Source organism: Gastrolobium bilobum, unplaced genomic scaffold, assembly GCF_033153095.1.
Source record: "Gastrolobium bilobum isolate Gb01-03AN ecotype WA unplaced genomic scaffold, APGP_CSIRO_Gbil_v1 utg33260, whole genome shotgun sequence".
NCBI classification, from domain to species: domain Eukaryota; kingdom Viridiplantae; phylum Streptophyta; class Magnoliopsida; order Fabales; family Fabaceae; genus Gastrolobium; species Gastrolobium bilobum.
The window spans coordinates 79,650-151,738 of NW_026898181.1; the positions used below are offsets into that span (position 1 = coordinate 79,650).

Consider the following 72,089-nt stretch of genomic DNA (forward strand, 5'->3'; position numbering starts at 1 on the left):
AAAAATGTTCATTTTTTTTAAGTTATTTTAGAACTCTTTGTCTAATGTTCTCAGAAACGAAGTTGTTTTGGAGCGAAAATCATAGTGTATTTATAATTTTAATTTAATTCAGGGTTATAATAGTCTTTATCATTCTAATTTTTAAATTTTTTAACTCCAAAACGACGTCTTCGGTGAACATTAGACAAAATTATCTAAAATTACATTAGATGTTTTTTTCCATATATTATTCATCAATTTGTTGATTACTTAATTAGTCTAATTCAAGGCAAATAGGATCACATGGGCGGCAATTATTTTCTTATGTATTATGCTTAATTAGTGCTTTAATTCAGATGTTGTAGTTTAAAAAAATAATAACGACTAGAGTATAATACATAAGAACCAACATAAGAAAAAAATACTTTTAATGTTATAAGGATTATAAATTTAAAACAATAAAATTTATTTCAAGACTTCTGAAAAATTGTATTAGAAATCCATGCCCAAGGAATAGCCGAGTAGATGGTTAAACAAAAATAAAAATATTTAATTCAATTTTATATTCAATTAATTAAGTTAATTTAATAAAAATAATCAGTGTATTATTAAACCACACGAACGTCAACAATTTTTTTTTTAAAATCGGCATTATTCTAAATAGTCCCCATTATATTTTAAGCTTAGGGCTTTTGATTGGATGGGTTGGTCTATTAGCCCAATAATTCTTTAGAAAAGTCATTAAATTTAATTTTGGAAAAAAATATTTCTATAAAAATTCAGAAATTTGAGTAACATAATTTTAGACTAATGACATATAAATTATAGTATAGAACTATTCCATCTGCTAATTTGGCTTCAATACTTAAAATAAAAAATGATGAAATGTTGTTTAGGTGATAAGTTATACGTGAAAAATAAAATAAAATTAACGTTAGAGCGCTGATCTATGAAGTATGTCAATTTGTGAAAGTTTAAGTTCGGTTAGAAAATTTTGAATTTAAATTTTGTGTGCCTAACTCACATATCTTATCGAGTTAATTTAAGGGTGTGCATAATAATCATTCTATTTTCTGGCACTGTTTCTGAAAATAAACAATTCATTTACATTTATGTGCCTTGGAATGGTTTATGAGGACAAAAAATGTGTTTGATAATATGTTCTATTTTTATTCTGAGAATGAGAATTGTGTCTGATAACACAAGAAATAAAAAATTATTCCTATTAAGCATAAGAATTTTTCGGATCATCACTTTTCTTTTCATATGATGGTGGTGGTAGTGGTGGTGGTAATGGCATGGTAGTAGTGGTGGTGCCAGCGATGATGGTGATGACACGGTGGTGGTGTTGAGGGCAATGGCTTCGGTGATGGTGGTGGTAATAGCAGTAGTGATAATGGTGGCACAGTGATGGTAGTGGTGGTTACGGCAGTGACTGCGACGATGGTAGTGGTGACGGTGATGGTAGTGGTGGTGGTGGTGGTGGCATGATGGTCAATGGCGGATCCCGAAAATTAATGAAGGGTGGGCACTCAATAAGTTCAAGTACATATAAATCTAGGTCTGGTCCGGAATGCTTGCGAGTAGCTGTCGGCTAGCTGGGTCTGGTTTAAATCTAAATCTAGACGGATTACGACTCAACTAGACCGATGATAGAGGAAGAAGCAAATGTTCCAACTTCCAATAACGGAGATTGAGGTTTGAGAGGAGTTAAATCAGTATGTAGATGCAAATGATGGGTCTGGAATAGAGCTATATGATGTTAGGTTTGGATAATGAAGGTGAGAAAAAAAAATCACATGAAAATAAAATAGAAGGAGGAAAATTAAAGGGGTAGGATATCGTAACAACCCAACTAGGTTACTACCAATCAATTTCACCATTGATCGATTATGTGGATCCAACGGTTATATTTATTTTCATCTTTATATAGTTATGATCCCCATATTTAACGTAAAAACATTAAATATGAGAAATCATAACTATTATGTAACATCCCTTTATATTAACGTTTATAAGGAATATTACATGTTTTCTTATATATATGTTTTCGCTTTATGCAACGTCAATGAGAAATAAGATGGAAAGAAGATAATGGTATTTAATTAATATATATTGATGATAATAACAATAAAGAAAAGTATATAAACATATACCAACATTACTTTATAGATAATGTTAAGTTAGATACAAAATGAAGTTATTTTACATGGGTCCTACGGTCTATTAAATATTACATCACTTCAGACTAAATATTATATCACTTCAGTTTATATTTTACATACCGTCATCACATAATAATACAAAAGTCTTATCCTAATCTAGTCTATATGTGTAGGTCTCCACACTCTCAGCATAGAATATTGAAGTCGCTCCTTGATTTCCTACTACAATATAAAACTCCATGCGGTCCTCGTAAGAGTAAATATTGATACTTCATCCTTCTCTTGTTAAGCTTAGACTAGGCATTATGATAATCTGGAAATGTTAGCATAAAAACAAACACACGTGAGATAAATCTGAGTAATATTGAGGTTTTATAACTATAACTATTTCCAGCCGTAATAACGGAAAATACCATTCTCTCAGATAATTTAATAGAATGAAATAGTATAATAAATAATACATTGTGTAATATTTAACCGAAGCTAAATAAGTTTCTAACTTTGTGGTCTTCTGCATATGAAATATTTATTGTGGAGGAGCTCAAACCACGATAAGGCGTCCCTTACACTGTAATCGTCTGAACTCAAACTCTGTGGTTCAGTTCATAGCAGTCTTCATCAGTTAAATATACACATTCTCTTCATAATTATTTAGTACCAAATAACGACCCAGTTAGAAATCAGAAACCAATTTAAAAGAATATAAATAAACCGTAATAGAATTAAGTAAAAACTAACTACTGTAAACAAATTCAAGGAATATTGAAAAGAAATAAAATTTTAAAGAAAACCAATATACTACAAAAGAATAACATCAAAGAATAAACTCAACCAGAAGAATATATAAAGAAAAGAGTTTGGTAAGATGACAGAGGTATTAAAGTTAAACATCGTTTTCGCAAAATGATTAAACAAACGAAAAACACGAGAGAGTGTTTTTAATCCCCCCAATATTACCTTCTGTTTCGTCGCTTTTCTCCTTTTCATTTTTTGTTGATTTCTCTTTCTCTCTCTCTTTCACTTCTTACTGATCTCTCTCTCTCTCTTTTCTTTCTTCTCACTGTTCTCTCTTTCTTCTTATGCACAGCGATGTATATATATACATATATAAAGAAAGAAATTTGCTTATGGTTACATGTCGTTAGATTCGAACGTAACTAGTAATTAAGTAATCATTACTATTCAGATAACTAACCACGTATTACGTTTCTAGAAAGATTCTCGTAAACCGTCCTCAGGTGCCTCCACGTTTACATAAGTTTTATTTACTTTCTGCAATATATTTATACATATTCTTATTTTTATCAATTATTATATTATTATTAGTATTATTTATTTTATTATTAATATATTATATATTACGTACATTTATCTAAATTTTTAATTACTTATTTTTTTTTATTAATATTATTATCATCATCATTATTATTATTTTACATATACGTAAACATATATATATATATATATATATATATATATATACGTTCACGCTCTTCGCGTAAAAATTGACGCGAACGACACCACTATTAGGCCCCACTTTGGAGCAAAAGGCGCCATTTTGACGCTACTGGCGTCGCTTTCTTTTTTTATTTTTTTTATTTGGCACCACAATTGGCGCGATTAGCGCCAATGTTGGCGCTAATGGCGTCAATTTTTTATTATTATTATTATTATTATTTTATTTTTTTTGAATATTACATATACAAAGGTGAAAATAAATATAAAGTATTGAATATGGATAATCATAACCATATAAAGATGAAAATACATATAACCGTTGGATCAACATAATCGATCTAATGATGAAATTGATTAATAGTAATATAGGTAGTAACCCTAATTGGTAGTTATAATATCTTACCCCGAAATTAAATTGGAAAAACTTGAATTTTAAAAGAAGGGTATTTTTGTATTTTACATCATATTTTAAGGGTGGGCACTTGCCCCCTTCTCATGTACCTGGATCCGCCTCAGATGATGGTAGCTGTGGCATGGAGGTAGTGGTGATGGTGGCGGTGATATCGTGATGGAGGTGGTACGACGATAGCAGACGATTGTAACGGTGGTCATGTCGGGATGGTGGTTGTGGTGGTGGTGGTAGTGATGGATAGTGATTGAGAGAGATAAATGTTTCTAATTTTATGATCGAAAAAATTAAAAATATTCTCTTTTATGTTTTGCAGAACAAAAATTGAACCGATTCATTTTCGGTAAGAAAAAATAAATCAGTTTGGCAAATACTATTTCTATCTATTTTTATATCTGGGAACAAAAATTGATAAAAAAAAAAAAAAACTAATTCCAACAAGATTGTTATTCACACACTAATAGATTCGGTTCATTTTTCAAATAAAGTGTAAAAGAAGTATTTTTGTTTATCTAGTATGATTTAATTTTAGTTTCTTTTGTTTTGTGGGGCTCAGCCCCTTTTTTCCACAATAAAAGAAAAAAGTGTTTTCTTTCGAATATCGCGATAAGGGCTCGTGGAATGAAACAATTCAAACTTTGCCTGTATATTTTTATGTGTTAATAGAATTAATTAAAAAATAAAAAACTGAGAGCCAAAAAAAGGTAAAATATACATTGTTTCTTACGAGATATTCCCTTATACAAATTAATATGAGCTAGTCTTTTATATGACTTGGCATCGAATGTTAATGATACTGAAAACTCTTTATTTCACAATATGGCCCTATGACTTCACTGCAGTATATTATTATATATGTTTTATGTATGCCTTAATTAAAATTCCCATTTACTAAAACAGCTGGTTTAGTGGATCACACCATCCCCACTTTCTACCTTTACCCGCCAGGTGGCTTTTATCATGTATACCACCAAGATCTGACTGCATTATATATAGCATGTTTCCCCAGTTTTTAATATTTATTTTTAGCCCTTTACATGTTTTTACTAACCATACATAGCACCACCCAATTCAACTCGAATTCAACACTGTTACGAATCTATTTTAATTTCATAAAACTAAATTTCATAACAATTCCTTTAGAATTTTGTTTTGAGATTCTTTACTCTTCGCCAAATTTATTGAGAGAAAAAATGATATTCAAGTTCAAATTGAAATGCGTTCAATTGATGCATGACACAAAATCATTTAATTTGACAATAATAAACCTCAATATTCTTAGAGATACAAGTGTACGCGTTAGGTATATATCATCAATCCAATATATTTTATGTGCATCAGAGTTTGACATCTTAACAGAGATAGTCATTTTGGTCACTGTAAAGTTTATTCACCATCCTTGGAAACTTTTGTTCAGAAGTGACAACTGACAAGTTATGAATAGCCTCTTCACAATCATCTTTTAAGATGAATAGTGAATCTATCAACTGTTGTTGTGGAGGAAAGAATCATGAAAAGAAAACTATGGCAAATTAATGACCCTTCATTTCCTAATTATTATGATATCAGATAAGAGTATAATCCTTAAAACAAAATATATTAAAAATCCTCACGACAAATCTCAGCCATCTATTAAAAATATATTATAATATTATATCTAACGGCAATGAGTTGATGGTCCACCTTATACGCCGCTTAACTAAGCATTCCTCTTTCCAAACTATCTCTACAATCCACATGCCACCGTCAAGCTCCTTCGCCCTAATTTTTTTTGGTAGCTGTTTTTTTTTTTAAATGATCCAACTTATGTTATTTTATTCTCGTAAAAAGATAGAATCCACATTTTTATTTTTATTTTGTTCATACTCTCTTCTTCATAATTTTTCTTTTTTTCTCAATTAAAATGATATAACTTTAAGTCCTTTAAAATGACAAATACTTTACCCAAACAATAATTATGCAGTCATGTTAGTTATATTTTAGACTTAGGTAGTAACTAGCCAGTTTATACAGTTAACAATAACACGAACCAAGAAAGGTCACGGTCCCTTCATTTCCGCCTAGAGAATTTAACAAACGAAACGAAAAGACGAAGTTAATGATAAGCTTGAAGCAACACGCACACAGTAGACACCAAATGACAGCTACTATTGCTATACTTGAAAGATTAGTTGAGGTGAGTTTCATTTTCTGTCAACGTTTTAATTTACACGTTTCCATTTATTTGTCACATTTTGCAAAATTTTATCTTAATTCTTGATTCACTGTCACACGCATATGCAGAAATGACATATTCTGCCATAAACTCACAGCATCATCAGAAAAAAAAAATACGATGCCGTGGGCAACAAGAAACAACAATAGTAGAATTGCCAAGGTTGAAAACAACTGGTACACGCTGTATGCCTAGCTAGAAGTATGAAATCGTAGAAGGAAAAAGAAAACAGAGAGAAAGCCAAAAGATGTTACTTTAGAAAAGCATGGACAAATTTGTGTGAAAAGTGATATAGAATGGGTGTCATTGAAAAGCATACAGCATGGAAAGTGGGGATAATATATCAAGCTTTATGAAAAAGAACATTTATGAATTAAGGACCATAACGTTGTGTCTTTGAGATAGAGAAACATCTATAGCCTTTATGAAAGTTTATTCATTCATAGAAAACCGCCCACACGCAAAAGGTTGTATGTATGATAGAGACTCAAATTGATAGGTTAGGACCCAAAGATTCAACGGCTTTACTAACTTCTCTTGGTAGTGGACCTAGTGGCTAACTGGCTATTGATTTTATTGTAGCTAATAATTTTCTGACTACAATTCTTTTATGAGATATGTTTTTCTCATATTGCATGAGATAAATTATCTCATGCAACACACTTTTCTCTTTTTTTAATAGGTCTCATTCACTTTTGTGTGTTTTGTATGAGACAATTTGTCTCATACATGAGAATTACATTTCCCTTTTCTTTTATATGTTAGCTAAGATAATAATTAGTTCAAAAAAGAGAATCTGTTTCTGACTACACCTGATCCTACCTATGCTTTTTAGATGTGGAATGTGAGCAACAATAACTGGCTTGTGAAGTTTAATCTCAGAGTTTGCTGGCACTTAGGCTTATAGTTCCATACAGGTTGGAGTACAATTGCAGGCTTCTGAAGTTTAAACTTGGAATTATCCTGGGTTACATAGTACATGACAGCTACAGAGCAATTTCTTTATCACATGCAGAAACTTCAATACAGATATAGGAGGTGTGATTGATTGTATTATTGAGTTTTTTAGGTAGTGTTTGGTAGAAGATTTATTTTGAGATTGATGGTAAAGTGTAGGTGAATATTGGAAAATATCACGTTTGGTTCAGGTTTTTGAAAAAAATACTAGACAAATAGGATAGATGGGGAAATGACTTTTGTATTGATTTTTGGATGAAATTCACTGTTACAGAATACCACTTGAGATGTGGTATTTTGAGATAACTGGGGAAGTGAGAAAACAGGTGCGAAGTTTTTCTCGAACATAGATTTTGCAAATTGAAATAAATTTCCCTGGTAATATTTCGGTTAACCAAACAACTTTTTTTACATTTTCCTACCAAACTCACTTTCCAACCATTTCCCTAGTAATTACAGTTTCCTAGTATTCAAAAAATTTCTTTTGAACCAAACGCCCCCTTATTCTTAAAATTATTTTGTTAAATAATTAATGAAATATGTGTTTTCTGTCTTTTTTCTGTTTTGAAAGTTAAAAATCAAAATATAAAACAAAAACAATTTAAACATTTTCACTAAAAATGATTTAATTTTTTTTTTATAATTATTTTTACCAAACAGACTTTATCAAATATATTTTTTTTTCTGAAAATCAAAAAATTATTTTTAAAATTAGTACTCAAACAAGCCCAGAATTACTGGTCTTCTTGTTTCTCAGCAACAATTAGCTAGTACTAATTAAACTACAACATGTGATAACTTGTCACATACTGCCTTAGAGCTAAGGTACTATAGTTTTTGCTGCCCAAGCTTTCAAAGTGACTCACTTGAAAGTTGAAATATAGAGGGGTGAAAAGAACACACATCTTTGCTTCACAGACACCAATAAAAGAGGATGGGATAACATACCAAAAAAAAGAGTTTTCAGTTGATAGTGATTTTCAAACAGAAAAAGATTTAGCTTGATTGAGGGATATTAGTATTTAAACTGCTATTTCGAAAGAGACCGTACAAATGAGACGGATTTTAGACCACAAGGTCAAAGAAAAAGGCGAAACTGAATTTCTATGAGATGATAAGAGGGTTTATCTAGCAATAGGGCTCCAAAGGTCATGCTTTTTTCCTCTTTCGCCACCCAACTGAAATTTTCTAATTCATCACACAAGTGGTGAGGAACTTCGTCCCTTAATTAGAGATCTTGAGTTCGAGTTCTGCTAATGGAAAAAAGAATTTGAAAAAGTCGTCCCAAAAAAGTCCTACAATACTGGATGAAAATTAATCTTCGGTTATAGAAGGATACACATAACATTAATAATAAAAAAAATTCTAACTCCACCCCTGCCTCATCATGGTTTTGGCGAAATGCGTAGCTTTATTAGTTGCCTTCGTCACGAAAAGAAATTCTGGGGGTACTTTTGGTTTTTCCCATTGCAAGGAAAATATAGGATCCTTTTCCGTCTGACAATGTTGTCTAGTGCCTAACCAGGGACAAGTTTCAACCTCATTCCACTTCTCAGTATCATTAAAATTTAATAATCTAAACTTTGACACAAGGTTGTTTCTATATTTAACTGACAATAACACGAGTTTACACAAGCACTTGATTGATGACCAGCTATTCAAAGTCTTCATTATGGCCTTATCATAAGGTTATTTTTATGACACAATTAAGGGCAAATTGTTAGGGAAGGGACAAGTTTCAACCTCATCGCACTCCTCAATATCCTAAAAATTTAATAATCTAAACTTTGACACAAGGTTGTTTACATATTTAACTAACTAATAACAGGAGTTCGTACAAGCAATTAATTGAATACCAACTATTCAAGGTCTTCATTATGTATTCTTATGACACAATTAAGAGCAAATTATTTGGGAATTTGATATGTGTAATATATCCACTTGATCACATGCTATGCTATGTATCAAGGAGGGAAAAGTCTTCCCAATTTCTGTAAGTAGACTCTTCCTTCCAATTTGACCCGTAAGCTTTACTGAAAGCTTCTAGTTTATAAATAATGATACAACGCCACAAATGGATTGTTCGGCGAGGACAAGCATATAAATCAAATGGAGTGGGGCATATATGTTGGGTTGATTAAGATCATTGATTGATTCAGCATCCATAATTAGCAACCTTAAACCTCCCCTGCTTCCATTTCAAATTGTGATGCCATTGTCAATAATATAACCCATAATGTTGTTTCTGTTTGGGTGTTTGAAACCGCTGAACTGGTGAGCACAGAGACCAAGAAAAAGGAGAGAGAGAGCATGATAAATAGCACCGAAGACAATTACTGAAGAACAGAAGCAAACAGTTTAAGGCATTAAACTAAGGAACCCCCTTTTGCGTTTTATGCTCAAAGCTACTGTCTTTCCCATCGAAAGCTTCCAATTTGGGTTATATGTTCACCGTATAACCCCTTCTTGTCTGAAAACTCTCCATATCTCGAGAATGGTAAGCCTAATCATTCAACACATCATTCTCTATCTCCTCTCTCTCTCTCTCTCTCTCTCTCTCTCTCTCTCTCAGGATGTAGTTGATGAGTTTCAAATCTGGTCATACAGGGAGACAAAGAGGTAAAAGAAGAACTCAAACCCATCATCCAATGGAAGAAACAAAAAGGTGGATTCAGGGCTTGCATGTTTATTTTTGGTAAGCATTAGTCTTGAAGCAAACACACTTTGTATTTGTTCTGTGTGCTTAGCTACCAAACTATCTTGATCTTTTCTTCCTTCTTCACGCAGTCTTGTCAGCATTGGACAACATGGGATTCGTGGCAAACATGGTGAGCTTAGTCCTATACTTTTATGGGGTGATGCGCTTTGATCTGTCCAGCTCTGCCAACACACTGACAAACTTTATGGGTTCAACTTTCTTGCTCTCCCTTGTTGGTGGTTTCATCTCAGATACTTACTTGAACAGATTAACCACATGCTTGCTTTTTGGATCACTCGAAGTTATGGTAAGTAAGTGGTAAACAATAATATTTATTTGAAAAAAAATAAAAATAAAATTCCCAAATCCCAATGGCCAACCCCAAATAGAGAAAACCAATTGGTTCAAAAAGGTTAAGTTTGTTTCTGATTTAAAACCTGCAGGCTTTGGTGCTTCTCACGGTTCAAGCTGCTTTAGACCATTTACACCCAGATGCTTGTGGCAAGTCAAGCTGTGTCAAAGGTGGTGTAGCTGTAATGTTTTACACATCATTGTGTTTGTATGCATTGGGTATGGGTGGAGTCAGAGGATCGATGACTGCATTGGGTGCTGACCAATTTGATGAAAAGGATCCAATTGAAGCAAAAGCTCTTGCAACCTTTTTTAATTGGCTTTTGCTCAGTACAACCTTGGGATCAATTATAGGGGTTACGGGTGTTGTGTGGGTTAGCACCCAAAGAGCTTGGCACTGGGGCTTTTTCATAATAACTATAGCTTCCTCCATTGGCTTTGTGATCCTTGCTCTTGGTAAGCCATTTTACCGCATCAAAACTCCTGGTGAAAGCCCCATTTTAAGAATTGCTCAGGTTTGTAATCTCTAATTGGTTTCCCTCATTTAATAAGCACATACCATCTATATTGAGCAAGAAGCTATTTTTGTTCACTACAGGTTATTGTTGTGGCTTTTAAAAACCGAAAGCTACCACTGCCAGAGTCTCGTGAAGAGCTTTATGAGGTCTATAAAGATGCTACAGTAGTAGAGAAGATTGCACACACCAACCAGATGAGGTGACTCTCCTTCTCCATCCTCAAAATCCATGCCTGACAACTTGAATAATTGCTATAACTAATCAAGGATAATAAATGTTCTGCAAATGATAGGACAATTAAGAAATAAATGGTCCAGCACATTGTCTTGTTAAGATTCTTTTTCTTCGTTTACGACGTAGTATGTATTGCCAAGGATTCTGGGCCTACTATCAGTCTTGCACGTTTGGAGCAGCAGAGAGATACAGAGAATGATCATGAAAAATATATCTACACCATTTGTAAACAGCAAAACAAAAGGGGGGGAAAAAAGTTTCCTGACAAAAACGCAGAGAAAAAGTTTTTGTGTAGAAGTACCGGGGGCAATCAAACTCTTTTTCTTTTTTTGTTGGTTTACTGAATGAAAATGAGAAACAGTTTCCTTTTGAATAGCAGCTATGCAGCCAAGCTCAATGATTTCTTTTTTCCTTTCTTGGGTGTTTGTGTGTGTGGAGTTGCTGGAATCAACTTCAAAAGCCAATTAACTACTCATGCACAATAATTGAAATATAATTGATGACAATATTGGGTCTGGAAGGACATTTATTCCCTCCTCTTTATTTTTTTCCCCCATTTATACTAGTACAGGTATGTTAAAATGCTATGTTTTGTTGAATCAGGTTTCTAGATAAAGCAACCATTCTTCAAGAAAACTTTGAACCCCAGCCTTGGAAGGTCTGCACAGTGACACAAGTTGAAGAAGTGAAGATCCTTACCAGAATGTTACCCATTATAGCCAGTACAATTATAATGAACACTTGTCTAGCTCAGCTTCAAACATTCTCAGTCCAGCAAGGGAATGTAATGAACCTAAAACTTGGTTCTTTTACAGTGCCTGCAGCATCCATTCCTGTTATCCCCCTTCTCTTCTTGTGCATCCTGATTCCCATTTATGAATTCTTCTTTGTGCCATTTGCACGAAAGATCACTCACCACCCTTCAGGTGTTACACAACTTCAACGAGTTGGTATGGGGCTGGTACTTTCCTCCATTTCAATGACAATAGCTGGGTTTGTAGAAGTAAAAAGAAGGGACCAAGGAAGAAAGGACCCATCAAAGCCCATAAGTCTATTTTGGCTATCCTTCCAATTTGCTATATTTGGAATTGCAGATATGTTTACAGCTGTAGGACTCCTAGAATTCTTTTACAGAGAAGCACCTGCAACCATGAAATCACTGTCAACTTCTTTCACATGGTTATCCATGTCTCTTGGTTACTTCATGAGTACAGTCTTTGTCAATGTCATTAATACTGTTACCAAAAGGATCACTCCAAGCAAACAAGGATGGTTGCACGGGTTCGATTTGAATCAAAACAACCTGAACTTGTTCTTTTGGTTCTTAGCAATCCTGAGCTGCCTTAACTTTTTTAACTTCCTTTATTGGGCCTCTTGGTACAAGTACAAAACAAAAGACTACAATTCAAAGTCAAACTTGAAGGGTGAGGCTGAAACAACACCTCTCAAAATGTTTGATGAGGAAGCCAAGAGAGATGGAAGCACCCAGAATTCGAGAATCAAGGCCAAAGAAAGCAGCCAAACCAGTGAAGCCAATAGTGAGGGACCCTCTTCTTCTGACGAGACAGAAGAAGATGGCAAAGAAAAGGAAAGAAACTGTAGAGAATGGAAGCACTGATAATAAGGTCAGGAGGCTCAAGACACGATTTGATGTTAAGGACTAAAGATATTATAAGCATGGGATGTGGATTCATATTTCTCTTATCCTACGTGTGTGCTTGTATGATTGATGGGTAGGTAGGTACTGTTGTCTCTGGCACTATCTAATATCTATGCGTCTGTGTGTGTGCAAAGTCAAAGGTTTTTTTTTTTTTTTTTCTTTTATCATATAAGTTTATTCACCTGCACTTGTAATTGGTTGTTAAGAGATGCTTAGTTAAATAGTTAATTGCTACTGATCTAATGAAACAAGTCAAAGAATCTACACCAGAGTTTGTAGCTAACCCCGTATTAGTTATTAGATTTTGCTGTATACCACTATACCCTCTTGTCAATACCAACACATGCAATAAAAAAGAACGCCACAAATTATAATCAGTTTAAAACATCATTCCCACAAAATTCAAAATCTAATTATAATAAAGGATGTTATAGGAGATAAATTTTATTTTTTACATATTTATAAAAATATGTGAGATTAATGTGAGTTCATAAAATAAAAAAAAAAAGAAAAATATAAATTTTACATATTCTTATACGTGTAAAAAATAAATTTATTTCTTATATCTGATAGACAATAAATAAACCCTATAATAAATTATCACTGGTATGATACCTTGCTGTTCTAGGACCATATCTAGAACAAATCGCGGAAGCTGAAGTTATGCGAGTGCGTTGGAGTTGGAGGGAAAAGTTGGTGGTGACAAGCCATTTCACCAGCAAAGGTTGAAAAAAGCATTGACATTTGGTTTGAAATTTAGGACCACCCTCAGGGTATCCCTTCCCCAATCAACGAGTCATTTCCACTGTATCGCATTGCTTTTGTTTTCAGCGTAGACAGTAAAGTAAGGATTAGGTGGTGGGAATTTGAATATGGCGCCTCGCTTTATGGGACCATCCCGTTACAACATTAAATGAACCAAACAAATTTCATCGACACAACTTTATAACTTTTAGAATTGAAAAACACGAGAACAAAAAAGAAACAGTATTATTATTTTTAAACGTTGTGTGTTATTTTTTTTAAGGAATAAATAAGAATCATGTTGTAGGTAGGAAATTGTTGTCATGCAATCACTACAGACAAGATAAAATCATTGAATACAATGTTTATTCAATTTTTTTTATCATTATTTAACTTGTCGTTTCTTTTGTAGAAAAAAAAAATTGGTCCTGTTACCTGACTAATTGAAAACCCTTTTTTTAAATTTGTTTTTTAAAAATTACGTCTTTTATTTATTGAGAAAAAAAAATTTAAAATAATATTTTTAAAATAAGGTAACTCATGTGAGTTAAATCAATTTATAGTTAATTGGTTATACTCTCTAACTCAAACCGCTCTAACGTGAAATCCGTTAACAAAAGTTCCCCTAAAACAGACTCTACTTAAAATATATATATACAGGGTTTATCATTTCTCAAACTGTCGGAGATGGATCAATGGTGAAAAAGGAAGAAAGAGAAAAGGGAAATTATAACCATTCAAAGGTGAATCAATACATATAAGGAAATAAATAATCAAAACGACGTAGTTTTGGGGTGGCCGGAGATAAATTTATCTCAAGCAGCTTGAGAAATGTTTTTCCCACGCATATATATATATATATATATATATATATATATGAGGTATGATCCTTTGACACCGGTGTCAAATTTGAAATTTGACACTTCATCTGAGAGTCGTTTGATTAAAAAAAATCAACGACTCTCATTTGTAAGCATGTGACATCATTGATCTTTTTTTATCTAATGGCTCTCAGATGAGGTGTCAAATTTCAAATTTAACATCGGTGTCAAAGGATCTTACCTCTATATATATATACACAGGGTCAGGATCATTTTACACCAGTGTAAGTTACACTTTTAATCTTGTCCGTTGATCACACTTATATATAAAGACTCTAATTTTTTAGTAATGTGAGCCATTGGATACAAGTGGATCAATGGTCAAGATTGAGTGTAAGACTTCTAACTCTTACACTGGTGTAAGAATATCCCGCCCCATGTATATATATATATATATATATATATGTATATATATATATATATATATATGTATATATATATATATATATATATATATATATATATATAGACAAAATCATTTCTGCAGCCGCTGCACATACAGCAAGCCAGGATACGGTTCCGGATCTTGGGATACGGCTCCGGATCCTGTTTTTTTTCTTTTTTTTAAGAAAAGCTGTGGCGCCCACTTTTCTGTGTTAGCTGCAGATAGCAGCTCTCTGCAGCTGCTGCAGAAAAAGTGTCCCCATATATATATATATTTATATATATATGTATATATATATAGGTAAAATCATTTCTGCAGCCACTTTACGTACAACAACGACATGTGTATGGTTATGATTTCTCACATTTAATGCTTTCATCTTTTGTATGGTTATGATTCCTCGCATTTAATGTTTTCAAGTATATATATGGCAAATATTTAATTGCTAACGTATAGCAGCTGCAGAAATTAAATCTCATATATATATATAGGGGCAGGATCATCTTACACCGGTGTAAGAATAATAAGTCTTACACCAAATCTTAACTATTGATTTTCTGCATCTAACGGTTAAGATTCATTAGGTCGCACTCATTAATTAATTTTTAATTCTCAATAAATTCCAACGGTTGGATGCACGGAAATCAACGGTTAAAATTTGGTATAAGATTTATTATTCTTACACCGGTGTAAGTTGATCCTATCCCATATATACACACACATATATATATATATATATATATTTGGAAAAACTAGAAGAGTTTAGTAGTGATTCGCATGGCACGACACGGTCGTAAAATTATCTCCAATAATATTAAAATAATGTCATTATTGAAATAAAAAATATTTAAAAAAATTCATGGAAAAATAAAGTTGCCAAAATATTAAAAGATTTTAAACAAAGTGTTTGGTTATGTGTGTAAAAAATGTCAAGCAGCAACTCAATTATCTCGTAAGTCAAGAGCTAAATACTAGATTAAAGCCTTTTTTATTAACTCAATAAAAAGTTTATTACAGTTTTTCTCTAACAGCCTTTTCAAATGCAAATTTGTTAATTTTTAATCTGATATATATATATATATATATATGAAAATTATACTCTCGTATTATATGAGATTTATCTCTCATTGCATACTCATATAAAAAGATGTGTCTTTTCTTTTTTTAAAATTGGTGAGATCCACTTTATTTATTTCATAGTATAAAATAACTTCTCTCCTACTATATGAGAGAAGTGAAGCACATGTATGTATGTATATATATATATATATATATATATATATATATATATATATATATATATATATATATATATATATATATCTGTGTGTGTAGGAAAAATATTTCTCAAGTTATTACTTGAGATATATTTATTTCCGGTTAGTCCAAAACTATATCATTTTATTCATTTATTTTCTTATAACAATTGATTCACATTTGAATGGTTATGATTCTCATTTTCTCTCTCTTCTTTTATCACTATTGATCTTTCTTTGTATAGTTATGATTTAGTAACCGAAAATAAAGTTATTTTAAACAACTTGAGAAACAATAAGCTCATATATATACTTAATCTTTTAACATATTAATATGTGTCACACTTTAGTTATTTTTAATGTGAATGGACCTCTTATATATACTTTTTCCCATTTTATGACTATTGGCTTTATCAATATTGATTCTGAATCCCTACTGCTAACCAAGGGTGTAAAAGGGTTCACATGAGATCAAATTTGATCTATTATATATAGTCAAAAGAACAGGTTCAAGTCTCAGAAAAAAGCATGATTAGAAAGCAGGTTATAGGCTTTCTATTACGTGTCGAGCAAATATCGTATTATTTATTTTAAATAAATAAATAAATTAATATTTTATTGATTTTGAATAAAAAAGTAATATTATTTTAGTTATATTTTTAATTATTGAATGTCTACTAGGCTTAAACAGGCTAACAGACCTAGTCCAAGTCTTTTAATTTTTTAAATATAAGTCAAAACAGATTTATAATTTGAGCTTATATAAGCAACCAGACTAGGTCAGACCTAAAATATTTTACAGATGCCTAGCTTATTTAAGTCAAAATATAGCCCAGTCTAACCTATTTATACTCTTATTGTGAACTTTTTTAGAAGATAAAATGAAGATTTTGTATAACATTTTAAAACTGATAATAAAATTAGGGATAAGATATTGTGACACCCAAGTTATGTTACACCCATGTGACACTCAGTCAATCTCACCGTTAGATCGCTTATGTTGATCATGGGAAGGTCGGAGAGAGAAAAGAAAAAAATATACAGAGACATGCCATGTGTAGAAACATCAAACATGCAAGTTGTCTTCGTAGACAAATAAGAAAACAAGGAACTACGGGAAATTAAATAATATTGTGTATATGCGATGCTTGGCTCATGTGCAAAAAGATTATGTTTGTTAAATGCACGCCATAACTATATTTGCCCCTTCTATTTTGCTGCTGTTTCTTTCATTTAGTTAGGTTGCCATTTCTCAAACTTATTATAGCTCACATAATGTGACTATCCTCTTATTAATTAGGACATGCTCAAATGTTTGTACATTACAGCAAAGTGGCAAATTGGTGGTCTAGGTACTTTTTTTTTTTTTTTTTTTTTGTATACATGGGCTCGGTACTTCTAAGAGATGCACATGTAAACGCAATTTGTGACGCTCAGAAAGTTGTAGATCTCACATGCTCCTAGGCTACCCTTCTCTTTTATAATTCTCATTATTAGTACCAATCATGATGCGATGGGGTTCATTGTTAATCTTTGTGCCCACTGCACGTGATCACACAAACAATTGTAATGGGTCATTTTCGTACTTAAAAGTGGCTAAAGCTCTCATGAAAATTAAACAAAGTAACAAATAATTAAAATGTAGATAAACACGAATCTATTTGACTTGAGAAAGCACCAATTAATGTGAAAAAAACTTGGTTAACATATGCGTTGAGTGGAGAAGTGTGCGAACTTGTGTGAATGTATGTTTAGGTGTATTCAGGGAAGAAGCACATGTATACCACAACAACACAAAATCTAAAGATTTGATAGCGTAAGTATAATATGTAACATCCCTTAATATTAACTCTTATAAGGGATATTACATGATTACTTTTTAATTTTTTATATTGATGATAAAAAAATTAAAAAGAAAACTATACAAACATCTACCAACGTCACTTTATACATATCATTGAGTCAAGTACATACTGGAAATATTTTACACTGGTCCTACATCCTACTATATATTACATCACTTTATTTGTATCTTACATTCTTACATCACATAATTATACAATACATGGGTCTTATCCTAATCTAGTCTATAGGTGCAGGTCTCCACACTTTCAGCATAGAATATTGCAGCAGCTCCTTGATTTCCTACTACAATATAGAATTTCATGCGATCATCATAAGAGTAAAGATTGGTATTCCATCCTTCACCTAACAAGCTTAGGCTAAGCATTATGATTTTCTGGAAATGTTAGCAACATAAATAAAACATGAGAAAAATTCTCAGTAATATTGAGGTTTTTTTTTTTTTTAACTATAACCATTTCCAGCTGTAGTAACAGAAAATATCATTCCCCCAGTTAAAAGAAAAATGAAACAGCAATAGAATAATAATAAACACTACACTGTATAATATTTAACTGAAGTTATTTAAATACCCAATTTATGTGGATCTCCTGCATGTGAAAAGTTCTGTATGGCGGAGTTCAAACCATAATAAGGCATCCCTTACCCTTTAACTGTCTGATCCCAAATTTTATGGATCATTTCACAGCAGTATCTTACAGTTAAAAGTACACGTTCTTTTAATATTTATTTGGTACCAAATAACTCATCAACCAGTAATCAACTATTTTTTAAAAAAAATAAGATTTTAGGACTAATTAATAATAAAACTAAAGATATGAATAAAAACAAGTAGAGAAGAAATTTAAGAAAGGAATTTGGCAGAATAACACTACCATTAAAATTTTCAAAAGAATAGTGAAAAGAAGAGAAAATGAGAGAGTTTTTATCTCTCAATATTACCTTTCTTCCCTTTTTCTTTTTTCTTCTCTTGGTCTCTCTCTTTCGCTATTGTCTTTCCCTTTCTGATACTCTATTTTTTTCTTCTTCAGTTAACAACCCCACCTTCATATATATAGGCAATCAAATTGACTCCTTTTTGACTTGGCCCATCTTTACGTATATTTAGATTCTAATCAAATTAACTAAATTTCTTTCAAATCTAACTATCCTTTAACAAAAGCAATCATTAAGAATCTTATTACTTCTACCCCATCTTCTATGTTGCCTCTTCTAGATTAGTCCTTATTGTTATTTTTTTTTATATGGTGTATATAAGGATAACTATAATATTACTAATAAAGTAATATTTGTATTATATACCACGTAATCTTTTACTGCATATAATAGATAGCTTATATATACAATGTTATATTTTCTTTTGTTATCTACTTTTTAGTTAAATTATTATAATACAAATAACAATATTATTTATTGAATACCTATAATATTTTCTTATATATATATATATAATATTTATTTACTACTATGTTATATTATTTTATTTTTATTATATTGTTTTTATTTATTTATTTTAATATTTAATTACTTATTTATTATTATTATTATTATTTTTATAATTATTTATATATATATATTATATATATATATATATATATATATATATATATATATTGAGTATTACATTTCTCCTCTTTTAATTAAAATTTTGTCCTCAAAATTTCGACATACCTGTTAAGAAAAATTATGGATAAATTTGTCGCAATTCTTCTTCTTTTTCCCACGTCGCTTCTTGTGGTGAAAGTCCTTCCCATGATACTTTGATTAATGGAATCACTTTATTTCTCAGTTGCTTTATATTTTTATCAAGGATTTGAATTGGTCTGGTCTTAATAGTCAGATTCTCTTAACTGGTACTAAGTCTATATTAAGAACATGAGAGAGATATGGGACATATTTTCTAAGCTGAGAAACATGAAAGACATTGTGGAGATTGGAAAGATGAGGTGGAAGAGCAAGTTGATAAGCAACTGGCTCTATTTTTCGGAGTATTTGAAATGGACCAATATACCTAGGACTCAATTTCCTAACTTTAAGAGTTATTCCTACACCTGTTGTAAGAGAAAGTTTAAGAAAGACATGTTCTTTCTCTTCAAAAGCCAAAGGTTTACGCCTGTTATCAGCATAACTTTTTTGTATGTTTTGAGCTTTTTCAAGATTCCCTTTTATCATCTAAATTTGTCTCGAGGTTTCTTGGACTAATTCTGGTCCCAACAACTGTTTTTCCCCTTTTTCATACCAACATACGGGAGATCTGCACTTCCTCTCATAAAGTGCCTCATAGGGAGCCATTCCAATACTATAATGGTAACTATTGTTATAGGCAAACTCTATTAATGACATGTATTTATCCCAACTACCTCCTTGCTCCAAAATACATGCTCTCAACATATCCTCTAAAGTTTGAATGGTTCTTTTCGTTTAACCATCAGTTTGAGGATGGTAACCTGTACTCAGTCTTATCTTAGTTCTGAAGGCTTGCTGCAAAGATTCCCAAAATCTAGAAGTAAATCTAGGGTCTCTATCTGACACAATACTTAGAGGTACACCATGAAGTTTGACAATTTCTTTTATATATAGTTAGGCTAACCTATCAATAGAATATTGAGCCTTAATTGGTAGAAAATGAGCAGATTTGGTTAATCGATCAATGATTACCCAAATTGCATCATACCCCTCCTGGATTCTTGGTATACCCATCACAAAATCAGTTGCTACACTTTCCCACTTCCATTCTGGTATGTCTAATGATTGAAGTAATCCTGAAGATTTTTTATGTTCAATTTTTACCTTTTGACAAACTAAGCACTTTGAAACATACTCAACAATATATTTTTTCATTCCTGGCCACCAAAATATCTTTTTCAAATCTTGATACATTTTAGTTGAACCAGGGTGAATTGTGAATTTACTACTATGTGCTTCATTTAAAATTTCTTTTATCAATTCCTCCTTTCTAGGTACAACAACCCTTCCTTGAAACTTAACCAAACTATCTTCTTCTTTGGTAAATCCTTTATGTTCCAACATTTTTTCTAGACTAAGATCCTCTTACTGAGCTTCTTTAACTTTATTTACTAACTCATTTTCAACCCTTATTTCACTAATACCTAAACTTCAAGGCAACACAGTTACAGATAATCTCATGTCCAGAAATTTTTCTAATAACTCCATTTCTTTGATCATTAAATGTGACATATGAAGAGATTTTCTGCTTAAGGCATCAGCCACCGCATTTGCTTTTCCTGGATGGTATTTGAGTTCAAAATCATAATCTTTCAAAAATTTCATCCATCTTCTTTGCCTCATATTCAACTCTTTTTAATCAAACAAATATTTAAAACTCTTGTGATCACTAAAAACTTCAAATTTGACTCCATACAAATATCCAAATCTTGAGGATAAAAACTACTGCAGCCAATTCTAAATCATGAGTTGGATAATTTTCCTCATAAGGTCTCAATTGTCTTGATGCATAAGCTACAACTTTTCTTTCTTACATTAATACACATCCTAAACCCTTTCTAGATACATCACTGTAAACCTCAAATTTTCCTAAAGGATCAGGGATTATTAAAATTGGTGCAGATGTTAACTTATTTTTCAAATCTTGAAAACAATCTTCACATTCTTGTGTCCAAACAAAAGGGATTCCCTTTCTAGTCAACCTAGTTAAAGGTAATACTAATTGTGAAAATCCTTTAATAAATTTTCTATAATATCCTGCTAATCTTAGGAAACTCCTGATCTCAGTGATAGTCTTAGGTCTCTCCCAGTGTATTACGGCCTCAATTTTACTAGGATCATATGTCACTCCTTCTTTTGAAATAACATGCCCTAAGAACTTAACTTCTTCCATCCAGAATTCACATTTTGAAAGTTTGGCATACAATTGCTTATCTTTCAAAATTTGTAATAGTATCCTTAAATGCTCCTTATGCTCATCTTTATTCTTGGAATATATTAAAATATCATCTATAAACACCACTACAAATTGATCTAGGTAAGATCTAAAAATTCTATTCATGTAATCCATAAATACTGCTGGAGCATTTGTCAATCCAAAAGGCATCACTAGATACGCATAATGTCCATACCTAGTCCTAAAGGCTGTTTTTGGAATATCTTCAGTCTTAATCCTAATCTGGTGATATCCTGACCTCAAATCTATTTTAGAAAACACCGTGGCTCCTCTCAACTGGTCTAAAAGGTCATCTATCCTACGCAAAGGGTATTTATTTTTAATGGTGACTTTATTTAATTGCCTATAATCCACACACAATCCCATACTTCTATCCTTTTTCTTGACAAAAAGAACTGGTGCTCCCCAAGGTGACACACTTGGTCTGATGAACTGTTTTGATAGAAGTTCCTCTAATTGTATCTTTAGTTCAACAAGTTCTACACGTGACATCCTATAGGGTGCAATAGAAATTGGCCCTACTCCAGGTATTAGGTCAATGGAGAATTCAATTTCTCTGTTTGGGGGTAAGCCTGGAATTTTATCCGGAAAAACCTCTAAGTATTCAGAGACAATAGGGATACTGGTTGCATCAGGTTTAGCCTTTGCTCCTGAAAGATTAAAGAGAACATATCATTGTGCTCCATCTAGCAAAATCTTCCTAAGTTGGGAAGTTGACAAGAATAAAGATTCACTGGGAAGTTCTGACTCTTTTGTGAAAATTATACTTTTATTATGACAACCAATGACCACACTATTAGCAGACAACCAATTCATACCAAGAATCACATCTATATCAATCATAGGCAAACAAACTAAATCTATCTCAAACAATTTTCCTTTGAGTTGAAAATGACAATTTCTACATACTTGAGATGTGATTATCTTTTCTCCAGTAGGAAGAAAGATTTCAAGATAAGAAGGTAAAATGGAAATTGGTAATTTTAACGTTTGAGCAGAAGTTAAGGATATGAAAGAATGAGTAGCCCTAGAATCAAACAGTATAGTTATAAGAGAATCTTGTATTAGACCAGTACCTTTAACCAAATTTGAAACTTGAGCCGCTTCCTGACCACTAAGAGTGAAAACTCTTCCTCTTGTTGCAGATTGGGTTGATAATTTCTGACCTTGATTCTGAGGACACTGTCTCAACATATGTCCAGGTTTTCCACACTTAAAGCATACACCTCTTCTTGCTAGGCATTCTCCAGCATGATTCTTTTTACATTTTGGACATGCTAGAATCTGAGGATTCATCTTACCTATATTCTTCCTTCCTCTGTTGTTAGCAAAGTTATTTCCTGAGTTTTGTGCCCTTGAAAACCTCTGTCTGTTGTTGTCATCGTTCTTTCTCCGACTTGAAACTCTGTCTTTCTCTCTTCCCTCCTCAGCTTCCTTCATGCTTGCTTCAATGTCTATGCACCTGTTTATTAATGATGAAAAATTCCTGATTTGATGTCCTATTATCATACTTTTTAGTTCAAGTTTTAATCCAGATTCAAATTTAGTTGTCAACCATTCTTCATTAGGTTGGTTTTGTACATAATTAGAATATCTGGATAGTTCTTCAAATTTTGCCACATATTCCCCAACAGTCATATTTTCTTGTTTCGGTTCAAGGAATTCTATTTCTTTTCTGTTTCTTACACTTTGAGGAAAGTATTTTCCCAAAAAGGCATCTTTAAAGGTTGTCCAAGTAATCTCTATTCTTTGGCTTTGGAAATATCTATTGGTATTTGTCCACCAATGCTCTGCTTCTCTAATCAATAAGTATGTGGCAAAGTTTACACGATGAGTATTAGGACAGTCCATTATCAGGAATATTTTCTCAAGTTCTTTCACCCATTCCATGGCTACCTCAGGATTATAATATCCACGAAAAGTGGAAGGTTTATGCTTACGGAATTCAATGAGTCCTTTATAATCAGAATTAAGTCTTCCCTAAGTATTTTCATTTCTAGGTCCACTTTCACTTTCAGAATTATGGGTGTGATTTCTTGTTACACGGTCCTCCCTCAACTCCTGAATAATTTGTTGATTAGTTACAATCTGTTCTCTAAGAGCTTCTGCCACTCGAGTAAACGCATCTGTTACTGGGTTAACTTCTGGTTCAGAAGTTGAAGATATCTGCCATAGATCTACATATATTGTTTTTTGATAGTGAGTTGATCAGACTCATTAAAATAACTCAAAATATGCATGACCTATAACAAATATCAAGCAACTATAATAGTTTAGCCTTTTATTTACCTGAACCGCTGCTCTGATACAATAAAATGTAACATCCCTTAATATTAACTCTTATAAGGGATATTACATGATTTCTTTAAATTTTAATATTGACGATAAGAAAATTAAAAATGAAACTTAAACAAACATCTACTAACGTCACTTTATACATATCATTGAGTCAAGTACATACTGGAAATATTTTACACTGGTCCTACATCCTACTATATATTACATCACTTTATTTGTATCTTACATCCTTACATCACATAATTATACAATGCATGGGTCTTATCCTAATCTAGTCTATAGGTGTAGGTCTCCACACTTTCAACATAAAATATTGCAGCAGCTCCTTGATTTCCTACTACAATATAGAATTCCATGCGATCATCGTAAGAGTAAAGATTGATACACCATCCTTCACCTGACAAGCTTAGGCTAGGCATTATGATTTTCTGGAAAGGTTAGCAACATAAATAAAACATGAGAAAATTTCTCAGTAATATTGAGGTTCCTTTTTTTTTAACTATAACCATTTTCAGTTGTAGTAACAGAAAATATCATTCTCTCAATAGAAAAATGAAACAGCAGTAGAATAATAATAAACACTACACTGTATAATATTTAACTGAAGCTATTTAAATACCCAATTTATGTGGGTCTCCTGCATGTGAAAAGTTCTGTATGACGGAGCTCAAACCATGATAAGACGTCCCTTACCCTTTAACTGTCTGATCCCAAATTTTATGGATCAGTTCACAGCAGCATCTTACAGTTAAAATTACACATTCTTTTAGTATTTATTTGGTACCAAATAACTCATCCACCAGTAATCAACTATTTAAAAAAAATAAGATCTTAGGACTAATTAATAATAAAGCTAAAGATATGAATAAAATCAAGTAGAGAAGAAATTTAAGAAAGAAATTTGGCAGAATAACAGTACCGTTAAAATTTTCAAAAGAATAGTGAAAAGAAGAGAAAATGAGAGAAAGTTTTTATCTCTCAATATTACCTTTCTTTCCTCTCTTTTTTTCTTCTTTTCTTGGTCTCTCTCTTTTGCTACTGTCTCTCTCTTTCTGATACTCTATAATTTTTTTTCCTTCTTCAGTTAGCAACCCCACCTTCATATATATAGGCAATCAAATTGACTCATTTTTGACTTGGCCCATCATTACATATATTTAGATTCTAATCAAATTAACTAAATTTCTTTCAAATCTAACTATCCTTTAACAAAAACAATCATTAAGAATCTTATTACATCTACCTCATCTTCCACGTTGCCTCTTCTAGATTAGTCCTTATTGTTATTTTTTTTATTTGGTGTATATAAGGATAACTATAATGTTACTAATAAAATAATATTTGTATTATATACCACGTAATCTTTTATTGCATATAATAGATAGCTTATATATACAATGTTATAATTTCTTTTGTTATTTACTTTTTATTTAAATTATTATAATACAAATAACAATATTATTTATTGAAAACCTATAATATTTACTTATATATATATTTTTTAATATTTATTTACTACTATGTTATCTTATTTTATTTTTATTATATTTATTTTATTTATTTATTTTAATATTCAATTACTTATTTATTTATTATTACTATTTATTTATTTATTTATTTATAATTATTATTATTATTATTATTATTATGTAAACATATATATATATATATGTATATATGCTAATCGGCGCTTACTTCCTTTGAAGGTTCACGCTGCAAGCACAGCCTATGCGCTGCAGGCGTGAACGTATTATTTATTTATTTTTTTGAGTATTACACACATTCTTAGTTTGTTCGTGTTGTGTTATATTACAATGGTAGAAAGGTAGAAGGTCGATGACGTGTTATGTTTAAAGTTGAAAAAAGGCCGACACGTATCCAACGCAACGCAACCATTGAAGAACTGCATCAGAGAATTCGTCAGAAGTTAAGTCTTCAAGGTAACTAATGTATCACTCAGATCACTATAAGGTTATGGCAATCTAAAAAATACATTAGTTTGCAAGTGGTTGACGATGAAGACGTGGAGATGATAATGGAAAACATTTTCAACCAGTCAAGGAAAGATTTTCTATAGTTGTATGTGGACATTGCCGGATCGGAGGATGTTCCATTACTGGTGATGTCAGTTGCTTTAAATTCTCCACGTTTTGCATCAACTTTTGCCGCTCATGTTTCTCCAGTTGCTAACATTTTTTAGGGAGGTGAAAATGATCCGACTTAGGTTATGCATGACGACGACGACGATGATGATGAAAATATCGCAATGGAAGAACGTCTTTTGACCGAGGATTCTAGTGCTTCAAAAGGAGATGAATGTGGTGATATGGGCGCGTCTGAAATCCCAATATACCATGAACCAGTGGACGCTCAAATCCTGCAACTTAATGACGTTGGCTCCACACAATTACGAAATCATCATGAAGGTAATTTATAGAATAATTATATATCTGATTTAGGATGTTTGTATTAAGATGTTTTAATTACTATATGCAGGGGACGAGGCTGTTATTCCTTTTTGGGAAGGAATTCTGCATTACACACATATTGATTGGAGTTATCGGAGCGAACAAGAATCACACATTGATGGTTCAGTTTCAGGATCGGGATCAATACAAGGTCCATGGCAACTGGGTGACAAGTTATTTGTGAACCAAGAATTTGCAACAAAAAAGAGGTTCAAATGGCACTAAAGCACAATCTCTTTAGGGAGCATCAAGATGCAATTGTAATTGAGAGCACTCTGCGTCCTCTTCCGAAGGACCTCCCATCTATATGGCCCAGGTATGATATACATAGTAGGATCGGTAGGCTCTGCCTCGTGATCGGATGCAGAACCCCCAGATGATTATGAATCACCCATTATAAAAAACTATATAAAACAACATTGAAATTAATCACATCTAACAACAAATTTTATTTACAAATTAATTAAGCAAAGCCCTAATTTACTATCAAAATTATTAAGCATAAACCCTACGTATTTACTACAATCGTAAGTAATGAAATAATATTAATACGTAGTACACTAATTTATTTGTAATGAAATAATAATAATACCTCGAACACTAATTAATTCGTAATGACATAATATTAATACCTAAGTCACAAATTATTTCATAATTAAATAATAATAATTATACCTAAGTCACTAAAAAGTTCTTAAGTCACTCCAGCATTCATAACATGGTACAAAATTCGTAAGTCATTATCACTATTTTCTAAATCACTACTATACGCTAAACCCCAATACATAATTAAATAATAATAATAGCTACGTAACAAAAAAATTCCTAAGTCATTAAAGCATTCGTAGCATGGTACAAAATTCTTAAGTCACTATCATTATTTTCTAAGTCACTAATATACGATAAATCCTACCATATCCGTAACGCAACACTGTAATTTAAATGTATACATAGCAGGTATTAAGAATTTACTTATGTTAGCAGAGCTTCGCTACGAAAAATTCCACGTATGGTCGAGAGCACAACTTGGTTAGAGTGAGGTTAGAGTGAGAGTATGAAATAGTAAAATGGAAAAATGAGGGTTTTTGTAGGGTTGGTGGGTGACGCCCCATTTGGGCGTCACATATCACTCCTGGTTTGGGCGTGACCCACCAGGACATGACACCCTCTTTGGGCGTGATATGTGACGTCCAAATAGGGCGTGACATTGTGCAATAAATGCATAATCATTTTGAAAATAAATAGCTGTAAATTTGTAATTTCTTAATTAAAAAGCATTAAATTAATTTTTTTGCCATGAATAAGCATTTAAAATATTTATATGATATCATAGCTGCTTTTAGATATTTTCCATATTAAAAAAAAGGGTTTAATATGTGTTTTTTTAAAGGATATAAGTTGTGTCATTTTAGTTTTTTATTCTATGTACTTCCGATAATACATAGTTATAACATGAGATATGTTTTTTTTTTTCAATTTCCATGTCAGTTAATGTGATTGAGGAGAGATAATTTTTTTTCTTCATGTTATAACTATGTACTACTGAAAGTACATAAAGTAAAAAAATTAAAAGGACATAACTTACATCCTTTTAAAGCACAAATAATTTTCCCTAAAACCAATCTCTTAGCAAGCCATTATGAAAACGGTGTGAACAGACCAAGTACACTCAATTGTGAAGAAAATATTTAGAGGAATAATAAGATTTGAAATAGGGATAGAATGAATTTAAACCGGTGTAAATTTTACACAATTTTAGTCGTGATTTCCGTGCATCATATAATTATAATTTATTGAGATAAACTAATTAATTAATTATTAATTCATAATATATTACCATAGTCACATTTACAAAAATCAATGGTTAAAATTGTGTGTAAAATTTATTATTATTATGTAACAAGCTCCTGCCTTTTCGAAATAACTTTTCAAAACAATTACGCAACTAGTTCCATTTACGAGGAATTCATACTACTACATGGAATAAAATGTATGTACATCCCCATGCACAATTAATAGGATTATATCATGTGCCACGATCGTGCTTGTATATCTCAAATTTCATTAACTCTTATATCTTTATTTTTTTTCATTTCATATAAATATTAATTAATGCAATAAATAATAATTATTATATGATAATTGAGATCATGAATAATGTATTATATTGTCTCTTAAATTACTTCATATCAATTACTTATATTACTTTAACAATCAAATAAAGTACAGTTTATTTTGTGGTGCGTTTTCTTTTGTTATTTTAGCAAATAAAAAACCCCATGTCTAATGTGATGGAGGGAGTTGGGAACTACTAGGCGGTCACAAATGCCAAACCTACCCAAATCAAACAAAAAGTCATTTTCAATATAGCTTTTGGGGACAAGAAATTATAGATCAATTATGTGTCTAACGAAAAGGGATAGAGCAGTGAATGTTATTTTAAGCAATAAAAATTAAGGATATCAGTTAGGCATCTTTTATATGAATGACAATGCAAATGATGTGTCTAATGAGTAATGAGCAATGCTACCTGTTAGAGCTCAAATAAACTTTTGTCTCCCAAAACTAAAAACAGAAGGTGACAACAATTACTGCCCGTTGGCCATAATGCTTCAAATTGCTTCTCTTCTCTATCCAAAACCAAACAAACAAATTAAAAAGAACACAAAATCACTTCCGAGAAATAAGCACTGAAAAAATGCGAAGAGGTTTCTGTTTTTGGCAAAGGAAACATCGTTTTCTTCGCTCTTTAACAACGTTGGCAAACTCATCATCACTCATCTCTTTCTCTCTCTATTAACATTGCATGAAACTGCTGTCTCATTAACTAACAAAAAACGAAGTACACCTCAACATGCAACATCTCTCTCTTCCTTTTAATATCCACAAAATGCATTTCTTCCTTCCTCGCTCTCTACCCCCAGACATTCTTTGACCTCAAAAACCTCCACCGCCTCCTCCACCCTTCATAGCAGGTTCCTGACCCGCCGCCGCATGGGTCAGCACACCCGCCATGAATCCTACCCTTCCACCTCATTAACCCGCATTGACTTCCACCACCACGGCCAGCGCCGCCTTGATGTCGCTTCCGCCACCTCCTGCGGCTGCGCCGACGACCTCGCATGGCCATTCGGCAAGCTCGACGATCTAGACTCCGACGCCGTCAGGGAAACGGCGTATGAGATCTTCTTCACGTCATGCCGGTCGTCGCCGGGGTTCGGTGGCCGCCATGCACTGACGTTCTACTCTAACTACGAGAACGGCGGCGATGGCGGGAAGTCGAACCAGGTGGTGACGAAGCCAACGAGCAGGGTGAAGAAGGCATTAGGGTTGAAGATGTTGAGGAGATCGCTGTCGAAGAGAATGGTTTTCGGCGTCGGGAGCAACGGAGTGTCTTCGACGCCTTCGTCCCCGGTGGGTGGAGCAAGCAGCCCTTTGTCGCACACCGTGCCGCCTTTTAGGCCACGGCGTCCCATGACCGCGGCGGAGATCATGAGACAACAGATGAGGGTGACAGAACACGATGATAATAAGTTAAGGAAGACCCTCATGAGGACACTCGTTGGCCAAGTATGTGAATCAATTCTAAATGTTGTTTTATATATATATATATATTATTACAAGTCGAATTCGAGTTGGATAGGATCCCTGGCCTAGATAGTATTCAAATTCGATATCACTAATTAAACTAAATACTCTTCGAGTCGAGTAGAATCTCGTGAGTTGGATAGAACTCAAACTTGATATCATTAGTTAAATTGAAATAACTATAATTGTTTTTGTTAAAGGCTCAGTGTGTATCTTATTAAAGGATATGTAGTTGTGTCCTTTTAGGAGTTATAATTATGTATTAGTACATAGTTATAATATTAAAGTTATATTTTTTTACTTTTCATGTTAGCAAACAATTTCTAAAGAGAGGAAACAAAGTACAATTTTATATTATAAATATGTACTAATTATCGTACATAATTATAACGGCTAAAAACACCCAACCTTACTTTAAAGGGTTTTGCATTCGTCATGTTACATGCAAAATTTTCTACACATACATTGATACTTGTGTTATGCTTTCTTTTCTTTTCTTTTTATTTTAAACATGATAGATTCCACACTTATTGTCTCTATAACATGACAAGAGAATTTTCCTACAACATGATAGTTGTTTTTCCCTACTTTAAAAGTACAAAACTTTTTCCTTTTTGTTAACTTTATGGTGTTTTATGCAAATTTTCTCTTACTTCACTTCAATGAGTTATGTCATACAACAATAACGTTTGTTTGGTATAAATATTTGTAAATGCTTCTTGCAATTCCAGGTGGGAAGGCGTGCAGAAACTATAATCCTGCCCTTGGAACTGTTACGGCACCTAAAGCCTTCAGAATTCAGTGATTCCAATGAGTATCATATGTGGCAAATGAGGCAGCTCAAGATCCTTGAAGCTGGGCTCCTTCTTTACCCTTCAATCCCTTTAGAAAAGACCAACACATTTGCCACGCGTCTCAGAGACATCATAACAAGTGGGGAGTCTAAACCTATAGACACTGGCAAAAACTCTGACACCATGAGAACCCTTTGCAACTCTGTGGTTTCCTTGTCATGGAGAAGCCACAATGGTACTCCCACTGATGTTTGTCATTGGGCTGATGGTTTCCCTTTCAACATTCACCTCTATACTTCTCTTCTTCAGTCCATTTTTGACATCAGGGATGACACATTAGTCCTAGATGAAGTTGATGAGCTACTTGAGTTAATCAAGAAGACATGGTCTACATTGGGTATCACCTTGCCAATTCACAATGTGTGCTTCACTTGGGTCCTGTTTCATCAGTACATAGCAACTGGGCAGATAGAACCTGACCTCCTTTGTGCCTCACATGCCATGTTGTATGAGGTGGCAAATGATGCTAAGAAAGAAAAGGAATCTTTGTATGTTAAGATACTTTCATCAGTGCTGAGCTCAATGCAGGGTTGGGCAGAGAAGAGATTGCTTAATTACCATGACTATTTCCAGAGAGGGAATGCTGGCCAAATCGAAAACCTCCTTCCTGTGGTGTTGTCAGCATCAAGGATTTTAGGTGAAGATCTTACAATCACAGATGGGGAAGGGGGAGAGAAAGGTGACATAACCATAGTGGATTCATCCGGTGACCGGGTTGATAATTATATTCGTTCTTCCATGAAAAATGCATTTGAAAAGGTATGTACATAATCTATCATCTTCATAGTATTCTAAATTAATTAGTCAATTCTTGTATTAATCATAATGTATTTTTTTTTATGAATGAAGGTATTAGAAGCAGTGAATACCAAATATGGTGAATATGAAAGAAAGAAAGAATTGAGTGAAGTTCTACTTCAATTAGCTCAGGAGACTGAAGTTTTGATGATGAAGGAAAGACATCATTTTAGTCCAATGCTAAAGAAATGGCACTCAACATCAGGTGCAGTTGCAGCAATGATGCTGCACACCTGCTATGGGCAAGTGCTGAGGCAGTACATACTTCAAGTGACCTCACTAACAACTGAATCAGTTCAGGTATTGCAGAGGGCTGGAAAGCTAGAAAAGTTAATTGTCCAAATAGTGGTTGAAGACTCTGCTGAGTGTGAGGATGGTGGCAAAACAGTTGTGAGAGAGATGGCTCCCTTTGATGTTGATTCAGTCATATTGAGTCTTCTGGGAAAATGGATAGATGAATCATTGTACATAGGCAAAGAGTGTGTGCAAAGAGCAAAAGAAACTGAAGTAAGTTTTGGCTTTATGATCCTCAATCCTTCTTCATCTTAGAAGGACATAAAAATTGTGTTTTATTATAGATTTTTTGTTTTTTGATCATAGAATATGGTTTATAATTTCTTTTTCTTTTTATTGCAGACATGGAATCCAAAGTCCAAATCAGAGCTATATGCACAATCAGCTGCGGAGCTGACGAAATTGGCGGCAACAACTGTGGAAGAATTCTTCCAAGTTCCAATAGCAATTACAGAAGATTTAGTTCAAGATCTTGCTGATGGATTGGAAAACCTCTTCCAGGACTACATGATGTTTGTTGCAGCATGTGGTGAGTACAGTGAATTCATATAACAATAGGAGAAAAAAGGACAGAAAAATTGCCACAATAGACTAGCAAAGTTTGAATGAATTTGTTTCAACCTTCACTCTCTCTTTCAGGTTCAAAGCAGAGTTACATTCCCTTGCTTCCCCCACTAACCAGATGCAACCGGGATTCCAAATTCATCAAGCTGTGGAAGAAAGCTGCACCATGCAGTTCTGGTTTTGAAGATCAACAACACATAAATGGAAGTCATGAAGGTCAAAATCCTAGGCCATCAACTAGCCGTGGAACGCAACGCCTCTATGTTCGTCTCAACACTTTGCACTATCTCCTTACTCAAATCCACTCTCTTGAGAAATCACTCTCAATGAACCCTGGAGTTGTTCCTTCAAATCGCCTTCGGTTTGCAAACAACCACCGCAGGAATCAAAGCAACAGTTCTTCATACTTTGAAGCAGTGAACTTGTCCATTCTAGCAGCATGCCAACATGTCTCAGAAGTTGCTGCATACCGTCTTGTATTCCTTGACTCAAACTCTGTCTTCTATGAGAGCCTCTACATTGGTGGTGTAGAAAGAGGCCAGATTAGAGCTGTGTTGAGAATCCTCAAGCAGAATATAACACTAATGACTACAGTTCTTACAGATAGAGCTCAACCAATGGCAATGAAGGAAGTCATGAAGGCATCATTTGATTCATTCCTTATGGTTTTTCTTGCTGGTGGAAGCTCCCGTGTGTTTCACAGGTCTGACCATGAGATCATCCAAGAGGATTTTGACAACTTGAAGAAAGTTTTCAGCAATTGTGTAGAAGGATTGATAGCAGAAAATGTGGTGGATGGAGAGGCTGCAGTAGTGGAGGGAGTTATTGCATTAATGGGCCAAAGTACTGAACAGTTGATGGAAGATTTCAGCATTGTGACTTGTGAATCAAGTGGAATGGGTGTGATGGGTAATGGGCAGAAGTTGCCAATGCCTCCTACTACAGGAAAGTGGAATAGAGCAGACCCCAACACAATATTGAGGATATTGTGCCATAGAAATGACAGAGCTGCAAATCTGTTCTTAAAGAGAACATTCCAATTAGCAAAGAGGAGATAATGAATAAGATGAAGGGTATATTGCATTGCATCTCTTGGTAAAGTTGAAGGTCAGAAATCAAAATTGACGATGCATTTTTGGTATATAATTCCTGCTTTCTAACAAGGAAGAACTTGTGCAAATGTAAGTGGGGTGGGAGGAGGTTGTATTTTTTTTATTTTTTTTGGGGGAGGGGGAGAGAGCAGGTTTGTACTTGAAAGCACATAAGTTCTGAAATGAAGAAAAAAACAGTCAAGAAAGCAGCAATGTTTTGTTTTCTTCATTAGGCATTTTCTGTTGCAGACAGCAGAATATGTGATGAATTTTTCTAAAAAAAACAAAAACAAAAATATTCATTATAGATTGCAGCTACGGTGCTAGCAACTGTCTAGGCCTACGCATGCTTCTATGGGAATTTTCTGTCCGTACCAAGTGAAAATGTATTTTCTTTTGAAATTTCTGAGAGAACTTGGGCTTCTTGGAAGGTGGGCTGAAATGAAAATGTTAATTCTTAAAGTTGGTAACGATCATAAGTTCATAACACAATAACTATCTTGCTCTTGTAAGAATTATTTCGAGATAATACATCAATAGGATCGATATATACATGACATATAAAACACCACATATTGATTTTATTTTGAGAGGAATTTATGTATCTGATTTGGCTATCTTATCTTCTACTAAGCAATTTCAAGGCTAAAATCTTCCTCTCTATGACCTATTTCAAAATGGCAGCCTTCTGCGATGGGAGCATGATGATTCATGGAGCTTAATCTCAATATAAATAGACTAGAGAGGGGACCTAGCAAAACTTTAATCGACAGTGTGTGTCACTGTGTCTGATGGGTCCATCAATCACAGAAGCTCAATTAGATACTAATGTCTACACTGTGCTGCCCAACTAAGTCTAATACTAAAAGATGCCAAAAGCCCAATTCAACATGATCAGAGTGGGCTTATCATAATAGATTAAATTAGAATATCCATTAATCCGATTATTATAAAAAATGCAAAAACATTAATTAATATTGCCCACGCATAAATTTTTTTTTTTTTTTTTGGAGTTACCCAACCCTAATTATCTCTTTGAGACGAGTTGGCTCCCTCCGGTATCCCCACGAGCTTCGACTATTTGAGCCGGCTATGGGACTAATTCGGAGTGCGGGGGAACAGTGATGGCTAAAGGTTCAGCCCCCTCCCCAAGAATGCATTCAGCGGGAATCGAACACATATCCAACCCCACTAACTCAGCGCCAAATTACCAACTGAACTGCACTCATTGGGTCACGCATAAAATTTTTAAGAGCTCTATGTTGATTTCTTATTAAATACAGTTGATGGATCAATAAAATGTGACCGGTTGACAAGAAACCAATTTTCAAACCATTGGAATATGGCAAGGCAATAAGTCATTAGATATCATTAGAGACCTGCTCTAAAATTCTCTTTTAAAGTAGTAATGCAAATAATGTCTTCAGGATTTTATTCAATGAGTTCGAAAAAATACAAGCAAAACATCAGAGCGTAGTAGTCATATATCTCCAGTCAAAAGCAAGATCTAACGAGATCAATAATCACATATGCCAGAAAGATGAACACAAAATTTGACTGAATTGCTCTTTTACTATCTAATATTGAATATGTTTACTTTAATATTTATAGCAGCAGTGTATGAAGCACCGACACCTCAAAATTCCTGACGTGTCGTGTCCGATACTTTTCGATACTCCGATACTTCTCGACATTCCAATACTCATTGCAAAGACTCAAAAAAAGTTCAAAGGTTACGTTGTGTTGCATTTTGAGTTCCAACTATTAGATTCCTTGAATTACGATTACTATTTTATTGAGTTTAATATAAACATTTGAGATATCTTATGTTTCTTTGCAAAATTGATGGGTATCATAAGTTTATCTTTATTTTTTTGTTAAATTATTGAATATTAAATATAATATACACTACATAAATTAAACAAATTATATAATATCAAAATGTGTCCTAACGTGTCGAAATTTAATATTTTTTAGAATTAATGTGTCGGAGTGTCGTGTCGTGTCGTATCTCGTGTCCCATATTGATGTCGGTGCAACATAGGCAACAGTTATCAATGTTTACAATTGTACTAGATAGACGCTTTTTAAGGAAAAAATTACACACTATATGAACATGGATAACAAGGAGGAACAATTTTTCATCATATCTATTAGACTACAGATGACTGAAGTATTTTGCTACAAAGTGGAGCATGAATACTAATTTGACTAAAACAAAGAATCTATTGATCGAGTTCGTAATATGCAGTTCTTTGACAGTAAGGCATCAGATGAGATAAGGGAAATGAATATATATATATATATGGGGCCGGATATTCTTACACTGGTGTAAGAGTTAGAAATCTTACACTCAATCTTGATCATTGATCAACTTGTATCCAATGACTCACATTACTAAAAAATTAGAGCCCTTAGATATAAGTGAGATCAATGGACAAGATTGAGAGTGTAACTTACACTGGTGTAAAATGATCCTAACCCTATATATATATATATATATATTTGGAGTTAACCAAACCCTAATTAAAGATGAGTTGGCTCTCTCGGTAGCGGACCTATTTGGGTTCACATGACTGTAAATGCAGACCCTAACTTTTGAATTTGTTTTTTGTTTTTTTGAATCCACTGCAATGATGTGTTTATGGAGGATTCGAATATAGGGTGGGGATTACTAGTATAGCTTAAAGGAAGTGGAGGTTGTAACACGTGGATTTGATCAATGAAGATTGCGGAAGTAGGGTATGGTGTTGTGTATAGAGGAGTTTTGCAAGATGGTGGCTCAAAAATCTTCTTAACAATAAGGATAGAATGTGCAGACGTAAATAACATTTTCTGGGTCCGCTACTGGACTCCCTTCCTTGTATCTTCAAAATTTTAACTCTTTAAGCCGGTTATGAGATTATTTGAAATGTGGGGCGGGTCATTGATGAAAAAGATATTTAAATCCCTCAAAGATGATATGTGGGGATGAACCAAAAATATTTCTTTTTCGCTTACTCGACTCCTTTGCTACCCACTGACCTGTTGGGTATGGCTCATACTTCACATAATGATGTTGGCCCTAATTGTCGGGGTCAGCAGAAAAGCAACTGGGGTCCCGCTCGTAGAGGCTAGGTAATGTTTAGGCCTCTGTTTCTATTGTAATTTTCTTAGCAGTTTGGGCTTGGGCCCATGAATAGCTGCTGTTAGGGTTTCTTGTAATCCTATTTATATTTGCCTTGTAAACCGAGAGACTTGTAACGAGTGGCGGTGAGGTGAATATAGTACAGACAAGCACTACTAGAAAAAACTTGTATAGCGAGGGAATTGCTATGGAAAATCCCTCGCTAATTTCATCATCGCTACTATTTTCCCTCGCAAATTCCCTCGCAAAATCGTTTGCGAGGGAATTTGCGACGGAAAATAGTAGCGAGGATGAAATTAGCGACGGAATTTCCATAACAATTCCCTCGCTATACAAGTTTTTTCTAGTAGTGAAGCTTGGGTGAACCAGGGTAAATCATCGTGTCAATCTCTCTACTCTTATCTCTTTTTCTGTTTTCTCGATTCTATGTGATTGTCGATTTCACCATTTGGTGAAATGAATACATTTATTGAATAGCTGAGTTGGTACTGTATTTAAAATCTGAATAATCAGGCGGCTGAGTGGGTAAAACATACCAAAGTAGAATAACTTGAATTCTCATAAATATATAATAAGTTTTATAATTCTCATTCAACAATTAAAATTTTCCTACACACTCTTCGATTTCCGTGCTAACATAGGTCTTATATATAATCTTTTCTGATACATGGGTCCCACATGCTTTTTATCTCTATAACATAAGATTTCAATTCTCAAGAATTATAAAACCCATATATAATAAATAGAATGAAAGGATTTATTTATATCTAATGGTTAATTATGGAGATAAGCTTAGCTAACTACGGAACGCGATGATGTTACGTCAAAAAATTGGTATCTATAGACTTAAGGGTGCAGAATATATCTCATTTGAAAGGTTCAATACAATTGGTGGCGTAGTTTATTTTAATTAATAAGTTCGTATTATAATTTATGGGGTTTTAGTTTGTCCTTTAACATGACCTGAAAAACTTTTCTACACACACAACATTTTATGAGCCCCACACTTTTTAAAGCAAAAAAAAAAAACTATAACACACAAAATGAATCTCTATAATATTACACAATTATTTTTCCTACAAGATAATTTTTATAAAAATCATAATTTATAAACGTAATGCATTGACCGATAATAACTACAACTACGTCTACGTACACCATCTTCCTACCTACTTTCTTCCCGTGCAAATGTCATTTTCAGATATAGCTATCGAAATTGATTCGTACTTTCATGAAACACTTTAAATATGAATCCTTAACGGTGGCACTTGAACTTTGACATTCTCAATCCTTTCTTTTATGCTTATATTTTTTTTTCTCCGTGTCTACCAACCACCAGGCACCAGCCACTACTTCATATATATCTTTTTATAATTTTAAAATATATTTTTCTTTTTCTTTTTAAGAAATTTCGTTTTTTATTTTACATGAACTTTTTCTCTTTTCTTGATCAATATTTCTCTCTTTTTTAACCAAGCTTAATTAGACTATAATAAGAAAGTATAAAACTCCGTTAATATTCTATTAAAATAAACTCTAAATTTGTCATTGAGAAATTTGACAGTAAATACAATAGTTTATAAAAATACAAAAACTCTTTCGTAACACAAATATTAGTCATGTTAGTTTTATTTTTTTCAGAGACTAATGCACTCACTACCTAATAACTATTATAATCAACATTTGTAATTTTTATATATTCTCAAAACTAATATATTTACTGTCACATTTTCCAAGAAGAAAAATTGAGAAATTTACTCCCGATTATATTATTCATGTGGTCAAAGAAATGCTTTCACGCAAAATATAAAGTCAGCAATAATAAGCTGTCAGCCTCCGTTATTTCATTTTTCTTTTCTAAAGAACCAAACTTAATTCAAATACGCAAGTGGGCAACAATTACATATTCCCCTTCTGAGTTGGTGTCCACTCAAACATAGAATAATTAGGCACGATTAAATTTGAATTGTTGCTGCACTTGAGAAACCAATATTGACAGCATATAAACAACTATATACACAAATTAAATGTCATTCGTCTACATATGACTTCGTAACAAATAGTTTTGCTTATATAATAAAGAAGCTTCGAAGATGTTTCTAACTTCACCAGTCAGATATTTTGCAATGGAACATTAGAATTGCACACATATATATTCAGTTTAAAGAAAGTGAAAAATAACCGAAAGTTGTTGATTTAGTGACACCGATTGCTATTTAAAAAAACTAATGAAATATTATCTCTCATTTCCCAAAAGCTTAAGTTATAAGGTAAATGAATCTAATGATTTTATTTTCTCTCTAATATATGCTTTCGAACCTTTTTCACTTCAAAGCCTGGATAATACATAATATTATTTATCTTGTGTTGAAATTTAGATTATAGAAGCTCTAATATTATAAGGATCAACTCTCTTAAAAACTTAAATTATTAGTCGAAGGTACATCACTTTATAAACCACAACACAACTAAGAAATGGTATATATTAATTGTTTTGTGAAGTTTAATAGAATTAAAATAACATGAAATTAGTGGGGGAAAACTGTTATTTGTAATATATGCATGCGCCGCTGCTACGTGCATTTTTAGTACAACATATCAAAATATAATAAGAGTCTAAAATACAATATTCTTAGTAAAAAAATAAAAAAAAAAAATTAATGATACATCCAACACCAAGAATTAATACATGAACATAATAAACACCAAAAGAACAAATAAATAAACCAATATTCCATTTTTTTACAGAAATACAGTCTTTGATTTCTTCAAATTTGAGCGTTCCCCCTTCACCAAAGTGTGCTCTCAGCCTTATACTTGTAACCATAAAGGCTTCCATGCATGTTCATGAGAAAGCTTCACTGTTGATTGGTTGCAACACCAAATGGAACAACAAGATGAGGATAAGCTGCGCCACGGTGGTGCTGGGCGTTTCCGGCGATATTCATTTCCTTCACCGCACAGTGTGTTCCGCCAGATCCCGGAATATATGTGCAACCAGAAGGCCCTGAGGGAGTGACAGGGCCCTTGTCAAGAGACTGTAACCTTAGTTGTTTCTTTGTATTCAATACCCTACCAGCTAGGTTTGGCTGAACATGAACAATAGCAAGAAGCAGAAGCAGTGCCAAAACAACGTTGAGAACCCTCATGGTGTGTGTCTGAAAACTTGAGGAAGCAAGACAAATAACTTGGGGTTGAAGCAAGGTGGTATTTATATATACTTGTAGCCTTTTGAGTTATATTTGTTGGACTCATGGTTTATTTTATTTAAGCACTTAATTTTGATTATTGATCACGTTAGTATTTAATTATTGGAATTAATATTTCTCATGTTGTATGAGGTAATTTTATTTCCTACACGTGAGGCTTATTTTTTCTCTCTATTTTCTTCTCATATGGACCCTGCAAACTTTTATATGTGTAGGAGATAATTTTATCAACTATAACATAAGGAATATTAATTTCTTAATTATTACTAATGAAATTTTTTTATCAAATATTGAATTGGTCATATGATGGAATTCATGCGGTACAAAGTTTTGATTTGAAAAATGAATCCATGGTTTTCCCCTTTTTTTCCACGCAATTGATGTAGCCTAATTGAATAGGGTTACTAAAAAGGATTTGGATCAATAGTAGTTAATTACTTAATTTAATTTTAAGAACAAGTTTGGCTAGTTTGCTACTTGCTCTCCTTGATTGAGAAAATACGTTTTGACTGGGAGGAAGCATATGGTCAAATTTGAGAAACTTCTTGGTACTGCACTAGCTAGCTAGTATATATATCTATATATACTTTACATGGTGGAGACATTTTCACGCAAACTCAAGCGCACACGCATGAATGCAGAAGCTTTATACTTTATCCAAGTAGTTTTTTTTTCCCATGAAAATGTGAAAATAAATAGTTGAACAAGTCCTTCATTTGTTAAATAGGTACCAGTAACTGGATACTGGATAGGAGTGGAGGGTAGGTGGCATGTGGAGTATCTAATCTCAAATATCATTATCACATTTGAACCTTACGTACGCTATTGCTAATTTAACTAAAAGATCGATAGTGAAGAGGGTTAAACTTTATTTTTATCAATATGAATATGAGTTTATTAATCTCGCAATAGGAGAGAAGTTCTTTCAAACTATAGACACAATTATATGTGGGATCCACTTACTCAAAAAAAAAAAAACATAAAAATCGATATATGTGTAGGAGAGAAAAATATTCTCCAAAAAAAGAGTATATTCCCTATAAATATATATACATGCAGTTTTCCCCATCAAATAATATAGGAGAGATTATAAATGATCTAAATTTAAAAAGATACTAAAGACAAAAGCAAATATCATTTGGACCCGAATGAGCCCAAATTTGTATTTTATAGTTGCATTTTTTTGCATTTGTGGACCCTACTGGGCAGTTGGTTTATGTTGAACTGCAACTATACAGGTAAATGTTGCAGTCGCACTCTTAAATCATTTTCCATTCTCATTAGTTAAAAGAAAAAAAAAGTTCCACTCAACCATTATCGACTGATTAATAAATAAATACTCAATAATCACTTAATCAATGCTTGCTGAGCAAAGCTCATTGATGAATTTAATTAATGAATTCCTATAGAAAACTCTTCAGGGCACAACTTCAATTTGTTCTTTTAGTCTGAATTTGTTGAACAAGTGTAGATTGTCCTACGTACATGTTCGGACAGAATGAGGAAAGTGCTACAAATGGCTACATCAGATGCCACGTGTTCTTATTTATCTATTAATTGTTATCTGTTAATTGGTCGAGTAGTTCCTCTTTTTGCGAAAATTAGTTATAAGTTAGTTTCTCTATTCTTGAGTAGTTCATTCATGTCAGAGCTTTCTGCTCTTTGTATATATATGAATTGCACTATCAAGACTTAGTGTGAATGTTCATTACTTCATTAGTGTGAATATTCATTACTTCATTCTCATGGATTCTCTGAGTTCCTTGGATCGTAATATGGTATCAGAGCTTTAGAGAGCTATGGTGTCGCAGTTCCTTGATTTCCTTGGCTTCAATTGAAGCATCTTCTCCCTTTCTTCTTGATTCCTTTCTCCTCATTCTCAATGGCGAACCAGAGCGCTAGCCCTCCCATATCACTTATCGAATCCAGCGAACTAGCTATACCTCCATCCGAACGAGAATCCCTCCACAGCTCTCGTTGCTCCTTATCTCAATGGACGCAACTTTCACACTTGGTTGTGTGTCATGAAGATGGCTTTGCTCTCGAAGAATAAGCTTCGTTTTGTGGATGGAAGCTTTGTTGCTCCTGACAATCAGGATCCTACATTCCCAGCGTGGGAACGACGCAACACAATGGTGTTGTCCTGGATTCATCGCTCCATTGATGAATCAATCTCAAAGTCCATTTTATGGATCGAACATGCTGCTAATGTGTGGCGTGATCTCTCTGCACGATTCTCTCAATATGACGTGTTTAGAGTTGAAAATCTTCAGGAAGAGATTCATCGTATGCAACAGGGAGATAGGAGTGTTTCTGACTATTTCATAGAGATGAAGACATTGTGGGATGAGTTAGAAAATCTCAATCCTTTACCAAGATGCTACTGTGGAGCTCCTAATGAAATTTGACGAGGACGAGAACCTTGAAAAGCCTGAGTGATCAGTTCTCACATGTACGCTCACAGATCATGTTGATTGAGCCACTCCCTAACATGAATAAGGCTTTTTCACTTGTTACACAACAAGAACATCAACTCGATTCTAAAATTCATGGAGGTGTTGCTATGGAATTGAGAGCCTACTTTGTGGATCAGCATCGTCGAAATGGAAATTTCAATAAAGAAAAAAGTCCAAGACCATGTGGGACTAAACTGTGCACATACTATGAAAGGACAAATCACACACTGGATACATGCTATATGAAGTAGGGGTGTTCATCAACCGATCCAAACCGATTCAAACCGCAATAATCTAACCGAAAAACCGATAACCGAATAAACCGAAAACCGAAAAAAAAACCGCAAATTTTAATTGGATTGGATCGGTTTTCGGATAGGTTGATAAAAACCGATCCAATATATTAATTTCTCTCTACCTACTTGGGTTTTTTTTCCAATCATAGCCCAAAAATTTCTAAACCAAAGATCCATTAACCATCAACTAAACCCAAGAAAAAGCCTAGGCACATCTCATTAACAAAATTTAATTTGTGTAGAGCTTCATATCTCATTGCCCAAAAAAGGAAAAACTATATTATCGTATAATGATGCTTTTGTATTTTAAAAAAATAAAATTACAAAGTCAATATATACAAAAGATGTTATTTGCACAATAATCATGAAACAAATTTTAGGATTTTAAAAAAATCGAAAACCAATCCAATCCAAACCGAAAAAAATTTGATTGGATCGGATCGGATTTGAAAAATCCAAACCGAATGGATGATTACATGATCAAACCGAAGGGATTGGATCGGATGATTTTTGCTTCCAAAACCGATCCAATCCAGACTGCGAACACCCCTAATATGAAGCATGGATATCCGCCAGGGTTCAAATTAAGGCCCAAAAATGCTTTTGCAAATGCAATTCTCAATGATGGAGGAGCTGAAAAAAATGATCCATCAAATACGGTGGTCATGACTTAATAGCAGTATCATAACATATTGGATATGTTGCAACAAACGAAGGTCCACACTAGAGAAGAAAACTCCAACAATCATGTTGTTAATATGATCCACACAGCTTCGACCACAGCCTTTGCTACTTCTGTTGGCACACAAAATATTGGTAAGACAGATCTTCATTGGATCCTTGACACAGGTGCAACGGATCATATATCTTGCATTTTATCTAATTTCACCTCTTTACATGAGATTAATCATGTTTCTATTACTCTGCCTGATGGTTCAAAAGTTTTAGCTCATCATTCTGGATCTGTTGACATATTACCAAATATGACTTTGTCTGACGTTTTGTTTGTTCCAGACCTTTTGTGTCAATCTAATATCAATGGTAAAGCTAGTTCAATCACTTGATTGTGAACTCATCTTTCGTGATTCTGAGTGTTGCATCAAACGTATCAAATCACAGCGAGTGATTGGTTCAACTAGATTGCGCAATGGACTATTTCAATTGGAACCATGCAGCAGCAGGCAGTTGGAAGAAGTTGTTGTTTCTGATATTACTATTTCTGATAGCAAGCATGCAAATAACATATTCACTTATGTCTCTATGTTATGGCATTTACGTTTAGGACATGCCTCAGATTTTGTATTGAGAGCAATGTGTAGTAAATTTTCCTTTTATAAGTTATAATAAAAATTGTACTCCTTGTGACGTATGTCGTATGGCAAAAGAAAGAAAGTTACCATACAATGTGAGTACCGCTAGAGCTTCTACAACATTTGATCTCATCCATGTAGACATTTGGGGACCATTTTCTGTTCCTTCCCTCAATGGATATTTTCTAACTGTTGTTGAAGATTACTCAAGATACACTTGGGTGGTTTTAATGTAAAATAAAGGAGAGACTAGGATCCACTTGCAGAACTTTGTTGCATTGGTTAAAACACAATTTGGTACCTCTATTAAAATAATTAGGAGTGACAATGGACAAAAGTTCTACATGAGAGATTTTTATGCTAGTCAGGGAATTATCCATCAGACTTATTGCGTGGAGTTCCCTCAGCAAAATGGTGTAGTGGAGAGGAAACACCAACATCTCCTCAGCATAGCTTGTGCTTTGATATTTCAAGTTTTAATAAAGCTCACCCAAGAAGACTGGTTGGGAAATTACTTTATCTGACAACAACACGACTAGAAATCTGTTATGCTGTACAACAATTCAGTCAACATGTGGGGAACCCCACTGATCTTCATATGCAAGCTGTAACTCGGGTATTGAAGTATACTAAGAGGACTCCAGGTAAAGGGCTCTTCTTTGCAGCTAAGAATGAGTCCAAGATCAGTGCTTTCACAGACTTAGATTGAGCGACTTGGCCAGATACGCGCCATTTGATTACTGGATATTGTTTGTTCTTTTGCTCTTCCTTGATTGGATGGAGATCGAATAAGCAAAATATTGTGTCTCGCTCATCTTCAGAGGTTGAGTATAGAGCACTAGCTAGCTCAACGTGTGAATTGCAGTGACTCAAGTATCTCCTAGATGATTTGGGAGTTCAATTAACGCATCCAATGGCAGTGTTCTGTGACAACCGTTCTACCATACACTTAGCTCACAATCCCAGCTTCCATGAGAGGTTAAAACATATAGAGATAGACTGCCACATTGTTCGAGAGAAAATTAATAGTGGACTCATTCATCTTCTTCCATTTTCTAGTTCTGAGCAATTAGAATATTCATTCACTAAGGCATTGGCTCCACGGGTGTTCAAGGATTTAATCAGCAAGCTGGGGTTGTTCGATGCACACCGCCCACCTTGAGGGGGGCTGATGAAAGTGCTATAGATGGCCACATGTGCTTATTTATCTATTAATTGTTATCTGTTAATTGGTTGAGTGGTTCCTCTTTTGCGAAGATTAGTTAGAAGTTAGTTTCTCTATTCATGAGTAGTTTATTCATCTCGGAGTTTTCTGCTCTTTGTATATATATATATATGAATTGTACTATCAAGACTTAGTGTGAATATTCATTACTTCATTCTCATGGATTCTCTGAGTTCCTTGGATCGTAATACAGAAAGTTATTGCATAAGTTAAATTTTTGGGGACCAGAAATGATGGCTAGATTATTAGTCATATAAATACGCTTGCACTGTCACAGTAAAGCAAAGTTGTTCAAGATAGACAAATGTGTAACTCACTAAGGAAACTTTGAAAATCCCACATAATTGTGCGATTATGGAAGCCAAGTTAGATAGAAGATAGTGTACAGCTCTCTAAAAAAAATTATTTTCTACAATTCAGAAAAGGGGAAGGTGAAAAATATAAAAATTTCAATACTCACGCACTTTCCCATCACACCTTAAGATTAATTTGGAAGATCCACACATTTCAGGAGCAGCATTCTCCTCTTACCGAGAGAAGAATTCATAAAGGAAAAAATTTAATTACAATCATTGTACTGAGTATTCAGTGTAACTGTCATATTATAACTATGTACTTTAGGGGGTACATAGTTATAATATTGAAGATGCTTTTTTTTTCTCTCTTCTCAGAAATTGTCGGCTTACGTGGAGAGAGAAAAAAAACAATTTTAATATTATATTTATGTACTTCCTGAAGTACATAATTATAATATATCGTTACACTTAATATTCAGTGCAACGGTTGTACTGAAAATGATCTCTTCATAAAGGACAAGAATGCTTCTTACCAAGTGGAGAATTCATAAAGAACAAGAAGGCTCACCAAAAAAAGAAGAAGGCTTCTTATGCATTTATGCTTCCAACAGAACTCACAAAAAATAAGGGGGTCTATGATGCATCTATGCTTCCAAAAAGGTGCCTTTTGGTTATACAACAATGATGATTCGTTAACATATTAAATGTACTTAATCCTACATATTTCTGCCTATACAATTTTCCCTTCACTAACATCTTATTAAATTAATTAAGTTTATAAAGGCACCTCATCATTTTTAAAAGCTACATCGACCTCTCCTCCTTAGACTTGTCATCAAACTATACTATGTGAAGTTGTTGTGAAAGATAATTACCTTGTGTAAATTTCTTCAACATAAATACTTTAAAATAAATAAAAATAAAAAATTGAACTATGATACGAAAATATAAGGAGTATCTGTCTAAATTTCATAACTTTCTATGGAGGACAGAATAATTCAGTTAAAATATTAAATCAACTTCTTTCATCTTACATGTTTTTAATTAAAATATAATTTTTTATTTAAAAATTATAAAATAATTAATATTTTAATACCGTACAAAACATATAGTTATTGTTGACAATAAAGGTTCTTCTTCTTTTTGGATAAACCACGTATATCCTCTACGGAAGGCAATCCTATTCGAGACTTTCTAGGATTAAGATTCTTCTTGACATAACTATTTTTTATGAAGGGAAATTCATGGCAGGTAAATTAAGAAATTGCGCCCACAAAATAGAGTCAGAGCACGGAAGTCGGTTTCTCCAGTGGCTTGTTGGTTTGGAACATCTTTTATATCATATAAAACCCTCGTAGAATATAGAAGTTGGATTTCCTTGGGGGATTGCATGAATGATTATTCTTAATTGGCCACGATTTATTCTATCTTGAGTGTGAGCAATCAATGAATTAGAACAATAATTCTTATTTAGCCACGATTTATTAGAAATATTATATGGCATATGTAAAATCACGAGACTTATAATACGCTCTCAGATAAGAAAAGGGAGAAATACCACCCAATGTCCCAGAAGTTGACTGAACAACCATCTAAACAAAAAAACAGAACATGCAACATCATCAACAACCCATCAAAACTCCCAATTTCCAGAGATCTTATTCCATTTATCTACACAGATATAAATAGGTTGGGATAGATTAGGTTTTGGCCTAAATAAATCAGGTATGTAAAATATTTTAAATTTGATACGCCAAGCTAAATTATAGGTATGATCTGATCAATGTATAAATAATTAAAAGGCCTAACTTAAACCTATTAGCCTATATAAGCTTATAAGGCTTTCAAGATCTATCAAAATTAAAAAAAATTACTAAAATAATATTATTTTATTATTTCAAATTATTTAAATAATAGTTTTCTTTTATTTTATTTAAAATAAATAAGATGATATAAATCAGCCTGTAAACATATAAGTCAAACCTTGTAAAAATAAACCTATAAACTATTTTTTAAATAAACTTGTTTTAAATATTGGAAATTTTATGGAATCAAAGTTATTTTTTTTATTGGAGAGACATCCATATATAGACCCACAATGTAACATCCGAGCGCTGATGAGAATAAGGAGTAGATAGTCCTTTAGCACGTAGGTTGGACTGTACTACCAGTCAAAAATCGCAGTGCCTAGAGTCCGGACTTGCTAATGTAGGAGGGCTGTGACAATAGGCTCCTAGCAGGCTTCCAGTGGGAGAGATACATGCATGAATCGAATCAACCCCCGAACAAGAGGGATCCAGAGACTGTGCAGGTATGAGACTGTACAGTTGAGGATGGCTTAAAGGATTTAATATGTACTACCTATACTAACAAGATGCATCTATTTTTCGGTAACCCATATCTTAAGAACTCCATAGTTAAGCATGCTTGACTTGGAGAAATTCTGGGATGGGTGACCTTATGGGAAGTTTCACAAAAAGTGTGTGAGTGAGAACAAAGTATGTTGAAAAGTCTTGTGTTGGTTTGTGGAGGCAGTCATTTATTTTGCAAGTGGACGGGAATTACAAGAGGTATCAGAGCAAGGTCTCTCTCCCAGTACGGTATGGTTCGAGGACGAACTAGGTGAGAGTTGGTGGGTATGTAGCATCCGAGCGCTGACGAAGATGGGGATTAGATAGTCCTTTGGCACATGGATTGGACTGTACTACCAGTCAAAAATCCCAGCCTGGAGTCCAAACCCGCTAAGGTAGGAAAGCTATGACAATAGGCTCCTGGCAGGCTTCCAGCGAAGGGATACATGAATGGATAGAATCAACTCCCGAACAAGTTGAGGAGGCTATGCAAGTATAGGACTATACAATTGAGGATGGCTTAAAGGATTTAATGTGTACTACATATACTGACAAATTAAGCATGCTTGACTTGGAGCAATTATAGGATTGGTGACCTCTGGGAAGTTTCTCATGAAGTGTGTGAGTGAGGACAAAGCATGCTGAAAAATCTCGTGTTGGTTTGTGGGGGCCGTCATTGATCTTGCAAGTGGCCGGACGTTACATAGAAAGAGAAAGATAAAGAAGAAGAAAGAATGAGAAATAAAAGAGAAAGGTAACATTGGGATTGAATCTCATTCTCCAAGTTTTACTCTTTTTCATCTATTTCTATATTTAAAGTTGGTATTTTGAAAGTTATTTCTTTAAAAGCTATGAAAGTGTCGTTACTCTGGCGAATCATTTTCTTTTGGATTTCTTCTACTCTTTTAATTTTATCTTCTACCTTTGACTTTGTTTTCTAAAACTTTGGTTGTGGATTTGATGGATATGCTTATATTGAATGATGTTGAAGCAAGACTATGGACTAATTAATTGGTTTTCCTTTGGTACCAAATGAATATTAATAGTGTAACACTCTGTTACCGGACCAGTTTGTTAACATCATATATGGTATTAAGCGCAGTTACAATCACAGTAATTGAATTTAGAATTATGGATAAACTTCTTCTTTTCATTATTATCAAATATAACTAATTTCATAACCATTTAAATTCAATACTCTAATTGTGAAACAAACTCATTCGGAAGCGTATACATTCTTTTACAGCCTCTCCAGGCAATACTAACAATCTTAGGTTGTAAAATATCCTCCTATTAAACATTCTTTTATATTACAATAGACCTTAAACATACTTTACAATAAGTCTTTAATTATTACATGATAAGGCCCCAAAATTATTCCCCTTAGTATTCACAAAAAAACTCACTATACATGTTGGGGAATCGATTCCTCCTTGATGGGAATCGATTTCCACCCCTTTAAAAATAGAGTAAATACCATTTTCGGTCCTTAGCAAATTTCACGATACCCGCTTTAGTCCCTAGCAAATAAAAAGGCTATTCGTGGTCCCTAAAAAATTCAAAGTGGACCAATTTTAGTTATTTTGATGGACTAATGTGGGTCTTTTTTGGATTTGTGAGGGACCACGATTTCAACTAAATGGGTTCATTTTAAATTTCTTAGGGACCACGGATAGCCTTTTTATTTGCTAGGCACTAAAGCGGGCATCGTGAAATTTGTCGAGGACCAAAAATTGTATTTACTCTTAAAAATATTTGGCAGTAGCTTATATACCTCCCCTGTATTGCGGGAACAGATTCCCTTCCTGACGGGAACAAATTCCTGAACTAGGGAATTGATTCCCTCCATATGGGAACAGATTCCCGAGAATCGATTCCCTCATGGTGGGAACAGATTCCTGTGTGTAAAAATTATTGGCAATAGCCAAGTTTTCGTCCCCTGTTTTGTGGGAATCGATTCCTCTCCTGTGCAGAAGCATTTTGACAGCATTTAGCTGCATCAAGGGCTATGGGAATTTCTCCCAAACTTCCATATGACCTAATAGACATGATATTCAAGTGTGTAAGCATACATACAGCCAACTCTAGGCCTAATCACATGGTCCATCCATGGATTTCTCTTTGAATATCAACATACATCTCAAGTATATAATAAATGGAAATAACATCAAGTCCATTACATGTCAAGTAAATGTACATATGTAAATCCATATACAAGCCCTCCAAATGAATACATATACATCATATATCATTTGGCAAAACAATACTTAAGTTAACAACCTATACATATGTCTCTAACATATATATGTAGGCATAATCAAAAGAGGCATAGACATCTCTTATGCTCTCAAATATAAAACATCATGTGAAACACGAATGTACATCAAAATAAATCCCACAAACATGTAAAATCATGGCTAACTAGCTTGGCCTCGTACCCTGTGATGCTCCTGCACCGTTAGTACCTACACCTAAAATTCCCATAACGCAGGGTGAGAGATACATACATATCTCAGTAAAACAGGGGTCCTTGGAGATTCCTCCACCCCCCAAGTTTACTTCAGCATAAAAGCAGTAAACCATATGATACAACATATAAATATCCAGGCTATGAATGCTCATCCAAGCATTCCTCCAAAATGCTCATGTCGCAATAACAATAAACCCTACTGGCCAGAGAACCTACACTCTATGAATTACACAAGGAAACTTTCTTGATATACACCAAGTGAAAACACATAGCATACATATACATATATACAATGCATGGTGGAACAAGCACAGGATAAATCTCAAGGTTCAAAAGTTTACCTGCAGTAGCTTTCCTATCAAACCCTTTTTGAACACAAAGATTCAAAACAAAATACAAGCACACCAAAGCTGGATCCAATAAGATTCAAGTATCCATTGCATGCCTGCTCTATATTCCTCCACTGAAGTCACTCCTAGAATCCAATGGCAACAACGGATATAAATCACATATATCCACTTACGTGCATTGTAAGAAATCACCATTTTCCTATGTGTAATTTTCAAAAATGAGGAACAATGTGCAAATGGTGATTTAACTTCATTTCTACCATTTATTTTCCTTCCTTAGCATACTTTCCAACATAAACTAAGGCTAATTAACACTCCAACATCAACCTCATGAAAACTAGATGGAAATGAGGTTTTCTTACCTCAAGTGCCTCCACAAAGCCACAAAGAGTGGATTCCAACATTTGGGTGAGAGTAAATCACTCTCCTTTGCTCACAAAGTCCTCAAAACCGCCCCCCTTCCCAAGAGATTTTCTCACCACACATTCACTCTCAACAAATTATGAATTATAGGTTATGTTTGTATAGTGATTCTAAGCAACTGCCTAGTTCACACTTTGGTGATTTAATGACTACACAAAGAGTTGAAAATCCAAGCTTGAAGATAATAGGGTCACGGGTTCAAAGAAAAGGAACGTAGGAAGAAGAAGAGAAAATGACTTAGATTAGGATATTTTACATGGAAATATATATGTCCCCAAAGTCAAACCAACTTACGTGTATTCTTAATTATGCCCTCTCATCCATTTTACTCGTCTAACTCGATTTTAGATTTTCACTAAAATTATTTCATAATGCTCCATTCAATTATTTTTAAATTCCGGGTAACTTTTGCCTACCAGTAATTATACCAAAAATTCACTCTTTTTGCACTTTTTCCAAAAATGCCTTATTTTTAGCTAATTAGATTTTCAACCTAATTATACACTTAATTCCATGATTAAATCATTAATCATATCACAAATCCATATTACACAGGTTAGGGTTATTAAAAATGGAATATGCAATCTTTAACTGATGATTCTGATGTGAACTTACACACAAAGGTTTGAGTTCAGATGATAATATTGTAAAGGACACCTTACATGGCTTGAGCTCGGCCAATCAGAACATTTTACATGCAGAAACCCACAGAGGTTTGGGCTTTACTAGTTTCAATTAAAGGTTACATGTTCTTTTCTATGTTTGTTATTCATGTTATTATTTTCTTATTATAAATTTGTTTTGAGATAATGATATTTTTCGTTGTTGTAGCTGGATTAGTTATAGTTTGAAAACTCCAATATTACTAAGATTTATCTCACGTGTGTTAATATTTATGCTAATCTTTCCAGAAAATAAAGATGCTTAGTATGTGTATTCGTAGAGAGGGATGTAGCATCATTAATGATTTTGAGGACCGTATGGAGTTCAGAGTGATTTTGTGTACTCATGGAATGACTTTAGTTTCCTACCCCAATAGTGTAGAAACGTTTCCTTTCCATTTATATGATGATGTAATCTAGTGTAATCCAAATGTACTAGTGAACTTGATTTTTTGTTTAATTTATAAATAAATTTTAAAGGTGTTTTGACATATGCCTTCTTTTATAACCACTGCTTTAGAATCTCATATTCTTTAAAATAATATTTAAGAAGTAACGTGACTTTCTCTATGCTAGTTAGTTATAGAGGATATTACACACAAATACAAAATTGATGAACAACTAAGCAACTAACATATAAGGATAGAAACAGAGATTTACTTAATTCAAATATTATCTTGTCATTATCCTCAATCATTATGCCTAATACTCCCACAAGTTGGAGCATAGAGGTGACAAATTCCTAGCTTGCAAACTAGAAAGATAAAAAAAATAAAAATAAAATATTCTTGCGCGATGTTTTATTAAAAAAAATGCCCATGAAACATTGCTAAAAGGACAACTCAGGGATGCCAAAGACGTCGAAGAGATAAATGTTACTACAAAATTAACTCAACAAAAATGACTGGAAAAGGTGCTTGAAATATTATTTGACCAAATAAGAAGATTTTTCTAGAATAACATCAGCAGAAATATTATTCCCTAAAATAAACATCAAGAGGAATGTCCTTCGTTTAAATAGTCATCATTGGAAGCTTATAAAATAGACAACTACTAGAACAAATGAACTTTATTGGAATAAAAGAGGGGGGTTGTTGAAAACAAATGAAAGACATTGGGAAAGGGTGACGTAGAGCTCCCAACATTAGGGAACTCTGCAGCGGAAAGGTCACTGAGGATGAAACCGCTCTGATGATGAAACCGCTCTGATACCATATTGAAAATTCTAGAGTCAAAGTTATTTTCATTATTGGGAGACATCTATATATAGACGCACAAATACAAAATTGATAAACAACTAAGCAGCTAATAGATATGGATAAAAACGGAAGTTGTCCACACTCACATAAAAGTGAAAAATCTCGTTAGAAAGAAAATAGAGATAAAAAGTTAATGAAACTCACTCAATTTAAGTGCAGCAAAAAAAAAAAAAAAACTTCTACATCAAAACAAGTATATTTCTTCCTTTGTTTATTTTGATTTTGTGATTATTATACCAGCTGACATGTTTGGTTGAATTAATCCATTACTACACATCTTCATTTCTAGAAATAACTTTGTCTTTGCCCAAACTCTCAGTCGTCCAAGGATAACTGTTATTGCTAAGAAGACACCCACCTTACTGTAATACCAAACCCTTCTGCAGACTAATGTGAGCTGGTGCATAAAATAACCACCTAATATATCAACAAATGCAATAAACTAGAAACCTTTTTTTTTTAATCTGAAGCAGAACCACTTTGGACATTTGCAAATGTGTTCAAAAGTGGTTACAGCCTTTGGTACAAATTGTACGGCATGCATCTACATTGAGGGGACGCATGGTAAGCTTAATTTATTACGACATAAGTGTTCAAAACTCATCACTATTCATCCATAATCCTAGAAGGCCAAGATATGCATAAAAAAAGCTGGAAGCAATAACTCAAAACACTCTTTACAAAATGTTTTGCTTATCAAGAGATTACAAACTCACTCCAATCTAAATAGACCCAATAATTTCCTCAAAACATTACTACATTTGTTGGCAACCACTTATTTGTGGGCACGCTTCGAAATCGTTTCCCTCTACGGACCATTTGACGGCCTGAATACAGTATAACCATTGACACCACATGCCATATTTGAGTAATCTGGATAGTATGCATAACCATCATTCTCTGTGTTTCTCATGCCTAGATACAACAGATCAGAACCAGCCACCTGCCATTGGTTTGGAATCAACCCATCAACCTGCCCGTTGACGTAAGGTACACTACTCATCTGTTGTGGAATATAATCCCTCACTGAATCAAAATGCCCACCAGACGAGTTATACCCTCGTTGAAATCCATGATCATGATGATAACTTTGAGATCGCTCGAACCTGCAAGAACTGGTTGAGGATCCCAAATCATCATTTGCACCCCAGTCTCCAGGAAAAGTTAACTGTCGATTTAGCGACTGGGGTCCGTTATTCAGAGAATGGAATACTGAACTTGCCCGAGTGGTCTTCCCAATACCATGTTCATCATCGAGCAGGTCATTTATGATGTCAAGGTGTGGGAACTCATCCACCAACAACCCTTGGTTCTGACGACCTGATGTGCAGGCTGAGAACTCTGTTGACATGTTGCCCATAGATCTACTGTGTACTGGCCTGTACAAGTCATGGTTCTGAACATCATTAAGCCCATAGGGTTGATCATAGTGCATGTTTCTGCTCGATTCCCTTTGAGAACTATCAATCCATTGGGGACCATTCTGTAAAACATCCCGTGTAATCATGCCAAAGGGAACACCAGAGTGGCCAGCATTAGAGTCCATTCTATCAGAGCTCTGGGATAAAAATATTGGTGATGACACCAAGGAAGATGGTTGACAATAGCCAGGTGATGGGTTTACTCCTGAACTTGAGGAGCTGGAGTGGGTCAGACTGGCAGCATTTGAGGCCACAGGGTTCCCCATGATCGCATTTCTGTAGGATTGAGGAACATAACTATGAGTAGCAGGTGAGGGATCAGGACCCAACCTCCCAACTGCACTCACCGAGCGTGCAAGTAGGGGAGCCGTTTGAACCATAGAGGCAACGGGAGCAGTTGGCCTGGGACCAGGAACTAAAGGAGCACTTGAAGGTCTTGACATCATAGGCACTTGCACCATGGATCTTTCAGTTAATCTTGGAGTTGAAGTCTTCTGGATCTCAGTTTTGGACACAGTTGTAACATGTGAAGCAGAAGTAAAAGGTGAAGATGGATCTTTATCAGTCTGTTGCGAGCTACTTGAAGATGTTTTCCTGACATGAAAAGGATCTACAGTAGCACTAGTCTTGTGTTCCAACTTCATTTGAACAGACGAGGATAAGTTTCTAGTAGGACTTATGGGTGAGGGTGGCACAACTGATATCTTCTCTTTCTGTAGGCTTTCATTGTCAACAGGTGTCTCTATCTCAACTTGGTCTTTGATGCTCGGTTTCTTTTCAAGTGAAAGAACCTCCTCTTCCTATCAATTAGAAAAGAAAATGCCTATGACATCAAGCTCAAATTGTAATAGCACGAGATAAAGGCTTCAATATAAAATTGAGCATATAAGAATTAATTGGTATGTAACACATTTATTGCAGGAACACAGCAAGCTTAAAAGAAAAAATTAGGCTAAGGGAAATCCTTCGAAAGCAAACATTAAATCAAACATAAATTTTACTGTCATTCCAAATCTGATCTCCCACCACCTTCAAGAAAAACAAGTCCAAATAATTTTGCTTCATAAATAGTATTGTTAGATACAAAACCAATCATTAGCCTTCACATAAAAATAAGACTAATAACCTTAATATTCTAACTCCCCCTCAAGTTTAAGCTTACTAAGCTTAACCTTGTTACAAACAGAAAAACAATAAACAGAAAACAAAGAATTCCAAGATCTAAAACAACTCAGAAGAAAAGAATCACGAGGATAAAAACATCTTCGCTTGGAAGTTTCAGATAAATCTTTACTTAAGCTGTGCCTGAAGCATTGGTTTATGGTGTGAGAAATGAAAAGCATTGGAAGGGAGGGGAGTATGATTACGGAGCCATTTTAATTTTCACATCTATGAAGCAATTTGGAATGACAGAAGAGTGGAAGGGTTTAAAAATATATTCATTATCCTTACCAGGTAAGGAAAACAAGATGAAAAGGATACACGTCTATTTTTCCCATGATTCATATTCATTATCCATGTATACTAAAACAAGAAAGGTATATGGAAACATAACCAATTTGTTCTCCGAGTTGCAAATTCAAATTATTTGCATCTATTTTTGCAGATGGAAAATAAAAACCACTCCCCGTTAAACCCGACTAGCTAGTGTGGGGTGGAGGTAATCCTTGTACGCAGCCTTACCCTTGCATAATTGCAAAGAGGCTGTTTCCTGGATTCGAACCCATGACCTTTTGCAGATGGAAAATAATTAAGGGAAAACAAGGTGTTCAGTCATTTCTCCATTTTTAAGACCCTATTTATATATCATTTGAAATTATTCTTCATTGAGCAAACTACTATTGCTCCTCCTCAATGGTGAAAAAGAAAAAAGTAGGAATCAAAGATGAGAAGGCAACACTTTAAAATTTAAGAATGGAGGAATAAAACAGACAGAAAGTAAAGACATGCAACAATCACAGAAAGTCATAAATAGATAAACTTTTGAGAAGAACATTTGATAATAATTTGACAGTATTTCCAACAAGGGTGGAAATGAAACCACCTTTCTGACAACATGCTGCTCAGCCCACTTCAACCGATCCTGCAAGCAGACTACAGAACCCTCAGATTCAGATTCCCCAACCTTACCACTTCCGGACTCATCGTTAATATCCCCAGCATCTGCTGCAGATCCAGATGACTGACTACCTATTTCATTTGTCCAAATTCCCACATCACACGATGCTTTACCTCGGTTCTTACCTCTACAGATAAAGAGTGCTAAATCAAATAAGCAGACATGATCCATCATTAATATCTATCCACGCACAGAAAAACATTAAGCTATATACTTATACTTACTTGCTAGGTGACTTTTGGACTTTATAATTTGAAAAAGAGTTTCCCTTGTAGGGGTCATTCATGACTACTGATGGCAAAGAATCAGTAGAACATGTTGAAGAACTATCATCTATAACCGAACTGCTCCTTTTCTCAGACATTCCATTTTGTATTGATGAAACACCACCTATGCCATTGTTACTCGCCTCAGTTGGAGGATGAACTTCTGAAGCATCAGTATCCCAGTTAACAGGGGTAGCATCTCTGTCTTCTGAATCAGGCTGAAGCATTTCAGCAACTCCGTCCACGGAGTCAGACACATCAGAAACATCTTCCATGGCATCAGGCTTTTCAGACATAGTTTGAGCTTCCTCCATGTTAGAATCCTTTTTCTCATCAACGCTGTTATCTTCTAGGATCTTGTCATGTACAGACACAGTAGTCCTCTCCTCCCGCCCTTTATCCTTTCCTTTGCGACTGTTCCGTTTTTGTTTGGCCTGTAGTGAAAAGAAAGGAAATCTGTCAGTAATTAAAGGAAAATCAACCAACAACTCCCCTTATGCCATGCACATGACATTATTTAATCCCAAAAATAGCATGCTTGGCATAAGAAAACGGGATGTTAAGAGAAAACATCTTGGGAGAATCACAGTTTACTAAGTTCTGTCAAAAGTATTTCCAAATTAGGAAAAATTGGCCCGAAGAGTGGTTATTGGTTTACAATATTCAGAGTGGGAAATGGATTAAGCCAGGGACAGACTAAATTAAACAGTAGTACGGTTAATTGTTCCTAAACTAAAATACTTTTTGTCATAAATTTCGAAATTGTAATTATCAATAAGTCAATAGAAAGTAACAGAAGGCAATGTTGTTTTTTCATGTTGTATCAGATATCCACCTAACGCAATTTATAAGAAGGCAATGTTGGTAAAGCAACTGGCCTCAAGCATGCACCTCAAAAATAAGTATAGGCAGATCGTGTAAGACATGACCCTCGTGTGTATTTGGATTAACTTACTATTTTTTCATAATAGTAAGCTTTTGAAAAAAAAATTCCCAAGAATTTAAGCAAATCCAAACACATTATTCATTACCAAGCAATAATTCAAATATGTGAAATTCCACATCACTGCAACCAGGGTCCAATATACAAACTCACTAGCCAATGTAGCTATAAAACATCAAAAATTAGATGACTTCTTTAATACCATTTTAAAAAATAATCATACATAGGTTGCATCTACCAAGTCTAGCTACTTGATAATTTATTCGTTATCACACAATAGTTGTCATATACAGCACATGTTACGAAGTTTAATTATCTTCTGTAATGAAATTTATGAGAATGATTTAATCTTGCCTCCTTAATGACTTCTAAAATCACAATATTAACAACATCAGACAATTGCATTTCAATCTGACAGATAATCAAATAAAAAAATAAAAAACCCAATTTCTTAAGAAGAGAACCAGACAATACAGTAGCATCTGTAAAATCAACATATGGATATCTAGATATCCTTTGATAATGCAGTTTCAATGTGGGCCAGACCTGTTTTTTCTTTGACTTTTTTTCCCTCTCATTGACCCCACGTTTTGCTTTCTGATCACTTTCAGCTTCTTCACGAATGAGTTCTTCTTGTCTCTTAAAAGCAACAGCTTCCTGGTAGGCAACCTCAATTTTATTGCTGCACCCATGAAAGTAAATAACTAAAATTAGGACACCTTAATTGATGCATATTTAATACATACATGTAAAATGTACCAATAAGAAGAATGAACGGTACATATGTAGCAAAACAAAAAATATGCCACTCTTTATCTCCCAGATAGGTTATATATATGAGCCCTATCATTAGGAACTTCTCAATCTTTCCATATTCCCAATAATTTCCACTTCTCCATTCAGATGGCAATATCATAAACTGCATGAATTTCAAGCTCATTGATACAAGGGTGTTATAGAATAATATAAACCATTAAAAAGGTCCTCCCCAAAACCTTAAGGTTTTGGGTTGAAGCTTTACATGGTATCAGAGCTTCAATGACCACAAACTCACGAGTTGGATTTCACCGCCCTCCACTTGTCGAATTAAATAAGCATAAGGTAAATCAAAAAATTAGGCCTATGCAATATCCATGCTTCAAGCCCAAAGGGCTCTTGCGTGAGGAAGTGTGTTATAGAATAATATAAACCATTAAAAAGGCCCTGACCCAAAACCTTAAGGTTTTGGGTTAAAATGGTTCTTTACAAAGGGGAACATGAATTCCGATAAGGTAGTATGTCAGTGTAACTGCTTGGCAAGCACGCAGCTGAAGCAACTGAATCCTAAGTCTGAATTTTGCAGCATAATTAATCGCTATATTTTCTATTGGAAACAATTGTTAGAGATATATAAAACCATTAATGTAGCCTCACCCATTAGCTTAAGTTTTTGGGTTGAATTGGTTCTTTACATGGTATCAGAGCCTAGGTGTCACGGGTTTAATCCTCACCCCCCCTATTTAATTAATAATTAATTAAGTTTTGTAGAGTTTCTCAGCACAGATAGGTGAACCTGTGCATCGTCCACCTTTCAAGCCCAATGGACTTTCGTGTGAGGGAGCGTGTTAGAGATATATAAAACCATTAATGTAGCCTAACCCATTAGCTTAAACTTTTGGGTTGAATTGGTTCTTTACACATAGTAATTCAATGAAGTCAAATATCATGTCCTTGTCATATTCTATATATCTCAAATTCCACACTCATACAGCAATCAAGAGTACACGCTGTAGCTTCCAAATGTTATGTGATCTGCTGGAAACAAGGATTGTAGCAAAGCTCATAATCATGTATTTCTTATTAACTATCAAAGATCATGTACCCTTACAAGCAAAGACCAGATATATATTTCAAGAATCATTCCAAATATTGCCCTTTCAAGTACGATCATAGACATGGAATTCTGAAAGAAAAACGAAACACAATCCTGCAATTTGCAAAGGATGGACGACTTAACCTCATGGCATGAAGTCTAAAATCGCATAGGAGCCATGTGATGTACTCACAATCTCTTAGAAATTAGATACCACCAAAACCGACTAACGAAATTTAGACTTTACAGAAGTCTACTTCCAAATTATTATCACAAACAAACAACGTCCAGACATGCAGGAGCACTTTAAAACTTAATCTAGGAGGTGATTCAAACAAAAGCCAAGGGTATATAAACAAGCAATTAAGCTAAGAAACATGAAGAGTATGGAACTAATTGCACAACTATTGCACATTCTACCTGAATATGTGGGCAAGGACAAATATTTCCAAAGTCCTACGTCCCAATTCTGTGAGACGCCTTTCATCGCGCTCTATAGAATCTTTATTGAAGTCCTCCCCAGAGTTTCCATCCTGCAAAAAAAGGAGAAAGTTTAACAGGTTACTTTGCATTCAAAAGCATTCCAAAACTATAAAACCAAAGGTGCTTTATCCATACCCTTCTTTGCACTTTAATCTCCCATGTTACTAAGGATACAATTCTAGATGTGTAATATATGTCCAAAACTTTAACTAGGCTAATCTTTTTTAAAACAGTAAAATATATATATATATATATATTAAATATTAAAATGTACACTGTTATTTACATAAGTAAGATAATACACCTACAAAAATATGGTACAAAAAGCAGTGTGAACTCAACCTAAATTCAAATTGCAAAAGAAATGTTTCAGTTAATGACATAATCTATCAAATATATGTAAACTTTTGAATAAACCACCATCTTCATAATTGGACCTCTATTAGAGGGCTAGAAAATAGTTCCTGCAGCTAAAATCAATTTTCTATGAAATAAATCAACACTAACATCAACATCACATTTATCCCAAACAAGTTGGAGTTGACAGTCGGTGAACCCAAATAAAAAACAAGAAAAAATTGAGAAAAATAAAAAATAAAAAAGAGAGAATGAATGAATATATATATATATATATATATATATATATATATATATATATATATAGGGAAAAAGGACTAAAAAAGGTTATCTGGAATATAAAAAATAATAGGATTACCCCTCCACGATCAATCTATTTATCACTCTGTTAAGTCTCGATTTACTATTTGACCCCAAGTAAATTTTGACCAAACTCTTTCTTTCTTTGTGTTATTGTGTCATGCTCTTCGGAACAAACTTTTGTACGTACAGGAGCATTTAGGGATCTTCGAAGAATATGACAACCATCTCAATTTATGTTCTCTCATTTTTATATGTTGGCCAACATTCAACTTCATATAACATTGCAAGCCTTGCTATTGTTCATTAAAATTTTCCTTTTAGCCTTAAAAGGATTTTGCAATCACACAAACATTAATTCACGGATTCTTTTGTATATCCTTTTAGCCTTGCTATTGTTCATCATTAATCACACAAACATTTTTATATCCTTTAGACTTGCTATTGTTCATCATTTCATCCAACCAACACTTAATCTATGGCTTACATCCTCATCAATCTCTCCCCTCTTTTGTATTGATCTCATATATTTAAAAGCATCTTTCTTGGTACCTTTTGTCCTAGTATATGCACGGATTCTTGATCTCCTTCTCTTGCCATATTAAACTCACATTTCATGTATTCAATCTTAATCTAACTTAACATGAATCTAATTTATTGTTAGTACCAGTTGTGGTCTCATCAATTAGCAAAATATCATCTGCAACTGGCATACACAATGGCATCTCATCCTGGATATCTTTTGTTAGCCCATCGCATCATCCATAACAAGGGAAATAAGATAAGGACTCAAAGCAAACCTTGGGGTAAACCTACTGTTTGAAAGATAACTTGATGAGCCATTACAAGCCTTCACAAATGTAATAACATCATCATACATATCCCTGACTATCGCTACATACTTCCACACTACTTTATTCTTATCAAGAACCCACCACAAAACCTTGAGCAGAAAAATAACAAAATATGTATAAACAATCAAGGATACGTTTAATGGTGTTACATGAGTGAAGGCTTGTAAAAAAAAAAATTGTAGACATTTCTTCTGGCAGAAATTGTGTTTGCGCACTACTATAAAAGTATTTCATGGGTTTAACTTTAAGCAGGCTAGCTCCCTATGTTGGACAAAATGGGTTTTAAGGGTAACTGGCATAAATGCCCATATTAATTTCGAAAAAGAACAAAATTATCCTATTGTCATTTATTATTAGATCCCATTTAAATTAAGGTAGCGGCATAAATGTCCCTGTTAATTATGAACAAGAACAATGTTATCTTATTACGATTTATTATTAGATCCCATTCAAAATAAAGTTATTTCATATTGTTAGATATAATATAAAACCATTAGTGTGACTTTCACTTAATAGCTTAAGATTTTGGATTGAATTTATTCTTTTCATGGTATCAAAGCCTATGTGACCAAGTGGTCACGAGTTCGATTCTCATCACCCCATTCTATTTCTTGTAACGCCCGACCGCTTCAAGAATCAATGACTATCCCCACATACTAACACGAGACTTTTCAGTGTGCTTTTTCCTCACTCGCACACTTCCCGAGAAAACTTCCCAGGAGGTCACCCATCCCAGAATTGCTCCAAGTCAAGCACGCTTAACTATGGAGTTCTTCTGATCCGAGCTACCGAAAAGCAGATGCATCTTGTTAGTATAGGTACTACCAATTAATTCTTATAAGCCATTCCTAACTGTACCGTCCCATACCAGCACAGTCTCTGGAATCCCTCTCTTTCGGGTGTTGATTCGATTCATTCATGAACCCCCAAGCTGCAAGATTTGGCATGAGCCGCTCATTGTCCGTGCCCTTTCGCACCGGCGATCACTCCCTGCCTTTGCCAACTCTTGGGATGTTACATGCCCACCAGCTTCCGCCTGGTTCGTCCTCGAACCACACCGTACTGGAAGAGAGGCCCTGCTCTGATACCACTTGTAACACCCGGCCACTTCAAGAATCAACGACTATCCCCACATACTAACACGAGACTTTTCAGTGTGCTTCACCTAACAACTTAAATTTTTGGGTAGAATTGGTTCTTTACACATACCAATCCATGTAATTTGAAACAAAGCAATGAAATAGCCAAACAAAACAATTTCACAAAAACATTCCCAAACTATAAGACAAATTCTTTCAAAAGCAATTACGGGAAAATTGTTATTCTTCGAACTATGAAACTTCAAAGCAACACCAAACACATACGTAATCATTCAGAAATGATGGAATAAAAGCCAGAACAAGAAATACGAAATAGAAGCAGAAACAACCCAAGCAGCAACCCATACATAAACTGAAGAACATTTAGGCTATTAATTCCGATGACCAGCTGATGCAACAGCAATTGAGTGAAAATCAATCTTAATATGGTAATTCTCAGAATACAGTAGCATAGTTTTCAGTTTTATTTTGACCAATAGACATGATTCCGTTCTGCTTTCTTTTATCTGAAAATTCATCCTTTAAAAACTCTATTGCACTAACCATCACATTTCAATGGGCTCAACTCGCAACCATATCACCAGCTATCAAGTATCAACATATAATTCCTTAGTTACTTTTACAAACATAATTCTACATCTTACCTTTGTACGATTTTGAGGACCCTTCTCATCTTTCGGAGGCAGTGGTTCTATAGCAGCCCTTTCAAGTAGCAGTAAAACATCATCCACCAGTACAAACATATCTTTCTCCACATGAACAATAGGTGCTGGTATTTCTTCAGCGTCCAACAATTTTACCCTACCTTTCTTGCACATAGTCTGTCCTTCAAGAGCCTTCAATCCACTATACAAGGAATCCATCACCAAAGTAGAAGTAACTTCTTTCTCTATAAAGAAGTGTTTCACAACTACTTTCAAAATTACATCTGTCTTCTCTCTAGACATTTCGCACCTAGAAGTTTGGTCAATTTCCCGCCAGAAAGCAAAGAAACTGCACATGTTGCAAAAAAAACATTTGATCAGCCAATAAAATCAGACAACACAGCTTAAAGGTCTGACATAAGTGGCAAAGAATGCTAATATTATATTAATTAGGGAAACAGTTTACATTACAATCAAATGACAATATCAAATCAGATTAAATTTCTAAAAGGATGTAATATACATTTCAAAATACATATGCATAAAAACAGGTATAAACTACATGAAGTTGGCTATAATGCATCAAACCATGGTCACTGATTAGATTTGACAACAGCATTCATCCCTCTGCTGTATCTTTTCTTCCCAATAAGCCTAACATTTTTCACTTTTCTGAATTGAAGGGGAAATAAGTCAACTCAAATATTTCAGTTCAACTATTAAAGTATTATTATTGATCTAGGAGTGTGGAAAAGAAATAATTTAACAATCCTGACTTTATTAGGTGAAACTTTGGAGCAAGATAAGAATCACAGCAAACATCACATGACAAAAAAGATTACACATATACGTAAGAAGAATGACACTTTAAAGGAGAGCACAAAGTACCTCGACCACCTAGCTTTATCCTCTATCAACTTCACAAGCTTGCTTCTTCTCTCCTCCACAAAACGCCGACAAATTTGTTCTACATTTGTCAAATATACCCTAACAAGTTCTCTCCTATACTGACAGTCAAGACAACGAAAAGGCCTGTCTGATTTCTCCCTAGCAGAAACAAAAAAAAATTGTCACAGATCTGAAGCAAAAGCTCCAAGGCAAAATGCAAACAAATTAACAAGGACCTATCTGACAGCTACACAAGTTTTAAAAGGGTAAAAGTAAGAACAAAATTCAGTTTACTTAAAAAATTGAAGACAATTTGACTGTTGAAGATTCTCAAAGATTTAATCTGATATTATTTTGTTATATTATATCCCATATTTTATGGAGTGGAGAATTTTATGAGATAGGGTAGTTATTGTAGAGATATTATAGGATTTAACCAGTGACATATGAAACAATCTACTGCTGAATACAGCAATTGGCCATCACTGACAACACAAATTATTATTGAGAATCCAAGAATTCAATATGAACCAATACAAATCACAATTCTCAAAAATCTTAAACAAATTATCTAAACATATGAGTTAGTATCAGTTTACTTAGTGAACAAGATGAGGAATTAGAAAAACTCAGGATTACCCCATGATTCAAGCCTGATGACCAAAGAAGAAAAGTTGTGAGAAATACAACTTCTGTTTAGAGAAGAGAGAATGTTGAAGGAAGCATAGAAATTCAGTGAATATAGAATGAGACCTCACGGGCATTGGAACAAGTTATATGCATGTGCAATCATGAGGCTTGTCACACAAACTTTGGGTTAAAAAAGATGCACAAAAAGAATAACACTGAACAGGCCTAGTGAATATAAGTTAAAAACTTTATTGCAACAAGATAACGGAAGGTACAGGTTGACACAAATAGAATCCAAGGTTTACAGCCTCAGCAAAAAATGCTACAATAATGGCATGAACTAGTTTAGACCCAACTTGAAAAAGTAGTTTGGCATCACAAGAAGAGTATTATTTCTTGTTGGCTTAATATCTGCTATAAAAGATATTGAAGAAGACCGATTCTCCAACTAATACAATTACAAAACATTCATATGTTACTTCTTTCTGGGTAAGTAAACAAATGAAGGTGAAAACTATGTGGACAACAACCTTAATTAGTAGCGCAGCTGTACACAAGATGGTATGTGAATATTTTAATGATTCCAAATAACATAATATGTATAGAATACCTGATGACTTGAACTTGAGCTTTTATTATCAGGTTGTCAGAAGAGTCTACAAATCCATCATACACCTTTGACAGCTCCATAAACTTTTTCCATCCCCAGTCATGTTCCTTCTTCCAAAATCGATGTAATGTATCTGGAAAACTCAAGTACAAGTATCTCAATAATGCTGATAGAAAAATTGTAAGCTCCACTAATTAAGCCAATTATTAGTAAACAGACCAGAATATTTTGATTTCTTCGGGTCTTTATTGACCACAGCTATTGTAAATTGTGCAAAATGACTCCATCCTGTGTCAGCCCAAAAAGATGGAAAATAAGCCAAATACTATGAAACCAACTATAGAAGTAAAACTAATAATCATTTATGCAATCTGAAAAAGATCAAGTGTTGAACCTGGAAGAAGTTTGTCATGATTAGCTACACAAAGAAACAGCGAGAGATGATTGCAAACATCACAGCCTTGTGGATAAATTAAAATATACCTGCCACACACCAAAGAATGATTACGTCAAAATATCAATACTAACATATTCAGCAAGTATCAAGTCATAGGAATTACATCAGCAAAAAACCAGATGGGTTTATTAGACTGCATGTACCAACACTACATTAAGGGCATGAGTTCCATGAACATTTTATTATAGTCCATACTTAGGGCTCACCTTTCACAAGTGTAATAAACAAAGTATCTTTCCCTTTTATGACAAAATAGTATATATGATCACAAATTTTCTGTACATCTCTGAAAATCACGGATTATTGGCAAGACTTCATGACAGTTCTAGGGTGTTTTTGTGCAAGTCCTTTTCCAATTTTGAACTCATTTGTTGAATGGAGCTACTTGCCATCTTGATAAACCTCTTAGATATCCAAAGCCCCACCTGAGGTCAAGTCATTTTTTGGCCTGCAGTGCTTTAATAGAATTAATACAGGTTCCCGTGTCAAATAAAGCTCTTCCCTGATATGTATGCTGTTTCATGCTCTTTACCCTGCCGTTTGTAACTAATGGCATGTCTATTTACTGTTTGGCCTTTTTAAGGAATACTGGGTGTGCTAAGTCCTTGGATCAATTTTTGGTTACTAGTTACAGTAGTTTTGGTAGAAGTAAAGAGGCCTATTAACAGCCAGGAATCACACACTGATCCGTACCTTGATAGGAACACTACCCTACCGCCATAAGGCAATGTACGACCTATGCTATTATTTCGTGAATTTGGTTGGAACATCATGCTTGTATTTTAAGGGATGTTTCATTGGCTCAGCAGCTGATATGGGATAAGATTAGACGATTGACTTTTATATGGTGCAACAAAGCACATGATCTTTTTAAAAGGGTTACCTTAACAAACATGCAGAGGGATTGGGCAGCTTTGCTTCACTGATGGTTTCTCTTTTCCTTTGTTGTTTAATTTTTCCCCATTTTACTATAGAGGATCTCTATCCTCCAAATTCCTCATACTTCTTTAGACTAAATGAATTTCTTTGCGAGTAAAATTGGGATGTGTTAGAGACAAACTACAACAGTTACAGTACATCAGTGCTTTGTCAAGGCTCGAGATAAGACAACTGCCATGATGACTCAAGATCATACATGCATAACAAGAAGCTCCAGCATATACATAGGTTTGAAGGTGTAAATCAAAATGATGCAAAACGGCAAAGATACTTAAGCTCTAAAGCACACCAAATGCCACGTAGGTTCAATAAGTTTATCTAAAGCCTCATACCATTTGAAGCCGCCAACGTCAAATGCATTACTGCGAAGTTCCCTTTTGGTAATCTGAGAAAACTTTTCTATCGTCCATGTATATCTTCCATACAAATCAGAAGGTTTTGGTCCTGTGAAGTGTGGAGAAAAAAAAAAAAGATTTTTGAACAATTCTTACGGAAAAAAAAAATTAATCATGGACTCATCAAGCTAGATTCAAGAAGCAGCAAAAGCTAGATTAAAAAATCAATCATTCAAAAAAGAACATAAACCGATTGTCCAGGCAAGAGAGACAAGTTCCTACTGAATCCCCCCCCCCCCCGCAAAAAAAAATCCCTGCCTACAGTAGGTGCTTCTGTGGCAGTTGGCACAAAAGCTTAACCTATCTTATTATGATTTGTTTTCTTCCAACACATTAATTGAAGTATAATCACATCCATTCACTTGGAAAGCTTACAGCCAATATAAACTAGTAGTCCGAGAAATTTGATGATCTAATAATCTCACTACAGAACTTATGAAGCGGCAATTGAAACTTCTAAGTTCTAATAGTATATCTAAGCAATGATATCTTGGTATATACATTAAGATGATGCATACTTTGACCAACATTCAAATCATTACCTATTATTTTCTTATTCTTACAAATTAATTAACACGCTAAACCACTAATATCAAACAAAAAATAAAGGTGCAAAACATTGTCACAATTTAACATCTAATCCAAGTATTTTTTATGCCATAATTACCATCCCTAAAGCTCACACAGAAAAACACACACACAGACATGCAATATAACAACGGAAATTCAAAAACATATATAAAGGAAAAAATATAAAAAAATAAGTTACCATCATCGTCTTCATCACCAGTGTCCCAGTAAGGGGGAGAAGTAGACGTGATTCCATTCTCCACCTGCTCTGAAGACCGCCACTCAGCCAATGCTTCCCCGGATTGACAACGCTGCCCACTTGAAATTCCCTCCACAGACTTTCCCACTCCGGACTCCTCACTCACAATCCCAGCCATTCCCTGACCAAGAAATGTTTCGATAACACTTCTCTTGTAATAACACTCACTGGATAAGAATCACACAAACAAAGCTAAAATCAGCCCTTAAACCCCACATTGCATTATAAGACAGTAAATCATTCCAAAAAGAAAATTACGCGAAAAAAAAAAAAATCAATCAAATTTCGAGTATATCCATCTCCAATTGTATCTGAAAAATCATACAAAATATAACCATAATCAAATGCAAGGCGCATTGCCAAGGAAAATTGAATGTAACAGAAACAATTCAAAAGGAAAAATTGATAATCTACCAATTTGGAACAATAAGAAAACAAGCCCACCCCGTTCCTCTGAACCGATATAAATTAACCTAATAAAATGCTACCTTCCAAATTTCAGTTTCTCCAAAAAAAAAAAAAAAAATGAGAACCAAACACAAACCAAAAACCCAACCATCAATAAAAACCCTAAGACGAGATTTAAAAAAAAATAAACAAATAAACAAACAAAATAGAAACAAAACCGGATTAAAAATTCAAAAGCCAAACAAGACCAAATTCTAAATTCGATAGCCAGCTCGATGAGGCCAATTTGCATGAAACCGATAATTCCCAAAAACAATCAACGCCGAAAAAAGAACACGGAGATCCTGGGCAACAAAATTCCCAGAAGCAACAAAAAAACATTGATCAAAATCGAAGAAAAGGAACAAGAGAAAAATAAGAAAGTAAAAAAGATTGAAGAGGAAGTAGTAGCGAAATGGAAAAGATGATGGCGTGGATCGATTAGAGGCAAACGAACCTGGAATCAAAGAGCAGAGGCTTGTCAAAAGGGCACAATCCGAGCCCTGAGATTTTAGAGAGAGAAAGACGAAGTGAGAGAAAGAAAGAGAGAGGGGTTGAGCAGCAACAGGGAGCAAAGGCATAACCCAAAAAAAATAAAAAGTAAAAAATAAGATAATAATAATAAATTTTATTTGTGTTTTAATTTGGACAGATTTCATTTTATTTTATTTAAATCAACAGATTCCTTGCATAAATAACCAAACCGCCACTCTGGTTTAGTAATCTAATAATCTAATCAAATCTATTAATAATGATGATGATTAGTTTTTTCATAATAATAATCAATATGTTTTCTTGTTAAAAAGTGTGGAGATTTTTTTGAAATTGAAACAACTATAATAATAAGGTTTTATAATAAATTGATTGAATAAGAAAATAATTTTAAAATTTTAAAAATGAAATATTATATTAATATTCATCGGTAGCCAAGTTTATAAATTATAATAATAGAATTAGGTTAGATGAGGGCGTTGTTTGGGTTTGTGCTGATGAAGTTTGGTGACAAGTGTGCAAATCTGAGGAATATGAGATGAGCAGTTTCATGCTTCACAGTTCACACATTTCTATGAACGTAACCAAAGATGTCATCTTAAAACTGTAAAGAGCTTGGTTGCTTAATTAGTCCGTTATAAAAAAATAAAGAAAGCACAAACGATCTTGTGGGCCCAATAAGTTTTCTCTTTTTTTTATTTAATATCTATATTATATTATAATTCAGAGTTATTATATGAAAAGTTTTATCACGTATAATTCATACAATGATTTAGATTCTTTTTAAAAGTATAAACTTTTCATCTTAAGCAAGATTTTAAAAAAAATTAAATTATATGCATCATGGGTCAGTGAGACTTGATATATGGTGCAACCTAATTACTTTAAATGTTAAATTAATAAAATTAATTTAAATTCTAACCATGAATATCGAATTTAAAATTTTGAATTTAAATATAATCATTAAATTAGATTTAATGACAATGAAAAAAATTAAGAAAATCAATTAATTAAATTGATTGGCTAAAATCAAAGAAACCAATTAATTAAATTGATTGGCTAAAATTAGGAAAATCAATCAATTGGAATAATTTGATTAAAAAATGAAATTACCTACTATGATTGGAAGTGATGGGGTGCTAATCAAGGGGTTAATTAGCCATCATATTTAATTTCATTTTTTCCTTATTTAAATGAGATATTTTTCTTATTTTGCTTCATGCAAAACCCTAGCTGAAAATTACTCCATTCTTTAGAAAGTTGGCTTTTGAGCACATATTTCTTTTGTTCTCTGTCTATTCTTCTTCTTCTTCTCAAGTTGTTCTTCTGATTATGTAATCTAAATATGATTTTATAAAGGATCTTAATCGTACCAAGGAGAAGTAGAGGATTAAAGTTAGGGTGGTTAGGACTTGGAAGGTTCCTAATTTATATCGGAAAGATTTTGATGACAATGTGGAGATTGTTATATTGGATGAATAGGTATATTTTTGGTTTCTATTAGGCATAACTATTGTGAAATGATATAATTTTGTTTTCATTCGTGAAGGAGATATCTATTTTATTATAAATTTTGGAATTGGTTTAAATAATGACAATTTCACGCCAACTAGACATGATTATCGTCTGTCTTTCAACTTGAGGTCGATTGTTGATGCTACTTTTCCTGTGAATGGATTCGATTTTATTGATTTTGACATTATTGAGAAATAAGCACTTGACTGTCCTTATTTAGTAGGTAATGAGTTTTGTCTCTAATATTACTCACTTATTTGTTTTGTTTTTAAGATTATCTTATGTCTAACTTCTTTATTTTGTAGACGTCATTGGTTTACTGTCAGGATATGGGAAAGTTTGTGAGCATGTTGCCTCCGGTAGAAAAACGGAAATGGTTGTGTTAGAGCTTGACAACCTAAAGTATTTATGTTTATTATACGTTTATGGGGAAGGATATTGTAACAACCAATTAATATTACTACCAATCAATTTTACCGTTAGATCGATTATGTTGATCCAATAATTATATTTATTTTTATCTTTGTATGGTTATGATTCTTCATATTTAATATTTTATATTTATTTTCATCTTTGTACGGTTATGATTCCCATATGGGGAATCATATTCGTACAAAGCTGAAAGTAAATATAACCGTTGGATCAACATAATCGATCTAACGGTGAAATTGATTGGTAGTAAGTAGTAACACTAATTAGTTGTTACAATATCCTACCCTTACATTTATATAAATTTTTTCTTGGTTAAATGTGTTTAAATATATAACGAAATAGGGGACACAAGCTTAAGTGTACTTTGTGAGAGCAATATGTAGATCATGTACAAACTTTTTTGGCAGAAAATGAATCTCCTCAGAATGTGATCATAGTCTAGCTTACGAGGATAAAGGGTTTCAGGGGTATTTTTAACGATAGTTCTTTCTCATTCTATGCTTGTGTTTGAGTATATATTGTTTAATTTCTCTGCTATATTGTGTGTTTTTGTGTCTTACTGTATTTTTTTTTTTAAATGTATAGGTAAAATGGGAATAACAAATACAAAATATACCACAAGGATTCTTTTTTATTTCAATGTACCATAGATTATGGACTTCAAAAAAACATGTCGTATATACTTTTAAGAACATGTAATTTAATATACTCAGATGTGTCTTTCCAAAAAGCATTCATTTTCGCATATGCCCTAATTCTATTCTGTTATATAATTATGTTTTAGGCTTTCGTCTGATTCGATGAAAAGTAGTTTGAGGTTGACTCAGTTGTCCACTCAATCCTCATATTCTTTTGAAAATGAGTTTCTGAAAGATAAAAGAAGGAAGTGTATCAGTGATATTAAGATTTGTAGGGAGGTATATTTTCTCAACTGATGAATGTTTTCCCATATCTTTATTAGATAGTGTTTTTTGTGTTCTTATGTTTTTATTCATATGTCAGTATACGACGTGCATCACTTTTGGAACCATA

At 33.8% G+C, this 72,089-nt stretch overlaps 4 protein-coding genes across 5 annotated transcripts; 2 read left to right on the forward strand and 2 right to left on the reverse strand.

The window, feature by feature from the left end:
* The first annotated feature begins 9,282 nt into the window (after positions 1 to 9,282).
* On the forward strand, positions 9,283 to 12,839 carry LOC133313615 (protein NRT1/ PTR FAMILY 4.5-like). The gene is made up of 6 exons (XM_061515012.1): positions 9,283 to 9,680; positions 9,791 to 9,878; positions 9,971 to 10,188; positions 10,325 to 10,747; positions 10,831 to 10,949; positions 11,588 to 12,839. Exons 1-6 carry the CDS (start codon positions 9,579 to 9,581, stop codon positions 12,600 to 12,602), a joined length of 1,965 nt encoding a protein of 654 aa, XP_061370996.1. The 5' UTR covers positions 9,283 to 9,578; the 3' UTR covers positions 12,603 to 12,839.
* A 5,148-nt stretch (positions 12,840 to 17,987) lies between these two features.
* Positions 17,988 to 23,585, reverse strand: LOC133313631 (uncharacterized). The gene is made up of 4 exons (XM_061515027.1): positions 22,772 to 23,585; positions 22,463 to 22,525; positions 21,558 to 22,345; positions 17,988 to 18,149 (listed from the first exon to the last, which is right to left on the reverse strand). The coding sequence occupies exons 1-4, from the start codon at positions 23,583 to 23,585 to the stop codon at positions 17,988 to 17,990; spliced, it is 1,827 nt and encodes a 608-aa protein (XP_061371011.1).
* A 5,870-nt stretch (positions 23,586 to 29,455) lies between these two features.
* Positions 29,456 to 33,617, forward strand: LOC133313632 (protein unc-13 homolog). The gene is made up of 5 exons (XM_061515029.1): positions 29,456 to 30,031; positions 30,781 to 31,662; positions 31,753 to 32,208; positions 32,338 to 32,524; positions 32,635 to 33,617. Exons 1-5 carry the CDS (start codon positions 29,456 to 29,458, stop codon positions 33,615 to 33,617), a joined length of 3,084 nt encoding a protein of 1,027 aa, XP_061371013.1.
* A 19,967-nt stretch (positions 33,618 to 53,584) lies between these two features.
* Positions 53,585 to 69,207, reverse strand: LOC133313609 (TNF receptor-associated factor homolog 1a-like). 2 transcript variants are annotated; one of them, XM_061515003.1, is made up of 13 exons: positions 69,076 to 69,207; positions 68,112 to 68,338; positions 67,280 to 67,391; positions 65,946 to 66,034; positions 65,771 to 65,839; positions 65,552 to 65,684; positions 64,312 to 64,470; positions 63,424 to 63,772; positions 60,106 to 60,218; positions 58,380 to 58,515; positions 56,849 to 57,324; positions 56,550 to 56,751; positions 53,585 to 55,305 (listed from the first exon to the last, which is right to left on the reverse strand). In XM_061515003.1, the coding sequence occupies exons 2-13, from the start codon at positions 68,287 to 68,289 to the stop codon at positions 53,893 to 53,895; spliced, it is 3,429 nt and encodes a 1,142-aa protein (XP_061370987.1). In that variant the 5' UTR covers positions 68,290 to 68,338; positions 69,076 to 69,207; the 3' UTR covers positions 53,585 to 53,892. The 2 variants fall into 2 exon arrangements, with proteins under 2 accessions (XP_061370987.1, XP_061370988.1); XM_061515004.1 differs by lacking the exon at positions 64,312 to 64,470.
* Positions 69,208 to 72,089: the final 2,882 nt, after the last annotated feature.

What these genes read in the sequence shown, in the direction of transcription:
- LOC133313615 (XM_061515012.1), top strand. Translation starts at nt 9,579, where the DNA reads ATGCTCAAAGCTACTGTCTTTCCCATCGAAAGCTTCCAATTTGGGTTA. An exon ending in CTCTCCATATCTCGAGAATG is followed by an intron (nt 9,681 to 9,790) that starts GTAAGCCTAATC and finishes CTGGTCATACAG; the next exon opens with GGAGACAAAGAGGTAAAAGA. An exon ending in GGCTTGCATGTTTATTTTTG is followed by an intron (nt 9,879 to 9,970) that starts GTAAGCATTAGT and finishes TTCTTCACGCAG; the next exon opens with TCTTGTCAGCATTGGACAAC.
- LOC133313631 (XM_061515027.1), bottom strand. Translation starts at nt 23,585, where the DNA reads ATGGAATGGGTGAAAGAACTTGAGAAAATATTCCTGATAATGGACTGT. An exon ending in AGTTTCAAATTTGGTTAAAG is followed by an intron (nt 22,526 to 22,771) that starts GTACTGGTCTAA and finishes TGATTGATATAG; the next exon opens with ATGTGATTCTTGGTATGAAT. An exon ending in ATCCTAGTAAAATTGAGGCC is followed by an intron (nt 18,150 to 21,557) that starts GTAATACACTGG and finishes TAACATTTCCAG; the next exon opens with AAAATCATAATGCTTAGCCT.
- LOC133313632 (XM_061515029.1), top strand. Translation starts at nt 29,456, where the DNA reads ATGGGTCAGCACACCCGCCATGAATCCTACCCTTCCACCTCATTAACC. An exon ending in TGAGGACACTCGTTGGCCAA is followed by an intron (nt 30,032 to 30,780) that starts GTATGTGAATCA and finishes TTGCAATTCCAG; the next exon opens with GTGGGAAGGCGTGCAGAAAC. An exon ending in GATGTTTGTTGCAGCATGTG is followed by an intron (nt 32,525 to 32,634) that starts GTGAGTACAGTG and finishes TCTCTCTTTCAG; the next exon opens with GTTCAAAGCAGAGTTACATT.
- LOC133313609 (XM_061515003.1), bottom strand. Translation starts at nt 68,289, where the DNA reads ATGGCTGGGATTGTGAGTGAGGAGTCCGGAGTGGGAAAGTCTGTGGAG. An exon ending in GAAGAAATCAAAATATTCTG is followed by an intron (nt 65,685 to 65,770) that starts GTCTGTTTACTA and finishes TGAGTTTTCCAG; the next exon opens with ATACATTACATCGATTTTGG. An exon ending in GTCCAAAAGTCACCTAGCAA is followed by an intron (nt 56,752 to 56,848) that starts GTAAGTATAAGT and finishes CTTTATCTGTAG; the next exon opens with AGGTAAGAACCGAGGTAAAG.